The 72,089-nt window shown below is 37.1% G+C and overlaps 1 protein-coding gene and 1 long non-coding RNA gene across 5 annotated transcripts; one reads left to right on the forward strand and one right to left on the reverse strand.

The window, feature by feature from the left end:
* Window positions 1–24,665: 24,665 nt before the first annotated feature.
* LOC141505504 (uncharacterized) lies at window positions 24,666–56,281 on the reverse strand. Its single transcript, XR_012473621.1, has 2 exons — window positions 55,322–56,281; window positions 24,666–25,133 (listed from the first exon to the last, which is right to left on the reverse strand). It is a non-coding gene; the product is annotated as an uncharacterized LOC141505504 (long non-coding RNA).
* Window positions 56,282–65,154: 8,873 nt separating this feature from the next.
* Window positions 65,155–68,564, forward strand: CBLN1 (cerebellin 1 precursor). 4 transcript variants are annotated; one of them, XM_074211391.1, is made up of 5 exons: window positions 65,155–65,432; window positions 65,550–65,669; window positions 66,842–66,923; window positions 67,041–67,189; window positions 67,616–68,564. In XM_074211391.1, the coding sequence occupies exons 1-4, from the start codon at window positions 65,169–65,171 to the stop codon at window positions 67,166–67,168; spliced, it is 594 nt and encodes a 197-aa protein (XP_074067492.1). In that variant the 5' UTR covers window positions 65,155–65,168; the 3' UTR covers window positions 67,169–67,189; window positions 67,616–68,564. The 4 variants fall into 4 exon arrangements, with proteins under 4 accessions (XP_074067492.1, XP_074067494.1, XP_074067491.1 ...); XM_074211393.1 differs by lacking the exon at window positions 67,041–67,189; XM_074211390.1 differs by lacking the exon at window positions 67,616–68,564 and having other exon boundaries at window positions 67,041–67,485.
* The last annotated feature ends 3,525 nt before the right edge of the window (window positions 68,565–72,089 follow it).

The following is a 72,089-nucleotide window of genomic DNA, read 5'->3' on the forward strand; positions in this document are numbered from 1 at the left end:
ACAAAAGTTACTTGCTAACTAGGTGCTACACTGTTTTGTTTATGTGCTGAAAAATGGCAAGTGGCATTAACACCCTCTAAATTTGATGCCTTGGGGCAAAGCCCTAGTCAGCCTGCCCTAGTTACAGTTCAGTTGAAGAAAGAAACTCCCTTTAGAGTTGTTCCCTTCCTAGGTTTCTGAACTATCATCTTTGCTGGAGAAGGCAATTCCCAGGACATATGGTTACAGATTAAAAATGACAAAGTTGATTTCCTTCTCCAGATCTGAATTTGTGGTATTGTACAGACTAATAAAGTTCTTGGTTTCAACTAAAAGTAAAGTGCATTCTGTTTACGTACTGTATGCGGACAGGAGAATATACTCCCACCATCTCTGAGACACACTAGAGACGCTTAAATCTAATAAGTTAATCTAGACTTCTAGAAATAAGATTAAAATTTCAAATAAAGGCAGGCTCTGACAGCTAAGGCATAAATCTTTTATTTAAAATAGAAAATAAACCCATTCAAATGCAATCAGAGAAGATAGATGTAGATAAAAACAAGGAGTGATAGAATATACAATGCATGAATTTGTTAGGTTGGCATGATAGATCAAAAAGGGTGACCTTAAAAAAAAGATCTTTAGACATCAGCAAAAAGGGGGGCAATTTACATATGTTTAAATATTGCTTGTTAGTCTGAGATGGACTGAAAGGGAAGTAAGTACCAGAATTCAGGAAAGACAAGTCCAATTCAAAGGTCATGTTCATAAGCAAAACAAAGTATTCTTAACTGTCTGGAACTGGCTTTAAGTGCCAGACAAGATGACCATTTGGGGAGGAGCAAGGAAGGCCAAGGAAGAAAGGGCAATTTGGTGAGTTCAGTGGGGTAAGGACAAATGATAAGAAACCAGATTTAGCCCTTGGCTCTCTTCTGAGAGCCCCAGGGAAGATGAAACCTTCCCTGGAGCTGTTGGGAATTATCCCTAGAGGTGAAATTGTAGCTTGAACCCATGTGGATAGCTGATATTGGTGATAAATAAGTATCTCCCAATGTTTGACTTTGCCCATTCAGAGAATAGACTTCTAAATTAGACATGTGGAAACCTTGGGTAAAAGTAAGTTTGGGAGAAGAGACTCCCCCTTCCCTCTTCTTTCCCTTTCCCTTCTCCTTTCTCCCTTTATTTTCCTTTCCTTTTCTTCTCTTCTCCCTACCCCAAAAATTTTTCCTTTATTCTCTTTTCCTCCTCACTCCTAGGCTTTCCCATTTCTACTAATTGCATTCCTCTTTAGCATCTGCCTTTATGAGACCCCCACATACACGCCAAAGTGAACCAGCCTTCAAAGTGGGACATGTAAAATGGTAAGTCATTCCCTTGGGGTCTGAGGGCTTTTCTGTCTTCCTTGAAAATGTCCCTGCCCTTCTCAAGGGGAATGGCTGATGTTATCAGCTGATTCTTTGGTGGGGATATAATCTGAAAGCTAGTTAATATCAAAACTTTAAGTATTTGGACACAAGAAAGTAAGAAAGCAGGAAGGGTAGAATTTGGATCTATAGGCAATGTTCTAAGTTGAGAAGTGGTAAAGCACCAAATATAAATATCCCTGCCTCATAGTGTACTGAGAGCTGAGCCTGGATGCATGCCAGATGAGTGGGAAAGAATTCCAATTTAATGTATTCCTTGACTTCTACTCTTTGTTGGAAAGAGTGGGCCAGAAATCAGATTTGGAAGAAACCCAAGAGGGTTCTTGACTTTGTCATGTTTCCTCCTGGACTAATGTTACTGGGATGCATCAAATTAATAGATGAGAATTTGAGATTTAGATTAATTTAGTGAATTTTTTCTGCTGTCAGGATGACAGGTTACTAAGGGACCACACTTGGAGTCAGCCTTCAGCAGTCTGGAGCTCTAGCTTTGGCTTTGTCACTAGTCAGCTGTGTGATATATTTAGTATAGGGGCTTGTGATTTCCTAGATTTGGGGGGGGAATTCTTGGTGTGGAAGCTCCCATTACCAATTTGGATTATTAGTTCTTTTGTGACTTAGGGCCTTTAAGAGTTGCCTGGAGAACTAGGAGAGCCAGTAACTTGCCCATGGCCATGTTGCTAGTCTATGCATCAAAGGCAAAGCATGAAGCCAAGTCTTTCTGACTCCAGGGCAAGCTCCCTAACCTATGCATCATGTTATTCTTTATATGTAATATGAAGGTCAAATGTTTGTAATATTTACCTGAGATATTACTATGAAATGAGATAATGTCCATATTAAACTTATATAAGCTATTATTTAGCTTTGTGACAATGTTGAACAGTTAATCTTTCTAAAGAAATGTGTGCAATAATTATCATTACTTTTTATGGCCCATATATCCTTCAGCCCAGAAGGTGATCTGACAGACAAATAGAGTTCTTGGAGGATTCAGCTCACACCACCCTGGCCAAATGAACTATCTCTCACAGGGTTATGAAGCCAATGACTCCTATTGATCTTTCTATTTATTATTTACCTTCTCTTTCATTTGTTTTCCAACTTGTTTGCCTCTTGTACCTTTTTTCCCTCCCTCCTTCTCTCTGTGCTAGCCACAGAGTCACTTTGCAAAAAAACACAAAAAATCCAGAAAACTTCCAAGAGGTTAAAAAGGTAGCTTCAAGTGAGTGAAATGATCAAGAGCCTCAGCTCTCTCAACTGTCTAGGATCCTGTAACAACTATATAAAATGCACACTTTATTTACCTCTGACCTCATAGACACCTGACGAGTTCAGGTGACAGCATCCAGAAACTATAACATGGGCAAGTGCAGGCTGCTAGGCAAAGTTAGTGGATTAATATTTCCTTCTTATTTGTGAGATTAGTTTTTGTGAGTAAGACCCTAATCCAGAGTGTTGACACTTTAGTGTACCTGACTGAATCTTTTTTTTTTTTTTTAGGTTTTTGCAAGGCAATGGGGTTAAGTGGCTTGCCCAAGGCCACACAGCTAGGTAATTATTAAGTATCTGAGGCCGAATTTGAACTCAGGTATTCCTGACTCCAGGGCCGGTGCTCTGTGCACTGTGCCACCTAGCTGCCCCAATGACTGAATCTTAATGATTTTCTAGGGTCCAGTGAGAAGAGGCTAGACTCCAGTGAGGGTTTTTCCTGTGAATAGTGACCAACTTTCAGAAGGAAGGGATGAGAAGTTTTAAGTATTTAATGAATAAATCAACTAATATTTATTAAGTATCCTAATATGTGCCAGGCACTGTTCTGAGTAGGTTCAGGGGATCCAAATAAGAAAAGGAAATAATTCTTACCCTCAGGCAACTTATATTTTATTTCTAAATTTGGTTAATAGTGGGAAGAGTAATAGCACTGAGAATTTAAGGGAGGAGGGGGATGTTTACTTAAATAGAATTTTGAAAAAAAACATGGAATTTTAAGAGAAAAAGTTGACATGGACGATAATTGGGGCAGAGGTGCAGAGACAGGAGATGGAATGCATTTGAACAACACCAGCAAAGTAATTTGGCAAGACCTCAGGGGAGTAATGTACTGGATAAGGTTGAAAAGTTCAGTTGGGGGAGGTAGGGGCTAGTCAAATAGAGAAGCTTATATTTAATTTTATTGTTTAATAAGGAATATTGTTATTTCTTGATAGGGGAGTTGGCAGCATTAGCCTTGCATTTTAAGAAAATCCCTTTGTCAACTATATGGAGTAGGAGTTGACAAGACAAGGAAGAGATGGATCAGGAAGGCTAATTAGGAGGTTATTATAATGGTCTGCTTGATATGTGAGAAAGGCATAAAACAGAGTGGCAACCACTTGAGCAGAGAAAAGGATATGGTTAGAAGAGACATTATGAAGGTAGAAACAAGATTTGTCAACTGATTGCATACATGGGGTGAGAGAAAGTGAAGAGTCAAGGACAATGCCTAGATTGTCTATACAAGGGCAATGTACTCCTGAAGGAAATAGAAAAGTTCAGAAGGGAGATGGGTTAAAGGGGGAGATGAGCTAAGTTTAGACATGGAATAGAGGAGCAAATGAGCAGATATAAACAGGTTAAAATAAACAACTTCTGTATTGCTGCTGACAAGTTTTTGAAGCCTCCAAGTGGGCCTAGTTTTCAGCAAACCTAGGACATAATTATTCCCACATTCAGCAAACCTAGGACATTCCCACATTCCTTGTCTGTTGAGGAGCCTGTTGTCAGCATTAATGTTGTCCCCTACAGCTTATTGAATTACTAGGTTGGCTGATTGGTTATGTTAGTATGGAAGGGTATGGTGGTTTATGGCATTGGGTATGGTGGACAAATGGTGCTGAAGGGAGAAATTTTGGTGGGTTTTGGTGGACTCTGTTTTTAAGGTTTTCTGTTTGTTTCAAATAGCTGCTGAATGCCCTTCTAAGCTTTCAGTGAAGCATTCTTTTTATAATTCTTCACTCTTTTCCACCAGCAAAGGTCAACTAGAAGTGTGGCCTTGGAATCTGAGTTGCCCAGATAGTATCTCCAACTGATCATACTTGCAGTATACAGTCCAACAATGTCTTTTGATTGCTTCATTCTGCTCTGACATTTTCCTACCTTGTGTCTATGTTCTAATAGTAGATGTCTGTAAGAAAAATGCCATAGTATCCCTCAGAACATGGAAAAAACTTTTCTTCAGTAGAAGAGAAAGGGGAGCAGTGGAGCTGTTATAGGAGCACTCTTGACAAGAATGACTTGATACTGAAGTTTTAAGGAGCATGATTACTCCAAGAACATAAATATGCAATCAACCAAAGTATAAAGTCTGAAAACCAGATACCTTGGATGAAAGAACTAGTTAGCTTTATCAATTAATTATTTATACAGGTCAGGATGGCCAGATCTGTTTTTTATAGGTAATCCTGAAGTATGAATGTACATTCATTTATTTTTTAGTAGAAAAGATGATGGCCCTGATTATATGAGCAAAAAACTGATGAGTCAAGTTTAGTGGGCTTTATTGAATCCAAGTTGCTACTTCTGGTCATTGCAAAGTGGCCTGGTGCTAGATTAGAGATTGCTGTAAACCCAAGCAGGATGAAATTTTAAATGCTAGCATTAGCAATACCTCAAGATTTGAGAAGAAAATACATAGCAACTTTCTAATTTCCTGGAGTCTAAAGGGAACCCATTATAGTCTCATTAGAGTATCAGCCTATTAAGAGTCTGGTTCCCAACCATTTCTGCTCACAGCCATTCAATCTATCAGAACAGATTCAAATCTTCATATCCTTTACCCTCAAACCTCAAAGTTACCATCACAATTTCAGAAAACCTGGAAGGTAAGATTGTATTTTGAATGAGATGTGCTAAGTATTCTCTAATATATGTCTCACGCAACTTAGATATTTTACTATGTGATGTTGGAATCAAGAGTATGGAGTCTTTTTTTACCTCTCTGTTAAGTAATTTTATGATTAAATTGATCAAACTGCATGTATACATTACCTGAAATAAATGAAAGTAATTTCACCAAATCATAATGTATCTTGAATGGTGGTACTCAGTTCTGGCTTTTCTGCTGTCCTGTCTTTAGATTCTGTCATGTCTCACTCTTCAGCAAATAACTCTCACTTGGTTCATTCATCCCAAATAGCTGTTGTCCTATATCTCCTTCCTAGGTGGTGCAGTGGATAGAGCTTTGAATTTCTTGGGGACAGGATCCGGCCTCAGACACTTGACTCTCACTAGCTGTGTGACCTTGAGCAAGTTGCTTACCCTTGATTGCCCCGCATTCAGGGTCATCTCCAAGCATCCTGACTTATATCTGACCACTGGACCAGATGACTCTCTGGAGGAGAAAGTGAGGCTGATGACTTAGCACAGCACCCCCCACTCAAATCCAATTCATGTGCTTGTCATGGCATCACCTCCCTTATGTCATGGTCTTCTTTGAAAATGAAGGACAAACATTATAACTGCCTTGAGAAGGCAATCAGTATTTCCATTTACTTTTCTTTTTCAACTCTCTGCAGGCTTCCTTCTGACCTCATAAAAAGTCAGCCAAAACTGCTCTCTCCAAAATTCCTGATAATCTCTTAACTGCCTGATTGAATGACTTTTTCTCAATCTTCATCTTTCTTGACTTCTCTGCAGTAGTTCATATTGTCAAACATACTCTTCTTCATGATGCCTTTTACTCTTTTTTATTTTTTATTTTTTTAGCTTTTTCAAGACAATGGGGTTAAGTGGCTTGCCCAAGGCCACATGGCTAGGTAATTATTAAATGTCTGAGGTTGGATTTGAATCCAGGTACTCCTGACTCCAAGGCCGATGCTCTATCCACTGCGCCACCTAGCCGCCCCTATTTTTTTTTTTTTTTTATGCCTTTTACTCTTAAGGTTTTCATGATTCTCTCCTGGTTACAGGACTCAACAACTGTCCTAGTTCTCTACTCTCTCCTAGTTCTCTGATCTCTTTCGCTATACTACAATCACTTTTGTTGGATTTTTATTGGATCCAGTTTGTACCTATTTAACCATTAGTATGTCCCAAAACTCTCCTGGTACCTCTTCTCACTATGTACTTTTCACTTGGTGTGATCTCCCCAGCTTTCATGGATTTTCTTATCTCTCTAGAGATGATTCTCAGATCTTTTTATATAGTCCTAATCTTACTTCTTGAATTCTTGACTTGCCTTCTCAAACCTGCAACTGCCCCCTGGACATCTAGAACTGGATATCATATATATATATATATATATATATATATATACGTATACATATACATATATATATATATATATATATATATATATATATATATATATATATCTTAAACTCAACATATACAAAACTGGACTCATCTCCCTCCCCCTTCCCCAAATCCTCCCTCTTCCCAACTTTTTTATTGAATATCTAAGGACCCCTTGATAATTCTAGTCACCTAAGCTTGAAACCTTGGCATCATCCTTTACTCTTTTCACTCTTTTTCACTCCCCATGTTCAATTAGTTGCTGAATCCTGTGATTTCTACTTTTGTAACATCTCTCCTATATGCTCTGTCTCTCAATTGACATTGCAACCCTCTGGTGCAGACCCTCATAACCTAATGCCCTGGACTATTGCAATGGCCTTCTATTTAGTTTCCTTGCTCTCAAGTCTTTGTCTATTGCAGTTCAGCCTACAGTCACATTAATTTTCTTAAAGTCCAGGTCTGACCATGTTAATTCTTAATTTAAAATGCAGTGACTCTCTGTAGTTTCCAGGATTGATATAAAATTCTCTTCACACATAAATTCCTATCTTTCCAGGCTTCTTAAACCTTCTTTCTATACACTCTTCAATCCAATGACATTGCTTTTTTTTTGAATAATATATTCCAACTTCTTATGCCTGGAATTTTTCCTCATCTTCATCTACTGGTTTCCCTGACTTTCTTCAAATCCCAGATAAATTCATCACCTTCCACAAGATACCCCTTAATGATAATTCCTTCCCTCTATGATGATTTATTATTTCTTTTCTTTCTTTTCCTTTCTTTCTCCCCCTTTCTGTTTTCCTTTCTAGTTTGATCATAATTGTTTACATATTGTCTCCCTTATTAGTCTGTAAAATGCCTTGGGAGGATGGACTTCTGCCCTTTTATCTCCAGTGTTCAGTTGGTTGGTTGGTTCTTGTCCTTTCTTATCAAAGAAGACCAGAATTACATCACTATGTCTGAGACAAATTACTGTGTGTCTGACTGTGGCTGATCAGACCAATATGGTATTGGAATGTTCTACCACAGATTGAGCACAAATAGTCCATGTGAACAGCTGGGGTGGGCACTCTAAATTTACAGATGTCATGTTTCCTCTGAGCTGCTTCAATTCTTCTTCAGGGAGTGCAGCACCCTCACTGATGAGGGCATGTCATGCTGGGCAGTCCTGTGCCAGTGTCTCCCATGCTGTACAATCACTTCTAAAGTTCTTTCTTTTTTTAGGTTTTTTGCAAGGCAAATGGGGTTAAGTGGCTTGCCCAAGGCCACACAGTTAGGTAATTATTAAGTGTCTGAGACTGGATTTGAACCCAGGGTCAGTGCTTTATCCACTGTACCACCTAGCTGCCCTGATTCTAAAGTTCTTAAGAGAGATCTTTATGGTGTCCCAGTATTGCTTCTTTTGACCACTCTGTGAATGCTAGCCCTATGTGAGTTCTCCATAAAATAGTCTTTTTGCCAAGTGTCTGCCAGGCATTCTAACACCGTGATCAGCCCATCTTAGTTGCGCTCTCTGTAGTAATGTTAGAATGCTTGGCAGTGCTCAGTTCAGTGTGTGGAACATAGTAGGAGCTTAATAAATGCTTGTTGACTTGACAATGCCTTGGATACTTGTAATCAAAAAGTCAATAAAAATAACCAGTTAATTGCAATTCATACATATACATATATATATATATGTATGTATTTATATAATAAATGACTCTAGAGAGTGAGGTCACTGGAAATGGTCCCTTGGAGGACATCTCTTGCTCCTAATAACTTCTGCTTTAAATTCATGGATTGATCTTAGGATGATTTTTTTTTTTTACATTCAGCCTAGCCCCTGTGATTTGCATAAAATGTGAAAGGCCTAGTAGGGGCAGAGAGTTGTAAAAAAACTCTCCCCACCAGAGTTCCATCCAGATCTTAGCAATTTGCTCATGTGGAACCTTGAGAACATTTGACAGGAGTTAGGGGAATGAAAAATCAAAGTTAGAGTTGGAGATTCAGAAGAGGTAAAGAGGAGGGAGGCTTTAAAAAAGGAAGTTAATCCTCACCTTAGGACTCCTGCTGATTTTTACTGGTTGTTGGGCTAGGTGTGTTGGTTTCTTAGCTCTAGGTTATGCTCTAAAGGAGAGTTGGCCTGTTCTAAGAGAGAGAGAGAGACTTCCTAGCCACTGTACTCTAAGGCACAGCTTTGAAGGAGTGAGTCAAGCCCAGCTGGTGGGAGCAGGTAGCAGCCCCACATCCAGGAGAACAGGGGAACAGCTGTTAAGAGATTGGAGGCATGGAGTCAAGATGCAACCCAGGGTGAGGGTATCAACAGAAGGAGGCAGTCTTGCCATATCAGCAGTTAGAGTGGCTCCAGCCATAAGAAGGTCCCATATATGCATATACTGACTATAGCATTCTCTACATATGTGCTTTTTATTCATATTGCCTGGTCACATGTTTTCTAGCCATGAGCTCTCACAATGGCTTTCAGACCCTATATATTCCCTGTTTATGTCTTCTCTCCAGCTATGGAATAGTAACTTGCTATAGTATTTAGCTATCAAAGCAGTTACATTTTTTTTTTGAAGTAGATGCTATCATAGCATTGTATGGATAGGAAAACTGAGGCAGACAGAGGTTAAATGCCCAGGATTACTTAACTAGGAAGTGTCTGAGGTCAAATATGAACTCAGACCCCAACTCAAGATCCTGTGTTCCATTCACTGTGCTGCCAGCTGCCTCTGCTTAATTTTCTTAAATACCATGTCCTTTTTAGTGGGCTCATAATGCAATGGGGCTGTAGAGAGAGTGTCAGACCTGGAGTCAAGAAGACTCATTTTCCTGCATTCTAATTTGGCCTCAGATGCTTACTAGCTGTGTGACCCTGGGCAAGTCACTTAAACCCATTTGCCTCAGTTTCCTCATCTGGAGAAGGACATAGAGAAGCACTCCAGCATCTTTGCCAAGAAACCCCAAACAGAGGCACAAAGAGTTGAACATGACTAAAAACAAAACCACTGAACACAATCAACAATAACAAAAAACTCTGGTTTTGAAAGAATGCTCACCGTAGATTCTGGAGACTGGTATATGTGAGGGTGGCCAGCGCCACACTGCAATACAACAAGGCAACAATAAAGGCCAGGATGTTTGCTCTGAGGTCTGAGGGGCAGACAGCCACCAGCTGGAGAAGCCTCTTACCCTTGAGGCTATGGAGGAGGTGATGGTGACATGGCTTGGGAAGGATAGGTTTGGAGGTGCCCAAATCTGTGCAGGCAGACCCTGCTGATCCTTCCCCATCCTCAATCCTGCCCATGACACACATTTGGTTTCCTTTTCACTGGGCTCCTGCTTCCTCGGTTTGACAAGGAGAAGAAGAGGATGTCATTCCTGACCTTTTCAGCTCCTACTTCTCTGCATTGTTCATTCCAGCTGCAGCACAGGAATAAACTTGCAGCAGGCTTCCCAATCTTTTGTAGGTCCATGAGCTACCACTGTGGTTGTTTGTTGTTCAAGCTCATTTGACTTTGGGGGGCTCAAGACATTGCAGTGGTTTGCCATTTCTTTTTCCAGCTCATTTTACAGATGAGGAAACTGAGGCAAAACAGGGTTAAGTCACTTGTCCAGAGTCACACAGTAGTGTCTGAGGCCAGATTGAAACTCAGCAAGAGGAGTCTTCTTGACCCCAGACCTGGCACACTATCTACTGTACCACCTAGCTGCCCTCCCATGAGCAATTACAAAGATTTTTAAAAATTCCTTCTCCTCAGGCTATTTCTGTAATTTCTTTTTTTCTTGCTGCCTGAGCTGTTGATGAGTAGTTCCTCTCTTTTTCTCTCTAGTTTAGCTCCTGAGAGCTATAAGAGAAGGAAAAGTTAGATGATGTTGAGTCCTTAATGGAAAGTTTGGGTTTAAAACATTTGGTAATTTGGCATGCAGATATATGTTTAGTAATAGAATGGTTGTGGAAGGGGGGGGCAGGAAGGGCACAGGAGTCTTTCAAATGAGACTTCTGATGGGAAAAGTGGCACTTGGAGTTTTCATTCTCAAGTGTGGGTTCTGGATTGAACAAGTGCAAAGGTCATACCTCACACAACAGATGTGTTGATGGAAAACATAAAAGTCTGCCTGAAATACAGCATGTCAGAATAAGAACATTCTATCCTTCTGACACCTGAAAATTGCAAATTTGAAAGGTTCCTTCTCACCCATCAGCTTCTTGGTCCCATCCCCTTCCTCCTTTCTTCACCCCCTCCCCACAATGCACAACTGGAAATCAGGAATCAAAACTTTCTTTCCCATACCCAAGTCTCCAAATATAGAGAGTCAGTGAAGAGTTGGAGGCACAGCAATTACCTAAGGTACCTAAGTCTTAGATTCTTAAATCTTAGGCTAGAAGGGATAAGAGTCATCTAGTCCAGTACCCTTCTTTTTTAGATGAGGAAACAGGCCTAAGGAGGTTAAATGACTTGCTTTATTACCTAAACACAAGCAATAAATATCAGGAGTGGGATTTGAATTCAAGTTCTCAGATTCTAGAACCAATATTCTAGAATCATCAAGCTAGTATTAGACAGTGTCCCTGCCCTGAAGTCTCTTAAACTCTAAAAATGATGTGATGACCTTACTTCAATGTTATTAAGCATTTGTTAGGTGATAAATGTCACAGAAGAAGTTCTAGCCACTTGGCAACCAAGGTCTAGCATTAAAAACAAAACCGAAAAAATAATGCCCTGTAGGAGCTCACATTCTACCAGGGAGATTATGATATAATCACAGATAATATAACATAAAATGTTGAGTGATGGGGGTAAAGAAGAGATGAAGATAAAGTGTTTTGAATAACTTGAAGGAGAGATCCCTTTCAGCTGGAGAAATCAAGGGAGTCTATATGTGGGCACCTGGTATGAATCTTCAATAAAGAAGATTCCACAAAGTCCAGATGTTGGAGAGGTGTATCCCAGAGATAGTGCATAGGTTTATACAAATTCAAGGAGGTGAGAAATGCCATTTTGAATATGAAGCATAAACTTGATGGATGAAAAAAGAATATACAAAGGTGGAGTCAATAATGTAAAAGACTAAAAATAATTTTAAAAATAATGTAAAAGACTGCCTGGAAAAGATAGATTGGAGCCAAATTGTGAAGGGTCTCAAAAATCAGCCTGGTTTGAGTCTCAGATTTCTTTTCTAATGTATTATATTGCTCTGTCAGATCCTATCTGGAAGATGCAGAAAACAGGAAAGGAGTGTAACACAGCCACTTCCCTAATGATTATACTGCTTTTTCCCATATTTGCTTACAGGTCAGATTTGTTTTTATTTTCATTCTCTTTTCCATCTAGGAGTGGCATGGCATGGGCATAGGCATTCTGCCAGACACAATTGATGCCGTTTTGCATATAAATGATTAAAATTTTCTTTAAAAAGCTGTAGTTTGGAAACTATTCTCAAGTCAGTTACTGGACAGAGACACAAGGTGACCAGATACAAAGATGTTGACATGCAGTGCCAATCCTTATTGACATGAATGTTTTGAATAGAACTTGCCTGGAACATCAATCTTACTACTGACTTGAAATAGACGATATTATAGAATTCTCATTGTCCTATCAAAATGATGTATAACTATGATCATCAACATGGATTGTTAATCAATATTTGATCAAATTATGATTTGGATTTCAATATTTTTGTAAGAAGAACCTACAACTGTTACAGAAAGGGAAGCATTATTTGGTGGGTCTGGCTTTCTGTCAGGATACAAGGGCAGCAGGCATGTATCTCCATCCCTCGGACCCATATTCTATAATTGCTCCAGGCTTTCAGAGTAGTGACTCTATGGAGTGATATACCTATAATGGTTTGGCTGCATTTGAAACCAGGGTCTTTCTAGCCACTGGGCTTTCTAAACTCTCTCCTTTTTTGTGTTCAGGGAGTGAGAAGGAAAATCAAGAATGTTTTTGTTACTGTACACATTAAGAACAACATTGTGCAATGCTCAACTATGACAGACTCCATTCCTCTCAGCAGTTCAGTGATCAAGGACAATTCTAAAAGACATGTCATCCAGATAAATTATAATGATTGTACACTGAAGTCTGAATGCAGACCAAAGTAGACTATTTTCAATTTTTTTCTTTTTTTCATGGTTTTCCCCCCTTTAGTTTTGATTCTTTATAGTAAAGACAACTATTGAAATAAGTTAAACACGATTATTCACATATAACCTACACAAGAATATTTGCTGTCATAGGGAGAGGAGAAGGAAAAGAAGGTTAACTAGAAAGAGATAGAACTTTTCAAAAGCCTACAAAAATGGATGTTTGAAAACTTTGATATATGAAAAAATAAAATAAAAAATTTTAAAAAGAATGCTTTTATTGAGAATTGATAAATATGATCATTTGTTTTCTGACACTCTGCTATGATAACTTAAAGTTCAAATGTGGTCTCACACACTGTGATCCTGGGCAAGTCATCTAATTTTTTGTCTCAGTTTCCCCATCTGTAAAATGGGGATATTAACTTCCCAGGGCTATAAGGATAAAATGAAATATTTATAAACTTTGCAAACCTTCAATTGCTATATAAAATGTTAACTGTTGATACTGATAATAATCATAATGAAATTAGGGCTGTAACTCATGATTTTTTCATACAGGGAGGCCTCATCTAAGAGAGACTTGGTGGATGTGTAGGATAGAGAAGTATACTAGAAAACAGAGTCAACTAGACAAGATCTAAGCATCCTAGTCAAAGTGGTTTATATGAAACCACTTAAAATTTAAAAACAATTGGGTTTCTTATTTGGGAGGGAATGGGAAAATGGCATGCTGTAGTGGCAAGAACATTGAAGTCAGAACCTGGATTTGAATCCCAGTTCTGTTACTTATAATCTTTTGTCTGACTGTAAAAAGTCACCTCATCTGTCTGGATCTCTGTTTTTCCATCTATAGAATTGAAGGGTTGGATTAGATAATTTCTAAGATCTCTTTCAACTATAAATCATATGAGTTTGAATCCAGTCTTTGTACTTACCTGAAAGAACTAATGAACTAACAAGAATAGAGAACATATAACAAAAATCTGGAGGAAAAATTGAATCAATAATTTTTAAAGCTTTTTCATTTATTTCCCTTCATTATGTGTTCTTGATGGCTACCAGGAAGGTAAGCAGAGCTTGAGAACATTGGATGGATGGAGGAGTCCTGGAGGTTGTTTAAATACTTGAAATTTTATGAAAAAAGAGTAGACAGTTTGGTAAAGGAAGCATAAAAATACTGAAGAAAATAACACCTTAAATAAAAGAATAGGTAAAATGTAAAACAGGCACAAAAATCCAATGAATAGAATAATGCCTTGAAAAGTAGAATTGTGGGGCGGCTAGGTGGCACAGTGGATAGAGCACCAGCCCTGGAGTCAGGAATACCCGAGTTCAAATCTGGCCTCAGACACTTAATAATTACCTAGCTATGTGGCCTTGGGCAAACCACTTTAAACCCATTGCCTTGCAAAAATCTAAAAAAAAAAGAAAAGAAAAGTAGAATTGTAAAAACAAGATACATAAAATTCACTGAAGAGAACTCCTTAAAAAAGTAGAATTGACCAGACAGAAAATTTTTTTCATGCAGAAATAATTCTTTAAAAGTTAGAATTGGGGGGCAATTAGATGACACAGTAGATAGAGCACTGGCCCTGGAATCAGGAGGACCTGAGTTCAAATCCAGACTCAGACACACAATCACCTAGCTGTATGACCTTGGGCAAGTCACAAGTTAGAATTAGACAAGAATAAGCTAAAAGAATGAAAAATAGAGGAAAATGTGAAATATCTCACTGGAAAAACAACTGGAAGATAGATCCAGAAGAGATAATTTAAGAATGATTGGATTACCTGAAAGTCATAATTAAAGAATCTAGACATCTTTCAAAAAATTATCAAAGAAAACTGATATTCTAGTATCAGAGGGTAAAATAGAAAGTGAAAGAAATCACTCATCAATTCCCAGGAATATTATAGCCAAATTCCAGATCTCCAAGATCAAGGAGAAAATATTGCAAGCACTCAAAAAGAAAGAATTTAAACAGTCAGGATAACACAAAATTTAGAAGCTTCTATATTAAAGAATAACACAGCTTGGAATATGATATTCTGGAAGGTAAAGGAGCTAGTGTTAAAACCAAGAATCACCTACCCAGAAAAATTGAATACATTCCTTCAAGGGGGGAAAAATGAATATTCAGTGGAAAAGAGGACTTTTTCAAGCATTCCTGAAGAAAATACCAGAGCTGGATAGAAAATTTGACTTTCTGAAAAGGTAAATAGGAAAGAAAAATCAAAGGGAATTTGATAAAAATTAAATTGTCTATATTCCTACATGAAAAATAATATTTATAACTCCTAAAAACTTCATTATTTAGGCAGTAAAAAAAGTATATGTAAGTGTAGGGTGGGAGTTGAAAGTAATTGTATGATTATCTAAAACAATAAAATTTAGGGATGAAAAAGAAGAATGCACTGGGAGAAGTGGAAAGGGAAAGGTAGAATGAGATAAATTATCTGATCCAAAAGAGACCTGAAAGAGATTTATGGTGGGAGGGAAATTGGAATTGCCTCAAAGAGGGAATAAAATTCATACTAAGTTGGGTGTAGAAGTCTATCTTCCCATATAGGAAAGAAGGAAGGGAAGGGGATGAGAAAAGGTGAAGGGGGGGGGGAAGCTGAAAGAAGGGAGGGATGTTTGAGGGAGGTAAGTCAGAACAAAATACTTTTAAGACAGGGTAAAAAAAGAGAAAAGAGTAGGATAAATGCAGGGAAAATATGGAGGAGGAAAATACATAATATACATTACAAATATAAAGATATAAATTATAAAATATTATATAGTAAATTTCTTGAATAAAGGCTTTATTTCTCAAACACAAAGAATACTGAGTCTAATTTATAGAAAGAAATCATTCCTCAGTTGATAACTAGTCAAAGGAAATGAACAGGGAATTTTCAGACAAAGTAATCAAAACTGTCTAGAGTCACATGAAAAAATGCTCTAAATCACTACTGATGAAATTAAAACAATGCTGAAGTAATACTTCACACCTGCCAACTGGCTAATATGGAAGAAAAGGAAAATGAAAATATTGGAGAAGATGTGGGAAAATGAAAACGCTAATGTACTATTGATGAAGTTGTTTATACATTCAACCATTCTAGAAAGCAATTTGGAATTTTTACCCAAATGGCTATAAAACCATGCATATCCTTTGACCAAAAACTATCAATACTAGGTCTGTAATCCCAGAGAGATTAAAAAAAGGAAAAGGACCTCTGTATACAAAAACATTTATAGCAGCTATTTTAGTCATAGCAAAAAAATTGGAAATTGAAGGGATGCCCATCAACTGGAGAATGGCTGAACAAATTGTATAAGATCGTGCCATAAGAAATGATGAGCAGAGGTAGCAGAGTGGATAGAGCATGGGCCCTGGAATCAGGAGGACCTGAGTTCAAATCCAGACTCAGAAACTTAATAATTACCTAACTGTGTGATCTTAGACAAGTCACTTAATCCCATTGCCTTGCAAAAAACCCCAAGATATGATGAGCAGCTTTTTGTAGTGGCAAAGGATTGGAAATTTAGGTATGCCCATCAATTGAGAATGGCTGAACAAGTATATGAATGTTACGATGTACTGTTGTTTTGTAAGAAATAAAGAGTGGCCATACTTTGCAAAAACATGGAAAGATTTGCAAGAAACTAATGCTGAAATCACAAGAACACTGTACACATTAATGTAACATTAGGAGAGGATCAACTATGATGGACACAGGTCCTTTCAGTAGTTCAGTGATCAAAGACAATCCTCCACATTCAGAAAACAAAAACAAAAACACTGTGAAGTCTGAATGCAGAGAAAAGTATATTGTGTTAACTTTTTATTTCTCCTGGATTTTCCTCCTTAGTTCTAATTCCTCTTTTACAGCATGACTAATATGGAAATATGGTTTTTTTTTTAGATTTTTCAAGGCAAATGGGGTTAAGTGGCTTGCCCAAGGCCACATGGCTAGGGAATTATTAAGTATCTGAGGTCGGATTTGAACCCAGGTACTCCTGACTCCAAGGCCAATGCTCTATCCATTGTGCCACCTTAGCTGCCCCTAATATGGAAATATGTTAAACATGATTGTACATGTACAACTTTTACCAGATTGTTCACTGCCATTGGGAGGGGGAGGGAAGAAAGGGTAGTAATAAAATGTAGATTTCATAACTTGCAAATATATGAATGGAAAGTGCATGGAAAAAATAAAATAAAATTAAGGTGAAAAAAAAAGAAATGATGATCAGGCAGATTTCAGAAAACCCTGGAAAGAATTACATGAACTGAAGCAAAGTGAAATGAACAAGAGCAGGAGAATATTATACACAGTAGCAACAACACTGAATATGATCTACTATGAATAACAGCTATTCTGAGCAATACAATGATGCAAGAAAATTCTGTAGGACTAAGAGGAAAAAGTGCTGTTTCTCTCCAGAAAATGAACTGGAAGAGCCTGAATAGAGAGCAAAAATACTTATTTGCTTTCTTTCTTTCTTTTTAGTCTGTTTTCTTTTACAGAATCATTTACATGGAAAGGTGTTTTGCATGACTGCACATATATAACCTATGTCAAATTGCTTCACTTCTCGATGGGGAGAGGGAAGGGGAGAAGGAGAGAATTTGGAACTCAAAATTTGAAAAAATGTTAAAATTATTTTTATTGGAAAAATAAAATATTAAGAAAATAAATACTAGACATTTCTAAAATGTCAGTGCTAAAGAAGAGACTATAAAAAGAAGAGACTTAAGTAGATACGAGAAAGGAAAGTTATTTGCCCAAAGTAATACATGTAGTGACTGGTAGAGCTGGGACCAAAATTCAGGTCTTCTGACTCCTTAGTTGAGTGTTAAGTCCTCCAAAAATTTGACTCTAGATGAAAAAAATTTTTTTAAAAAAATTTTTATAGCTCTCCAAGTGACAACTGTGTCCCTATATTTACCTTAAAACTTTTTCCTAGGGGTGGCTAGGTGCCACAGTGGATAGAGCACTGGCCCTGGAGTCAGGAGTATCTGAGTTCAAATTCAGCCTCAGACACTTAATAATTACCTAGCTGTGTGGCCTTGGGTAAGCCACTTAGCCCCACTTGCCTTGCAAAAAAACCTAAAAACAAAAAAAAATCTTCTTCCTAACATGAAAATGAATGATCATAACCTTGATTCCAACCTTGACTCCGATACTACTCCAACCTGTATGATCTTAGATCAGTCACCTGTCCTTTCTGGGAAAACTCTTAATTTTCCTCATCTTAAAATCAGAAGTTTGGATCAGATGATCTTTCAAACTCTTAGGTCTTTTAGACTATGAGGTGTAGTGAATATGTTCCTTTGCTTTCAGGATAGAAGACATTTAAAAGAGAGGACAGAACATTAGAACAATGATAATATGAGATAGGGCTGAAGGGAAGTGGTTGGGAGATAATGAATACTTCATTTTACTGAAGAGTATAAAAAGGTCTTGTAGTCAAGGTTATATTTCACATCATTCTTGGAAAATTACATTCCTCACCATATGATTACTATTCATGTTAGTCATTGATTCCTATATTTTATCTTAAAATAATTGTCCTTGTCCTGAAGAGAACAAAGAACATCTGTTGCTAGTCTTTGTACTTGATTTTTATATTTATGCTTATGGTCAATGTTTTAAAAGTCACTACTTCCCTCCACCACTCTTGTTCTTCCTTAGGCTATTCACTCTCTCAAAACTACTATATCATCTAGATATGTAATATCACCCAAATGCCAGGCTTTCTTTTTAACTATGAATATTTTGAACTATGAACATCAATGTGAGTGAATGGCAAAATCCAAGGTGGCACACTATAAAAAGCCTGATCCTCATAATCTGTAGTCCATAGAAGTACTTAGAGTCTATCTCATTTCTCTTAACAATGAGAGACTTTTGAATATGCAGTGAAAAATGTTCACTCTAAGCACTTGGTTAGAATGACTTATATAGATATGTTATAAAATTGTGTAAAGCATATCATGTACTATCATGTTTATCTCTTATAATAACCAGATAGTTTGTGCTGGTCCAGACAACCCAACTAGCTTTCTGTAAGTTATTAAAGTATCTAGAAATCACCTTGAGATGATTATTATTATTAACATATTACCACATTGGCACAAACACCCTTGGATATTAATTGGATATGGACCCTCTGTTTAAAACTGATAAAATCTGCTATAAATATTGGGTACACTGAGTCATGAAAGAATGGATTGATGCCTAAAAACAAATGGATTGGTGCTTTGGTGGAGATAGAATCTAAGTCCAAGCAAATTGGAACCAGGAAAGCCTGAATAGTTAATGATTTCAGACTTGAGAAAAAATTATATTGTGAATTATCTGGTCACCTGGAGCCCAGAGATCAAGTGGGGTTCAGTCCCCAACCATCTACCATATATATCTACCCAAATACAATTTCTTATCCTAAGCCTTCTCATTCAATATTGTTATTTCATGGGAAAGGGAAACATTATATTTTGGTTATTCCCTATTACTCAGATCAAGGAATTTAGATAATTTAATATTGTGTAGTATGGGAACGAGTAGACACTTCCACCCTATTTAATAACTTGAGTGGAGTGCATATATTGACTGAAATAAATAAGGAGTTTGACCATTTTGCATTTTTAAATTTGGGGTGGATTTTTTTTCACATAATCCCTTGGTTGCATGTGTTCAAGAAGGCAATAAAAGAACCTTAGGTAATCTTCACTTAGTTATCAGACCATTTTTCTGCATTTAAGTTGTGGCTACATTTGGTAGATCCCATTTGACAAGGTGAACACAATTTTCCTGGGAAAGGCCTGAGGACATGTCTGTATTACTGGGGCAATGTTAAAACCAATATTTATAAAGTGTTTTCATTTGCAAAAGTTATTCTCACAACAGTTTAGTGAGGTAGATAATATTAATACTTATGTACTCATTTTACAGAGGAGAAAACTGCTTAGATGTTGTGACTTACTTTTGATCACAGTATTAAATTGGGAAACTTGAACCTATTGTGAATCTTTGTTTTTTGATTCCCAATCTGATACTAAACTACACCATACCAACTCTTTCATGAAAAGATAATGAATTATAATTATAGAGTTATTTGAGAGTATATCAGTCACAGTGTTTTAAAGTACTCTAATAAATGTGTGCCTGCATTGTGTATGTGTGTGTGTGTGTGTGTGTGTGTGTGTGTGTGTGTGTGTTGTGTGTTTTCTATTTCTAGGGATAGAGAACCTGATTTCATTAGTCTAGGGAATTTCTGGATTAGGAAACTCCTTATTTGTATCAATACAGCAATTTACAGACTTAAAAGATTTGCTTAGAGCCCTATGATGTGTGACTTGTCCAGCATCACATATCCAGTATATTTCAGAGCTGGGAATTTAGAACTTCCTGGCTTTAAGGTCAGATCTTAATTGCTATACCACCTTACTTTTCCTATTTTAGACAAACACACACACAGAGTCATTTGAGAGTTGTTGCTCAATGCAATCAGAAAAAATAAGACTAGGATAATTTACTGAGTATGTGTCACCCTCAGTGACAGTATGAACAAATAATTCAGCATTTATTAAATCATTTGAATTTTCTTTTTCCTCTCCCCTATAATTAAACAAATGAACAAAAACATAATAGAGTTTGCTTTCCAGCCTCATGGTTTTCCTACTTCTTCCTCTCTTTCCATACCAAGCATTTAATTTCCAGTTTTCAGAGGAATATGATACAGATAAATCCTTTGTCCAATTACACTTCAGGACATGTCTGGCCTTTTGAGATCATTTCAAGGAATATATTATTTCTTCTCTCCATTTACCCATCCCTCCTCACTATATATTGTTAATGTTGTGGATTTCTGTATTTTACTCTTTTGCTGCCATTTAGGAAACATACTGGGGTTTTGTTAGACCCCTTCATACTGACTACAGTTATTCAACATTCAGCATTCATTCAGAAGCCTGGGTTTTGAATCCTGGCTCTGTCATTTAATGTACTACTTGTGTGGTTTTGGACATATCACTTAACCTTGCTTTCCGCATCCATGAAGGAAGAGAATAGTTCAATTAGCTGACCTCCAAGGTCCCTTCTAGTTTCAGTTCTAAGATCCTAAATTCATTGACAAACAATCACCCCTTCCTCCTCTTCCTACAACCCAGCCCCTAATAAACACACAAAAAAGTTGCTTGGCATTATTTTTAAAAAAAACCTGCAATGAAATGATTTTTTTTTAACATTTTAACAAATTATGTTGATATATATATATATATGTATACACACACACACACACACACACACACACACACACACACACACACACACATATATATGACTATCTAACAATCAGTAGCATGTAATACAGCTTTCTCCATCCTTCAGGCAGTACTTGTTGAGTGTAATACAGAATACACACACACACACACACACACACACACACACACACACACATATATATAACACAGTTCATAAGGAAGTATATCTTAGCCTTCAGGCCTAATGGGGCAAAAGAATTATGTGTGACATTTAAACATTTTTTTAGCATAGTTTCATACCCAGGAATGTATTTGTTAAAATCATGAAGATAATCATAGTAGAATATAGGATTCTACTGTGGTTATATTTTGATGCTTCATCAAGAAACATAGATAGAAAGGACTTTAGAGGTGGCCTAGTTCTACCCTTTTAATGGGGGATGCTTGCAATGGAAGTGCAGCTGTTATTGGGTCTAATACAGTTGATGATCTGCATGAAAGTGTTGATTTGCTCCATTTCTGCCCTAAGTCGGTTTGCTGCCTCCCACCCTCACCTCATTAGCTAACCTGGTGAGCCCCTGTTCCTGAGGGGATCATCATAGCCCTGTGATAGTTCAGAACTCCTGAGCTCAATTTTACATCAGCCTCAGTCTGTTGAGTAGCATCATTTTTTTGAACAGAACAAAACAAGGTTCTGTACATGAACCCACCTCTTTTTTCTGCTCAGCATTGTTTAATGCCAATGTGTAGTTGAGACAAAAAATTATATTTTTATATAATCTCATTAAAAAAGAGTACATCACTATAGTTCAAGCTTTTCCATTTTTACAGATAAGGAAAATGAAGACCATAGAGGAGCAGAGATCATACAACATTTGAACTCAGGTCATCAGCACTCTTCAGAGATGACCCTGGGTTCTTGAAGATGTACTCTCAATAGAACACATCTGGTAGGGTCTCCCAAGTAGGAAAGGCTTTGAGTGTGATGGATGTTTGCATGTTTATTTTTGCAGAGCCCACCTGGCTAAGTTCAGAGAGGCCCATCATCTTGTTGCTTGGGAAGGTAACAACTTTTTTTTAAATTTGAAACCATTTTTGAACATCCTTTACCACAGAAAGATAATGTTCTTGATTTTTTGATGGTGCATTAATGTAAAAGAATCATAGATCTCTTAATTATTAAAGTAAAGCCTTTTGACACTAAACCAAAATCTGCAGACCATTTTGGCCATCTTAGATAAAAGAAGTTAATATAGGGAGCTGAACAGAGGATTCCCCTTAATGAATCTTCTATCATAATAACATACATATGAAATAAAATTAAACTACATCTCAATCTGCCTTTCTCAGCAATTATAGGGGAAAAGACAATGTTGTTTGTTGGAAAGGACTCTAGACTGAAAGTAGGAGATCTGAGATCTAATCTTAGCTCTGCTACTCGTTTGCCATGTGATTTTGAGCAAGTCATTTTCTCCAGTTTGAGACCTTTTTGTAAAATGGTTTGGCTAGAATATACTACAATATACTTCCCTCTTCTTCCTTTTTATTCTTGCATATTTCTTTTATCTTCCATTTTCTCTCTTGAAACCTTCAGGACAAAGAGTTTGTCTTGTCCACCCCCAGGACCTCTGTTTTTCTCATTTAATTCCCTCAATGTATTTGTAGACATTTAAGATTTTGAGGGGATGATTATTTCTTCTCTTCCTTTAGAATGTTCACACTACATCATCATGCAATTCCAATTGCTCAAATTTACCTTTCTAGGTCTCTTTGGACTCTTGTATTTATAGTTCAGAGTTCCTACTCATCTCTGGTCTTTTTGCCAGAAGTGCTTGAAGTCCTCTATTCCATTAAAGTTTCATTTAAATAAGTCTATTTTTTTGCTTTTTGTATTATTATATTTTAAGATATGCTGATTTATAGTAAAAGCTACCAAGTCCCCTGGTACTCAAACTTCTAGATGATTTCAGTATTTTTTATTCTTTTGCATGGGAGTTCTGGATCTTTACTATGATATTTTTGGAATTTTTTTCTTTCCTAAGGATACCTCTTCTTTCAGGAGGTGGTATATTCTATCTTTACCCTCTTGTTCTAATAGATCTTCACAATTTTCATTTATGATTTCTTGAAATATGATAACTAATTTTTTTAAAAAAGCAGTTCACAAGAAGTCTAATGATTCATAAATGATCTCTTGACTTGTTTTCGGCTCAGTTATTTTTGATGTCAGATATCTTACATTTTCTGTGTTTTTAATCTTTTGATTTCATGCTAATATTTTTTCATGTCTTGCAGAATCATTTATTACTGTTTGAGCTATACTCATTTTCCTCAAGAGATTTTCATTTTTATCTAGATAGTTATATAGTTCTAGTAGAAAATCCATTTTTCTTTTGATTTTACAGTTTTACTTCTTTTGGTGAATCTATAGATTTGTGCTTATTTTTATACAAGCTAGTGTTTTCTTTGATTTGTTCATCTCTCCAGTTGCATTTCTGGAGTTAGAGCTTTGGGTCAACATCAGGTCTATTCCTTGCTGCACTTTTGGGTGGAACAGTCAGCGCTGCTAGGTCTTATCTTGGCTTCTCTTTGTTTTTGAATTGATTTATACCTCTTGGATCTTTTGAGATTTAGCACTAGACCTACAGTATGGCACTATTTGGCATCTTGGGACAGAGTTATTACTGAGCCAGGGTTCTGTAAGGGGGGACTGTCTCACAGATTTTTTGATGTTAGTTTTAGGTGCATTTAGAAAATGAATTATTTTATTAAAAAATGGTTATCTAGGAATACTAAGTGTTTACCTACTTTTAGGGTTTGATGTAAGTAAAAACAGTAAATGATAAATCTCATATTTGAATTGGGGCCTAAAATTCCAATAATGACAGGAAATTATTTCTAATATAGAGAATATACCATCCCTGGGAACAAATGCTACTGAGTAAAATCCCACTGAATTCCTTAAATAATTGCAGTAACTAAAAAGCTTTTCTTTTAAGGAATAAAAAGACTTGGGGCAATACAAAAATATCATTGAATTCTGCTTTTTTGTTGGACACTGAAGATTGCCATGGTGTTTCTGGGCTTTCATTGAAAGAGTGCATTATTGTCTCATCTAATCTTTTTGCCTTAATCACTTTAAATGTACTGACAAGCACAATTGACCAATTAATAGTGCTTATGTTCTTGTTATATCATTTGTAATCCATGATTCTCTTTCTATTGTAAGGGCCTCTCAATTTTTCATGACTCAAAATGGAGAACATGCATAATGAATACAAATAGCAAATTGATTAAATGTAATGCACATTGTATTGCTGGCTAGGTTTATGTCTGTTATTAATGACAGAAATCTAGCAAATTCTCATGAAAACACCAATGACATACAACTTTAAATGCAAGATGCTAGAACATTATGGGTCTTAAATTTTCCTAATTGCTACATAACAGTAGCCATTAATTTCCCAAATGACCTCCTTTGTAAATAAGAACTTTGGCAGGACTTCTTTGTACAACTTTTAAAAATTTTTGGTGGTACAACAACCACTAAGAAACACATTTTTCTTTGCTATGTTATATTTCATTAAAGATACACTTGGGGGGGGGACTGTCTTATGAACAAAACAAAAAAAGGACATCATGTGTGGGAAAAGAAAATTTATTTTTGGCTGAGATTATATAAATTAATTTGTAAATATATTTCTAAGAGGTTCAAAATTGAGATTCCACATAGTACTAACAAACACTTAGATATAAATTTAAAAGAGGTTTTTGCTTTTGTATACATATCTCACATAGCTTCAAAGGGACATTTAGCATTCTGGTGTCTAAGAAGTTATATAACAAAACCTCTAAAAAACTAAATGATAATTCAGCTGAGTCAAGTTGATAGTGTATACTATGGCATGGAGAGGGCTTGATCTTTCTTGTCAGGTTGCATTCCTGGTCACTGAGGTGTGAGCATCAACAGATCATCCATTTTGCGTGGAGATGTCATGTTTTATTTTTCACAAATATTTATTTTCAATCAGCTGGAATGTTTCCTGGTTTTGAAATATGTCTTCTTTGACATAATGGTATATATGGTGATTGATTCATTTATTCTGGGATCTGAAAAAGAGTAAAACAGTCCATTGACAAATCTGCAAAGAAAAGTGCTAGAGTGGAGAGATTATTTTGGTGAGGTTCCTCATGTCATATTTATCTTAACACCCACACCAAGTCAGCTGCTTGAAGTTTACTACTAATAAATTCTCCCTCTTCTGCCATGAGCTGGCAAGAATTCAGAATGCTGCTAGTGGAAAGAGTGGGCAGCTATCTGCTTTGTTTGTGTACCTAGCAGTGCTATTGACCTAAGCACTGACAGTTAAGTATCAGTAATGATGATAAGCTGTGAGTGGGCAAAATTCCAAAAATTGGGAATGAAAAGGGACTGGCAACACCCTGCTGATAGCATCAACAACTGTTATTTTGGCAGAACCTAAATCAAGTCCGGCATATTCCCTGGTCTGTCTTTGGGAGTGTGCAAACACACAACAGTCCTGGGACTCATTCAGGCATGTTTAATCTGCTGTGTAAGGGTGACTTTCAAAGTGCCCATGATAAAATATGTCAGATTTATGAACACTGGGCAAAAATGGCTGCATTATGCAGTTCTAAGTAGAGAATAAAATCAACAGACTCTTTCTGTTGAGTTTTTCACTCTATGGAGATGGAAGACAGATTTCTTGTTAAAATTTAGGAAATACACATACCCTCCTCCCCCACTGTCATATGTCTATGTGAGAGAATGAAGAATTCACAACTAGTTCTTAAAAAAGAGCCAAACTATAGAAAAAGAAGTATACTAGCAGCTTTAGAGTAAAATGCAGGTGGTCCTCTTGACTCAGTGAAGAACCACAAAAAAGATCAGAGATGTGATTTTCTATGTTGGAAGTGGGGTATATAGAAAAGTAAACAATAGAAAATCATTTTTGAATGCCTTTAAGCACATTTTAAAAAGCAAATATAGGAACTGATTTGGAGCTTTTATATGTGAAAATTACTACTGGAGAGACCTCTTTTTCAAGGCATCTTATTACTGGCACATAAGACTAAACTTTATGGAAGCCATGTTTTTCAAGTAAATGAATTCCTGACTTGTCGGTTTCATTTGAAGGCTAAATTCCTAAATAAACTCTTTGATTTCATTGTGCCATTATTATTCAAAATTAATAAATATTTTTTGTAAGATGAAATAAAATTTGAATCCATTAAATCTCAATGATATCATGGCTTTACTTTTTATACCTGGGATGAACACTATATCTTCAAATAAACATGCTAAAACAAAAAGGGTATGTGTGTGTGTGTGTGTGTGTGTGTGTGTGTGTGTGTGTGTGTGTGGTGTAGATTTGTGGGAACTACCTAAAGTGCCAGGGTACATTGGTTCTTCACTAAGATGCCCAATACCCCTCTTAAACAAACTTTCTCTGTTAAATAGATGGAATCTTACTCTCTTGTCTACAGTAATTCAAAGCTCTCTCATCTATTTGCTGACATGTTAAAAATGTCTAACCAATGAATTCCTTTGTGAGCCAGAATTCTAAACATGAAAATGAAAGTACCACTAATTAGCATTTATTAAATTCTCAAAGAATATATGATACTATAAGTAAAATAGTTGTTTAGAAAACACTTGAAATAAAATGACTGAATGATCAAATTTATATTTGTAGTTATAGAATCCTAAGGCCCCCATAATAATAATATTCTATCCAAAAGGATTTTAATCAGAAAAAGGCAGGACTTATTTCTCCAAATTTCTTTTGCTCGGAAAGAGAGCAAAAAACATACGATACCAGATCTTAGATATGGTTTGAGATTTGCATCTCCATGATTATTCATGTTACTATCTAAGTATGTCTATGAAATAGGCACATATGCATACATAAATCCTATTTGCTAAATTTAAAAAGCAGAACAATTTTTATACATCTAACACAGAATATTTATAGAAGATAATCCTTTAAGAGTATGCAACTCTTCACCACTACATGCAGCTATTAGACTTTTTTATTTTCTTAAATATTTAGAAAATCAGCTCAGAACAGAAGAACTACAACATTTGGTCACTTTTAGAAAAAGTCTTGAAAAAATGGAATGCATTGTCCTAAGTTACCTAACTGGCTCTTAGTGCTCAATAATAATAAGAACTAAAGAATTGTCATGCTTAAGTTATACCAGAGTATATTAGTTTAAAAGATTTACCTGAATCTGAACTGCATTATTTAATCTATACTTCTGTCACTCCTCAGAACAAGTTGCTCTTGGTGTAGTGAATGAAAAAATAGTGAATCTGCCTGACACCATATTGTCTCCAAATCTCCTTCTGCCTCCTAGGGAATCCAGGCAGCTATCACAGCTTGAAGGTAGGAGGCAGACTTACCTACAATGACCATTTTATATTGACTGTTGGTTTACATTATAGGTATCTAGTCTATGAAATTTGAATCTTGGATTTGTTACTGTCTAGAGTAAACAACTCATAAATCTTGTCTCAAATATCCAGCTCTTATATTCCAATTATGAGTAAGGATCATAGAGTGAATAGATATTATAAGAGGACTCTGAAAGAACTCTGCTCTACAAAGTGACAATATACAATAATTGAGATTGTTATAGTTTTAAAATAGACTGAAATTAAGACACTTTAGAAGATAAGCAGTGTGTTGACAAAAGCAGGTTCTATTAAATTAGGAATTGCTATGAATAATAGCAAAATTATTTTTAAAAAACTTAAAATTGAAAATATAAATTACTGCTTCTAAATCAAAATAAAAGGGAGGGGGAACTGTGTAAAGAACACACACACACACACACACACACACACCATACATACATACATATGAAGAATTAGAGAAAATAGGATGCTTGAGAAAAATAAGAGATAATACATATATTTTTGTATGTACACATAGAGAGGAAAGGCAGAAAAGGAAATAGATGGAGAGGACCACAGAGAACCTAGTTTCTTAGAAAGATATCAGAATGGGCCCATGGTCCCAGAGATGGCAGCAGAAGAATGTGAGATCTCAGAATGAAGGAATTCAAATCTGCAGCAGCAGAGTTTCTGGCTAAGTGGAGAGACTCCAAGATTAACATTGTGGACATTGAGGAATTGTTCCTAGATTCTTAGTCCTTGGACCAAGGAGAGGAATCCTGGGATCAAACATGACTTGGAGCCAAGGAACAGCAGTGAGTTCTCCAGAGAACCCAGAATCTGGGCATATTCAGTTTATCTTTCACTCTTTAAGCTCTCTTTTTGGAGAGAGAAAAAGTTAATCAGGGATTAGAGAGCAGAAACCACAGGCTTGATAGTGGACTGTAGGTCATGGGGATTCATACTAACTGTATTATCCATGACCTTGAAAGCATACCTACTTACTGGTTTGATTTCTTATCCAATTTAAAGTAATTGGTACAAGGAACATTCCATAATACTTGGAATGAAAGTGTAGCTTGCATGTAGGAAAGCTATGTAAAGTTTTCTCTGGCCCTTGCCTTAGTTTCTTGGCTTCATCATGCAATCATGGAATCATACAATCTTAGAGTTAGATATGACCTAAAACTAATCCCCTCTAAAATGCCACATGGCCTTGGAGAAGGAAAATGTTTATGGAAAGAGTACTGGCTCTGACATCAGTAGATCTAGATCAAATATCTAGATCTTTGATCACACAATGCCTATGTATTATTAGGGTAGTGAACAGAATCAAGAGAACATTGTGCACAGCAATAACAATATGGCTTTAAAAACAACTTTGAATGAATAAGTTATTTTGTCTATTATAAATACCCAAATTAATTATAGAAGACATACAAAGACAGACACTATCTGCATCCAGAGAAGAAATTGATAAATTTCTGTATGGAATAATTGCACATTATATATTTATTTGTGTCTGGGGTTGTTTCTAAGGTGGGGGAAGGGGGAAGAGGAAGAAAAGAAAGAATAAAGAAATTTACATGATAATTGTTTTGTATATTTGAAAAGAATAGCAAGCTGTACATAGTGGATTTGTAATTTCATGTCCAAAAATCTTTTTATTATACTATATTATGGATATTGTTTAATTCCATACATTAAAAATAAAATTAAAAGATTGGGAAGTGATCATGAGTTTCAGTTTCCTCATCTGTAAAATGAAGGAGCAGAACTAGATGGCTTCTTAAGTCCCTTCTAGTTCTTCTAAATCTTGATCTTATGATCCTATGATCCTCAAGTCTAATGACAAGGATACTACTCTCTGTGGAGGATGCCCCTTCCTCTATCAAAAACCTGGATTACTAGCAAATTTATATATTTCCTCTTATATAGGTACCCCTTTTTTTTCTAGTTCTGTCCTCCAGAGTCACACAGAAAAAGTTGTCCATTTGTGTTACACATTAAATCTTTAGATATCTGAAAAGGGTTTTTCAAGTCTGCACCCTGGATAGACGGATGGTGGACAGACCCACATTTAAAACACTGTATCCAGTTCTATGACTCACACTTTGGTGGCAAGCTGACAAATTGGAGAATGCCTAGAAAAGGATGACCAGAATAGTGAAGGTGCTCAAGATCATGCCATTCAATGACTGGCTGAAGGACCTGGGAATGTTTAGCAGAAGAAAAGAATTTGGGGAAACATGATAATTATCACCAAATATTTGGAAACAGGTCAGAAAAAAGAGGGAGAAACTGCTAACTCTACATAATGTGGCTCCAGTCAACTATTTCTAGCCCATCCTGCTATCATGCCCCTTTGCATACTCAACACTCCAGACAAATTGGACTACTTAATGTTTACTAAACTCAGCAATCCACCTCTCACCTTTGTACCTTTGCATAGGTCGTCTCCCATTCTTAAAAATCAAATCCCTTGTTTTTGTTTTTTAGAGTCATTCACTTCCTTCAAGATTCATTCATGTACTGTCTCTGAAAGAAAATCCTTCCTGATCTCCTTAGTTTTTAGTGCTTTCTCCTTCCTATCATGAACATATATCTCCTTAACAAATAATATAATAAGTGCTTTGCAAACTGTAGAGTATTATAAAAGTGCCAGCAATTGCTGTTATTTTCCTTGTAATAGTATAATGTTTGTCCTTCATTGTTGAAGAAGACCACATCAGGGAAGTGATGCCATGAAAAGCACATGAATTGGCTTTGAGTGAGGGGGTGCTGTGCTACGCTTCACTTTCTCCTCCAGAGTCATCTGGATATGAATAAGGACAACTGGAGATGGCCCTAGATACAAGGCAATCAGAGTTAAGTGATTTGTCCAAGTTTACACAGCTAGTTAAGTGGCAAGGTCTGAGGCTGGATTCAAACTCCTGTCCTCCTGACTCCAAGGTCAGTGTTCTATTCCTTGCACCTCTTCTTCAAATGTGGCATTAATGGGGATGCTTCTGCATTGTATAAGAGAGATCTTCAATGCCAGAGCAAAAGTTTCCACCACATCAAAAATGTCACAGGGCAAAAACTAGACAACTGTAACACACAGCCTGAAGTGAATGTGGTTTTGACATGAGAAAGATAACATAATTTGATAAAAAGTAATCAAATATATCTAGAGAGCCTAAAATTAAATGTGATACAAACTCTAGCTAGAAAATGATACTTCAGATCATTTTCTCTCTCAATAATTGCATGATTTCCAAATATTACATCTAAAACAACAGATGAAGTTCCCTTTTGTCCATAATGATAAAGTAAGGAAATAAATGAATAAAGTGTAGGGTAATGGAACAATTATTTTAACAGCTAGGAAACAAGCATGTGACAAAAAGAATTATCTAAATCTAATTTCTCTGATTCTGAATCCGAGGGGCCTAAGTCAAAATATAGTTTTTATATGGCTTAAGAATAAAAGATTCTTCGATGTAACAATATTATATATAATTTTTTTAGAGAGGAAGTTCATTGACATTTATTGAAGGGATGAAGTTTTGTTTTGTTCAGTTTGTATTATATATAGATTTTAATAAGGAAAATTATGCACTAGTTATTAAAAATACTTCAACTCGATCATATAAGTTGCTGAAATAAAAGAATAGGCAGTTTAGAAAATAATATTTTCTCATTATTTCCCATTTTTAACACCAAGATAAGATTAAAAATCAACAATGGAAAGGGAAGGTGGCCAAAGATAAAATCCCCCAAGTGCAAGTGAAGACATAATCCCTCAGAATGTTGTGTGACAACAGTTTAAGACAAATGAAAGTAGAAAGATACTAATGTTCCATTGACAACTCTAGAAAAGTGTGGGTTTCTTTGTTGACAAGATAGCATTGAATAGCTCCACCCATTCACCTAACAGTGCTATGGCAACAAAGTGAACCATTCAATGTTGGTAGTCCACATTCTTTGAAATGCTTTTCTAGTAGTTGAGATAAGTGGCAGACTCTTTGCCCCCTCTTGTGACCAAAACCACAAAATTAGGGCTGGAATAAAGTCTCTGAAAAGGTTCCTATTAACCCTGTAAATACAATCTAACTTGATACCTGTGACTCTACAAAGAACTCAAAGGCTACCAAGGTTTGGTTTTGAAGGCTGTCGAACAGTGAGTATAAATGCAATCTACAGGACTCTTCTACCATTTCACTATTAAGTTATCCCTATCTGTAACTTCAGATAAAATAGTAACTTCTAATGTGCTCTCCTGGTAATAATATTGCAAAACAATACAAAAGGCAATAAATGGTACAATTTCTTATTAAAGTCCAAATCTGGCAGACTGCAGTATCTTTCTCATGCTGAAGGTATTACAACTTTGTAAAAATGCCATTAGGAAGACAGAGCCTCTTTCCTAAATGCCCTGAAATTCATGTCCTTTTTAATTGCCTAGAATTCATGTCAGTTGTGTGAAAAAGCTATAAACATACACAATCATAAAAACACATTTAGACACCCTGAACAAAATCAATGCCATATTATTTTAGTTTATTATTCCTAGTAGAGTACACATTGGTCTTCTTGCTTTGATATTTATTTATACCAAAGAACTGAAAGAACATAAATGCCACACTTGGGATAACACTAATGCTAGAATTGAGTACAATACATACAGCTTCTGCCTTAATTTAAAAAACTAAGGCAGCGTTTAGGAATCATCTTCACATAATATGGGACAAAGCTGAAGGTCATTGTATTATTCATAAAAATGTGGATAAGGATTAAAAAATTATGGTTCATGAGACATGAAGAACTGTTAGTTTGCATAAATGGTTTTTTTCTATCTTATGGGGAAATAAATATCTGAGGAAAGAACGTGCACAATTCCCTTGGCTTTGTTATTCTTCTCTCTTTGGAACCTCTAATAGCTTTATTCAAGAGGTTCTCTGCTATTCAAAACTTTGCTGCTCTTATGAAAAATTAATGATTGCTTTTTGCTCAACAGAAAGCCTCCTTATTCTGCACCTGATTAACAAAGAAGCCTTGGTGCAGAAGTGAGATACTCGGCAGGAGAGGCTTCTCTCACACCAACACACTGAAGGCAATGAGAAAATAGCCCGTTAGTTCAAGGACACCAGGTAGGCAGACCATGTGCAGCCCCACACACATTGTCTAACAAGAAATGCATCTCGAACAAAGGGAAATGTCAACAAAAATATCCAGACACTAACAGCAGGATACCTCCACACCGTGCCCACTGGCTGTTCGATGCCTGCAGCAAAGAAGAAGTGCAATGTTATGTTTGCTAGCTTTTGTTCTGGAAACAGCCCGGGGGTTAACAGGTGACTTCAGTGCTCCCTTATGCAATTTACTAAAGCAAAATAGAGAGGACATTTTTTTGTAAAGCTCTGAACGCTTAGAAATCACTTTTGAAAGCATAAAAACTTGGTATTGAATCATTATTAAAGAAATTGAGTTTAAATGGTGAAGAGCCAGAAGGAATTATTTCAAAAATGATTTCCAAAGGAAAAGAAAGTGGACTTAGATGGGAATAAAATTTTAAAGTCTTGGGGCTTCTATGAACACATCTACACCTATGTATACACATATATATATATATATACACATGATAACCATTGGTACATACAACAACATTTAATTTCTGATAGTGGTCAAAAATTAAGTTCCCCTTTTATCCCAGAGAAGATATGATGTGAATGATATTGGTTGTGAAAGTAGTATGGTAAGATAGCACTTTATCCCTGGAGGGGGTTTTCTTCCCAACACTTTCTGGAATTAGGCTGGGGTGACAAGAAGGTAAGAAGGTTGAACATGGGAATCTGACAAAGTTGGTTGGACCTAGCACAGTGTTATAGAGTAAACATAATTCTAGAGAGATGAAAAGCCTGAAATGTTATTTCGGCAATATTTTTACATATCTTTCACGATTTTTACTGCCATATGCAAATGCATAAAGCAATATAGTTATAGAAATGATTACTGCTGAATTTCATCTGAATAAGGTAGTAAAAAGGGAACTATCTCCTGTTCTTTTTCCTTAATTAAGAAAATTAAATATTAAATAGGTGAAAATGATATTTATATGGCTTAATGCTATTTTGAAAATGATTTGAAAATATATTCAGATATAGAAGAATCATATAGAGAAGATTTTGAGAATGACCACAAAAATAAAATCTCAAAGCTCTTCAATTAACAACAAAAATCAATATTTATTTTAAAATCTATTCCAAAGATTTCACCACTGTCAACTTTTATTATCAGATATCCAAAAATCATTGCCATAATATAAAAAGCTTCATTACAACATAAAAATGGAGTTTGGTTGTCAAGGAAAATGGTATAAATATTTTTAAGATGACTTTTTTCCCTCCTGGGGATATAGTAATTAGTGAACAAAATTATGTACACATGTATGTGTGTGTGTGTATACAAATATATATCTCCAAATCTAATCTATTTGTCTGTTTAGTTCATTTCCTGGCTGTCTAGTCAGTTCAATAAAGATAAGAGGGAAGGAATTATTCAGCTAGGAAGATACTTGTGATTTTCAATGGAACTACTTATAAGCATCAATGTTCAATATCTTCATTATGTATCTTTTTTTCTATTCAATTACATCATTGAATAAGGGCAAATTAAATTCAAAATAATTTGATTCTATATGATGTTTTATTTTTTTAGAAAAAATGATCTGTCATAATAAATTTTAATATCATAAAAATCTTAAATAAGAATAATAAAATTAAGACTCATAACATTGGTTGCATTATTTGGTATCTTTGAATCACATAAATAACAACCATTTTATAGAAATCTGTAGACTTTAAACATCTTAATTTTACTTACTTTCAGCTCTTGAATCATTTGGTCTTCCTTTTCATTGCACTTCTCATACCACCCACAAGATGATAGAGAAATCAGAACACCTCCCACATTTCTCTTAGTATCAGTTTGTCAAAAGGACATGACCAGGAGGAAGCACTGTCCTATCATTTAAAAAGTATCACTGTTTAACTGATCATACAAGATATAGCTGCCAATTTAGCAATTTTTTAAGATCATAGATTTAGTTTGGAAAGAAACCTGAGAGATCTTGTGTACCACATATTGTCATATTTTAGGTTTTAAATGGATTAGTAGCTATTACCTTAAACTCATTCTTGACCTCCCCCTTCCCCAGTTGGAGTTCAGAGAATTATATTAAATAAAATTACAATTACATAAAAAAAACTTCTGAGCTCTAAAAGTATCCACTTTGACTTAATCTATTTTTAGTACTTTGGATCAAGAAATCAATTTTGAGATTTATATTAGTTTACAACTGACATTATTTATTGCTGACATTTATTAATTAATTTCTTCATCATGTTTACAAGACTGCAAACTCCTTGAGGGACCATATTTTATTCATCCCCCATTACCAGGATACAAGTCTTAAATACAACAGTTGTTTGGAAATATTTGTAGAAAGGGGAGCAGCTAAATGGAGTAGTTTATAGAGCATTAGCCCTGGAGTCAGGAGTTCAAATCTGACCACAGACACTAGTAATTACCTAGCTGTGTGACCTTGGGCAAGTCATGTAACCTCATTTCCTTGCCAAAAATAAATTTGCAGAAAGGATAAAATAATTTGTAATAAATGAATTTGCCATAGGACCATAAGTCTGAAACTGTAAGAAATCTTAAGAGTTCATCTAGTCCAACCCTTTCATTTTACGATAAGGAAACTGAGGCCTGGAAAGGTTAAATGATTGGCCCATGTTCACACATTACTCAGTACAGGGTAAGATTTGAACTTAGACCCTAAGATGCAAATTAAACTCTCTTTGGTACTGTGGTACCAGTGACTGGATCTATAGATGACAAGCAATAACAAATGGCTAAACTTCTATTATTTTGCTCCGCAGAATAAGGGCTAATAGTAGAAAGAGGGCTTCACTTAGAATAAAAGGATTGGTTTTAAATCCTGGCTTTCTTACTTAATAAGTGTGTCACTTTGCACAATTTATTTCTCCTCCCTATGTCTTTATTTTCTATTTTATAAAATGAAGGGATTGGACTGATCCATCTCTAAGTCCTATGAGACTTAGGGAAAATATGGGGGAAAGTTTAGGGGGAAAACATTGGAAAAAAATGGAAAAAGTCAAAAGAACCGATCTAGAATTTTACAAATGTGAAAGTGAGTTGGAATGACTCATTTGTGATTAAGGAAAAAGTCTAATGAGGAAAAAAATCCCCTTTAGAAAATAGGGATCAGTTTTGAAACTAAACTAAAAATAAATGTTGTGGTACTTTGAGACAGTGCTGGCTAAATTAATTTGTACTAGTTTATTCTCTACCAATCCATAGGCTTGCCATCATAAATGTTATTTTTGTTTTCTTTGATAACAAAGGATAAGACTCAACCAACCAACATAATGAATCCATTTCACAGTCTTCAATTTCATGAAAATACAAAGTATCTAGAATATTAAAGTTAGTCTATGATTTACCTTTTTCACCCTCCTCTCTTTACAGATAATGAACTAACTCCCACAGGGGAAAAAAAAGAAAACTATTCTTGAGGAAAAGCTCTTAAATGTTTGCCATTTTTGTGGCCAGTTACTTAAAGAATTTTAGGGGGCATAGTACAGTGGAAAGAAAATGATTCTTTATTTTTTGGCAAGGCAGTGGGGGGGGGGGGGTTAAGTGGCTTGCCCAAGGCCACACAGCTAGGTAATTATTAAATGTCTGAGGCTGGATTTGAACTCAGATATTCCTGACTCCAGCATTGGGGCTCTATCTACTGCAGCACCCAGCCACCCCAGAAAACTGATTCTTGTTTGCCTTGTGACCTTGGGCAAGTGACTTAGAGACAAGGCCTAAAGTTTCTCATCTATAAAATAAACGGGCTGGGATCAGAAGACCTCAAAAAGTTTACTTCCAGTTCTAAATTCAGAACCCAATACTTATGTTTTATGTAAATAAAATTTTTATTGCTATTTCTATCTCAGAATATTTTACTTTTTAAAGCTATATATTAAAGTGATTTTCTAGGGCAGACAGGTTTGAAGTCTGAAAACTTTTCTTCCCTAGTTCAAATCTGACCTCAGATACAAGCTGTATGACCTTGGGCAAGTCACTTAACCCTGGTTGTATGTTTCCTCATTACACATCAAATGAGGTCAAGAAGAAAATGACAAAACTTCAGTATCTTTGCCAAGAAAACTCCAAATTATGTCACTAAGAGTAGGACATGACTGAAAAATGACTGAAACTTACTTTCTAGGGTTTTAGTCATTATGTCAAGCATCTTTTTTTTTACATAAATTTGTTGCTGTTATTTAGTTAATGCTTGATGTAAATATATAAGCAAGCATTTCCAGAACTTTCACTCTAAATCTTTTTGCTTTCTCTTTACTTTCACCTTTTTCCCCTCATTCCTATTAATGTTGGTTTTTCTAAAGCTGGACAACATGATAAAGATAAGGCAGATTTCTGAGTCTGACTCATTACATATATCTATTTTTTGAAAGATGGCAAGCATAGGTTTTGACAGGGAATAATGACTAAGGCTGACCTCACCCTAACTACTGATAATATTTTAACATAATAGATATGAACACAAATAGCTTTCCCCCCACCTACTCCCTAACCAAGCACTTTTATGAAATGTAGCTCAAAGGAAAATAAAAGGCAGCAGTAAGTTTTGTCAAAAAATATCAGTACAATTAGATTGCAACAAATACAAATGCGGTTGAAGATGGCACTGAGTATAGATAAGAAGCAAGGGAATTTCCAAGGAAGTAGGTCAGAGTTATTTTTTAGTTCCAAAGGTTCAGAAAAATGCGACTTCAGTACAGTATATAGGAAGACTAGCCAATGAGCTTCCAGTCCTTAGAACATACAAAGATTTGTCCTTCCTTGTGGTTCATACAGAAGGTGAGCAATATTTTCCTCCTCCAGTCAGTTCAACATGTGGAACTTTGAGGAGTCAGTTCCCAGTCATGGATGACTATGCAATGATGAAAAGTTTTAAAATTGGCTAAAAATGTTTTCTGGTTTAGTCCAAAGTACTAAAAGATTCAGTACAAGTTGAGTCTGAGTGCATATAAAAAATTTGAAGGATGCTTTTTCACTTATCAGCCTTTGAGTAAAGAAGTTTGCTAAGAGCTAAGGATAGGGGAGGAATAATGGGTCCTGTCTCCTACCTATGAATGTTTGACACCTTTGCTTCTTGTCTCTTTGTGTATTTGGAGCATTTGGAGACAAAATGGATGAAAAGCTTTAAAATTTTGGAAAAGCAATCAGAGATCTAGCAACTAAAGTCTGTGTCAGAGTACCAAGCTAAAGGCAGGAGCTGAGTCTGGTGAAGATAAAGCCCAGCAAAGAAGTGAGACACGGTTCAGCAATAGTGAGTGATAGCATATGTAGAAGTGAACTTTATGGGGATTCTGAACAGGAAAAAAAATAACAAATGAACAAACAAAAATGCTACCTAGTGCCAGGAGGCCCCCCAAGGTCCTATGTGATCCTTACAGGTACTTCAGTGCTTCTGTCATTCTTGTGTGTATATATGGGATGTGGGGAGAATTCCTCTCCTTTTGGGGGGATATTTCTGTAAAAACTGCAGACTAAGTATGCCCTTATAAAAGTTGTGTTTAACTGATATCAACCGGTGTTGGTGGGAAAAAACTGGATAGGGACTTGAGTGATAAAATTAGAAGACTCCCAGCCCCTCAGAGCAACCCCTGGAATCTGGAGGGGAGCAGCAGTCAGCCACCCTCTGTGGGTCTAAAATGTGGGAGAATGGGCTGAGGGTGGGGGAAAGGCATGAGTCATTACCGTATTTATTAATGTATAAGATGCTCCAATGTATAAGAGGCACCTTAATTTTGGGACCCAAAATTTGGAAAAAAATATATACATGAAGTGATTGAACTCAAGTTTTATTCATCATGAAATTCAAGGGCCCTCTGTCTGCTTTCAGGCATCTTTTGGGTAAGTCTGGTGCTTAGTCCATTCTGTTTCATGAACCTGAAGCATCAATTGTGTCTTCCTTTGAAATCAGCCACTTTTTTTTCATCAGCAATTCTTGCCTCCTGCTGAACCATCTTTGTGGACACAGGAATTCCAACAGTCCTTTGCTCTTCAATCCATTTCTTCAATTCCCTCTCTATATCAGGTCATCTGGCTGGCTTGCCTCTCAATGGTCTTCTTCTGCTGTGGTATTTTCAGTAGGGTTTCTACTTCCCATAGCCAGTCTCATATTGTTTTCTGAGTTGGAGGAGGACCAAACTGATGTTCAGCAGCACAATCTCCATTCACTTTTGCAAACTGGATCACTTTGAACTTGAGTTCAGCATTGTACAAAAATCTGAGCCATCTCTAGGAAGGATGTGGCAAAACAGAACTTAATATATTGGTAACAAATGTGAAACAATGAGCACAAAGACAAGTATGAAAAGTGGGAAATTCAAGTAAAAAAACCTGCAACCACCGTATAAGATGCTCCCAGTTTTTAGACCCCAAAATTTTGGAAGAGGGCATATCTTATATGTGAGGAAATATAGTAAGTACAATTTGTTGGTGAAATGAAGTGAAAAATAAAGAACTTGTCCTCAAGGTATTTACATTCCACTGAAGGGAGACAAAAATAATAAAATATAAAATACACAAGAAAATGTGATATAATTATTTTGGGAGTAAGGAGAGTATTAACAATTGAAGTAGGGATCAGTGAAGGCCTCCTGTAGGAGATGGCACTTGAGCAACTAGATTAGACCAGCTGCACCCAGGGGAAGATCCATGCTGGAGGTGACACAGTTGAGAGGGAGCTGAGGGACCTTCAGGGCTCTGAAGGACAGAATTATAAGAAAAGCAGAGTAGACTTTAAGGGGAGCAAAGGTTTCTAAAATATAGTTGAAAGGAGGGAATAACACCTCAGACAAGAGGGTAAGTGTTTGAAGGCTAAGAGAGAGGAGGGGGATTGTCAAATAGAGGAACAACAAGTAAGTCAGTTTGCTCAAACATGCAGTATGAGGGGAAGCAATGTAAAATCAATTTAGAAAGATGGGCTAGACAGAAACAGTAATTTTAGGTAATGGAAAGCAATAATAGTTTAAAATAACAATATGAAGGAATGCCAAGAAACCTTGCTCTGATGCTTCATTATGGCCCTGGATTCTTGAAATCTAGCCAGTGGAGCACAAACCCTCAAAGTTTCTGCCATGGAGAGAAGGTTTAGAATATAGTCTGGGTAATAGATTGAGTCTGCTTCCTGAAGAACAGTTTGGCTAGGTATAGAGCTGTTAATCATCAGAAACTTAGTGATGAATAATTTAGCCATAGCAACTAATTAAACAAAGAGAAATACAAAATGTCCTTAAGTCTTGCAGGGCTCCCTTTCCACTTACACAGTGATTTTATGCTGGTTGAATATAGGGAAATAGAGGTCTGCTAAGATTGGTGATATGCCTATAAACTCCAACGGAGTTACTGGTGCTCTAAATCTAGGAGCTTTGACCAACAACTGGAAGAACTGAATTTATCAATCCTGATATCCTTGCATTAATGAAACTAGAAGACAGAAGCAAGTTAGACTAAAAGGAAGGACAGCTTACATGTTCTTACCAGAAAACTAAATTAGAGAACTCATAAAATTGGTTTTATTGTGTGTCCAAAGGCAACAACAAAAATTTCATGAAATATCTGTTCAAACTGTATTGTAGTAATTTTTAAGTATCTGCAAAAAAAAGACCAACACAAAAACAAAGCTAAGGATGATTATGAGATAGAGAAATCACATAGAGAAATTGATAAGATCCTGCAAATAGAAACAACTTGATAAGATCCTATGCATCATAATATTTTCTCTGATAAAAAAATTGATAGATACTGGGCAGGATAAGTCCAATACAAAAAATGAAAAGTATAATTTAACAGTAAGGAAAAGACTCATTACTGAGTCAACTTATGTATATAAATTATTAGAGCAAAGATCAAAAATCAATAGGGGGTTATGATAAAAATGAGAAAAAAAGCACAGCATGAAATGCACAAAACTAATTATTGATAACAAAAATGGATATGGGTAAAAGAAAGGCCAAAGACATAAATAACAATTAGCTTCATTTTAAACAATATAAATCAATTGCTATAAAATGGTACCCAAAGAGCCTAAAAACCACCCTTGTAAAACACTTGTCTTACTTGTCCTCATCAATACCAGTTCTGACTTTAAGTTTCACTTGAAAGTTTTAGATCATGAGCTCTTTACGAACAGAAACTGTTTTTCTTTTCTTATATTCCTGGGACTTAGCAAGAACCTGGCCCATATAAGGTATTGAATAAATGCTTCCTGACTTGTCTCTATAAAGAAAAGAAAGTTATAAGCTGTATCATTTTATAAAGGAGAGAAACAGTAAAGGATAAAATAAGTAAATTTGGTGAGAAACTCAATTGAGCAAAGTCATTTGAGGGCAATTTGAGGATGAAAGTGAAAGAAAAACAGAAGGAAGGTAGAAAAATCCACAAAAGTTCTTCTACGAAATGTTTACCATCAAGAAAAGGGAGCCCAAACTAACAATCCTGAAATGTGTTTCCAGAAAAAAGGCAGAATTGACAAAGATATAAAATGCAACTGGATTAGATCAAGTATACACAGAAGATCCACATTGGAGGTAACAAAATTGTGAGGGAGTGGAAGGCTCTATCTCAAGGTATCTGAAGGATAGCATGTAACAAGGAATTGTTAAATACTGAAGCTTATAAATACTTAAAATAGGCAATTGAAATAATATTAACAATACAAACCTATATGCCTACTTTCTCATTTACCCAAATATTGTATAGGAACAATTTACATATGCACAAAGAGCATAAAAGTATTGGTAAGAAATAGGCAGGCTTTAAGTGATATTCCAAAGTAGGCCATCTCTTACCATCAAACAATTAATTGAAAGATAAAGAGAATAAAAGATCAATGCCCCTGTATTTACTAACAACAATAGCAAAAACTTTTGCTTTGATAGAAGAAAATATTAAAAGGCTTTCTCAAAAGAAAAGTTTCCCATGCATGTCAAAATCATGCAAGATTCCTCAAAATATATAATAACACATGATTTTATTTGATGATCCTTTGATTATTGTCAAATGAGGCATAAAAAAAGATGTATACTTGACAATTGTGCTTGCCATTGTAGTGGAGATCCAGCATGCAAGGTTAGATGAAAGTATCTTTTAGATACTCTTTATGATTTTGTGCAAGCTGCTTCAATCACTAAAACACTGGAGAATCTCTTGGCAAGACACATAATCTGAAACCTGGAATTAGACTGAATTAGGCAAGTAGGCTGAATCCCCTGTGGGAAAGAGCTACAAATGACTCCAAACCTTTCTGAAACAAAGGTTCATCTTTTTTTTTTTAAATACAAATATTCTACTGAGGTTGTAATATGGCTGAATCATGTGACATTATAATTTTTGAAGAAGTTATAAGTAGGGTGGCTAGGTAGCGCACCGGCTCTAAAGTCAGGAGTACCTGAGTTCAAATCTGGCCTCAGACACTTATTACCTAGCTGTGTGGCCTTGGGCAAGCCACTTAACCCCATTGCCTTGCAAAAAAAAAAACAAACTAAAAAAAAAGAAATAATTATAAGTAAATATCCCTTAGGGACAATGACTGAGTAAAGTATATTAAAGAAATGGATGATCTTAAAAAAAAAGAGATGGGCTGGTCATTTGGCAAGAATGAGAGTTACCTGCTAGATAGCCATGAATATGGTGTCTTTTTTCTATCAAGAGAAGTCCCACTCCACCATAAACTGGATGTCTCTCTATTCCTCTAGGGTTACCTTAGTGAAGGCCAGACAAGAGTCTTAGATGATGAGCAGGGAGTGAGTTATCATCTGCTTAACTAGATGTGCACATACACATCTAGTGTCTGAGATAACAGATCCATTTTTGAGCATTGAAGATGTAGGACTAGTGAAAATAACTTTATTTGAGGTTACCTGAACACTTTTCATTCTAGCATTCACTACAGAAAGTTGGTTATAGAAGATGAGAAAATAAATGATCATGCTAGTAGGAGGTGCTGAAGTATTATTTCTGATATAGAAAAGGGCTGCTTCAAAGCTTTGTAATGTGCCTCTTTTTAGCTCCCCCTGCCCCAAGTTTCAAGTTTCATTTATTTTCTGTCAGAATAAATCAATGCCAAGAGTTAGAATGATGTAATCGCAAGAACACTAGATTTGAAACTCAGACCTCTACTTGACTCCCAGCTCTATTACTTACAATAAAGTTTTTATTTTAAAAAATTTCACTTATTTTTAAGACCTGAAACAAATTATTTTTCTTGGAATTTCACAGATAAACATATTTTTACCTATTGACAGTAAAACAATATCTAAGTAAAATAAGAAAAGAGAAGAATGATATCAAATCTTTTAAGTCTTTACAGCTACTTTTACTGATATTACTATTTAAGCAGACAGGTAACACGCTTTGAAGTAAATATCGCTTGATATATCAAGTCTGCAGGTCAGTATTTATTCATTCATTAAGAGATTTCTGAATGTCTACTCTATATGTGTATATATTACACACATGCACACACACATATGTGTATATATTATATATAGGGTTATGCTCCTTGTTAAAGGGAACACAAAAAGACAGACACTATGGTCTTTGTCTTTTAGGAACAGTTTATGAAGAGTGTCAGAATGAGAAATAAGAATTAAATACTATAGGAGTTCAGTATGGGAAATGGACTACTTTAGGGGGTACCTCACAAAATAAGGGGGAATAAGATCTGGACCTACTAACCCTTAAACTCACACACATAGAATCACAGGTTCATCACAGATGAAATATCAGGTCATCTAGACTAATCCCCTTTATTTTACATATAAGGAAACTGAAGGCCGGAGAAGTTAAATGACTTGCCAGAAGTCAAAGAGATAGTATCACAGAGTGAAATCCAGGTCTTCTGACTTCAAATATAGAGTTGGGAGACAGTGGATCTTATTTAAGGAAAAGCAAGGAAACCAGTGTCACTGGGGAGAGGAAGGAGTAAAGTGTCAAGTGGTTTGAAAAAAAAGTGCTTAGTTAAAAATGTTACCTTTCAACTTATGTTTGATGGTTTTCTTAATTTTGTACTTTTCCTATTATTTTATTTTATTTTTTCCCCATTTTTATGTCAAGACAATTTTAGTGATTTTTTATTTAGTATTTTGTTTTCCCTCAAATACATGTAAAAACAATTATTAACATTCATTTTTAAAATTTTGAGGTTCAAATTCTTTCTCCCTCTCTACCCCTTTGCCCTCAACCCTCCATCAAGAAGGCAAGCAATTCAATCCAGATTATACATATGTAGTCCTGCAAAACATTTCCATAATAGCCATATTGTGGAGGAAAACAGAAAAAACCCTCAAGAAAAAATAAGTAGAAAAAGAATTCTTCAATCTATTTACAGATAGTATCAGTTCTTTCTCTTGGATGGTTAGTATATATTTCATCTTCAGTGTTGTCTTGGATCACTAAATTGCTGAGAATAAATTATTTACAGCTGATCATCTTACAATATTGCTAATCATTCATTTATACAAGATTCTGAGTTCCAAATTTTTCTCTCTCTCTCTCATCTCCAGTCTTCCTAAAATGATAGACAATTTGATATAGGTCTATATGTACTATCATATAGAACACAAAACATTAGAACAACTTTTTTGCAAGAATATTTTGCTTTATTTATTCTCTTCTATCTTTTCTGAAAATTTATTCTGATTTGTGGTCTATATCCTTACTTGTTCGTGTGTGTGTGTGTGTGGGGGGGCTTACTGAATTTATAGATCTTGTTCCATTCATTTTTTTTTCTGTTGTGCTTCACTCATAGAATTAAGAGTTCATGAAAAAAGCAATATAGAAAGAAGTAGTGCCTATGGTAGAAATTATCCTGCATCATAAGCCATTCACTACTTCCCATTTGTCAGGTCATTTCATCCATGGGTCTATGGTCCCTTCTTCAAAACTTTCTGAGTGCTAGTTCCCCCTAGGAGGTCACAAATCTCTTTTTCCTGGGGCAGAATATTGTCCATGGAGGTATTTGCAAAGAAGATTGCCCACCACACCAATTCCTATAAGAATAAATGCTTCATGTCAATTGCATCACCAGCAAGTGCTTTTCCCCCCAAGGGAAGACTTTCTCATTAGATCACAGACTTCTACCTACTCTCCTATTATCCTATAAAGTCTTGTTTTTGGCTGATTTTAGGACTCATCATTCTTTCATTGTTCACTTGATAAGGATATATCACTAATTCATCTCTGAACTCTTCTTCTTCCCATTTATGTACCTTCTCACTCCACAAAATATGCTGATTCACCTATGGGGGATAGGAGTTCTTGAAATTAGTCCAGTTTAATCATACTTCAGTTTAAATTTTACTTATATCTTTATCCCCCTTTGTTCTTTATCTCCCAATCATCCTCTTATTTTATACTTGCTATCACTTTTTTTAAAGAAAAATTTCTAAAATAGGGTAATTTATTTTATTACTGTTTTTTATACTTATACTGTTCTTTTATACTTAATTTTCTTATTTTTGTTTGGTGGATATTTTCAAGACTAATATGAATGTTTCAAATGTCATTTTTTCATTGAACATTCATCTATTAAAAATTGATCATTATGTTCAGGTTTTCAAGGTTTGACATTTAGGTTACAGGAGGTATAGAATGGTCTTGTATTATTTGATTTTCCTTACCTTCATTTATATTTGAAGTCTGAGAGGGATATCATGCAAGTGCTTAAATATTAGAGTTTTATTAATTCATAAAGATTTTACCTTGCTCATTCTCTCTCTGATTGGAGATTTTGTTTTGGTTTTTTGAGTTATAGGGGAGTGAAGAAAGCATTTAGTATGTCATCTTGTATAATACAAATCATTCTTATGTATTACAGAAGTTCAAAAGAAGAGGAAATATCATCCAATTGTTGGAATCAAAGAAGGTTTCATGAAGACAGCTGACATCTGATATGGGCCTTAAGGATTTCTATGATTCTGATAAGCAGAGAATAACCCAAACAAAAGCTATTAGGTCAAACCCAGGTTGATTTCATGGACTGATAAATAATTTTCTTTGGCTGGGCATAGGGATAGTGCATATTTGGAGGAATAATAGGAAATAAGGGCATATAGTTTTAAGTTCTTAATCATTTTTTTAACTCTGTACTTGGATAGTTCCTGTCTGCCATCTATAGAAGGGCAGAACTATTTGCAAATAGGGTCTTTCTACATTATAATATAATCATATCAACATCATACTTAAAAAGAAAATGAAAAGAACTTAGATTTGGAGTCAGGAAAACTTGGATTAAAAACCTGCTCCTGTTCTTACTATGTGACCATGCTCACCAGTCATTTAACTTCTCTCTGTATCATTGTTTTGTCATCTGTAAAATGGAAGTAATAATACCTCCCTGAGAGGATTATGAAGAACTAATAAGATTAGTATAAACAGCAATGTAAATGTCAGCTATTATTATGAAATAATCTTTTATATTAGAGGAATTGTTTCCTATTTTTTTCAAAGAGGTAAAGAAAAATTACAGTGGATATTTGCTCACTTTTGATGATTTAGAATGTAGACTGTATATGATATAGTAATCTGAACATATAAGAGGAAAATATTATCCCATTAAACTCAAAGTGAGAAAGGATATTTTTGAGATTATTGATCTTATGTGTGAAACTATTAAAAATGTAAAGAGATGCTCTCATAGGAGATATTGAACAAAATGGCCATTAGAGAAAGTCTTCGGTGATATATTGATTAAGCACCAGACCAGTGAATGTGCTAAATGAAGATATTGATTAGGTTCTTGGCTACAATGCTTACAAAAAGAGACTAAAGAAGAGAAAGTCAAGACAAATCTTTCTGACTTAAGATTATGGTATCTCTAGTTATTCATCCCTAATGGTAAATACACTGCCTTGGAGTCTACTTTGTCTGTAAAGGTGTTTTCCAGATACAGTGTTTTCTTTTAAACCTGCCACCTATATTAATACCAGTAGACTGAGTATTGATGATCTCTTAACATATGTAATATATAAAAATACAACTATTGTGTGCTTGGCCAATACCTGATCATAGCCAAGAAAAATAAGAAACTTGCCTCAAACATGGTCAATACATTTACTTATTGTATACAGGGATTTGACTACTTATCCAGAGTATTATTTAATCAGGATATTCAGAACCATTGATAGTGCAGATAGTTTTTTAAAGTCTACATATTCTTCAAGACACTTCCATATTGATATTTAATGAATTCCATAACTGTGGAAAGACTAAGTATAAACTTTAAGTTCCCACCCATTCAAATATTCCCATCTTAGTACTTAAAATATTATTAGCATTTACCAAGTTACTACACTCAGGGCAGTGAGTGGAATCTTAGGGGTAGATTCCACATCCATTACCAGCACTAATTTAAATCCTGATCAGTGACTTTCTGAGTCAATATTTAGATAATCTCCTTCATTCCTCTCTTGAGAACCACTCCTATCTGTGATTCTCTATATCAACTAAAAATCCCTAAAACTTCCAATAGCAAATACTGATTCCACAAATTGTTGTACAGCAACAGCATTAAACCTATTCTTGATAGCTTTTCTCCTTTATTGTAAACAATGAAGTTCTTTTGGTTTTTTATTAAGACATGTATATGCCTGGATCTGATGACATCTTCAATATATGTATGATTAAAAAAAAAGTGCTGTCATTGTGTACTTGGTCAAATGAAACACTTGGGTATACCTGTATTTTAATAGTGAATGGCTTAAATCTATCAAATTCTCAGACAGCACATAAAACTAAGTCAGAGAAATATGTACTATTCTACACACACTACTCGTTACTGTAAGAATAAAACTGATGAATGTTAGCTTTGGAAATGATTTCTGGAAACAATGTACAGAAAAAAGCTTTTTTATTCCACATCATGGGGGAATAGGAGATGCCCATTAGTGAAAAATTCTTCTTAACTAAATTCATTCACATTACCCAAAGTGATCTCCCTTTACTTCAGTGCATGCAGTTGGGAATCCTGGGGGTGGGGGTGGGGTGGGGAAACAAACCAGTCATCAGATACATGGAATGGTTCTATTGGAAGCAGCCAAAGACACAGCTGGCAACAATTAAGGGAAGAATTTTACAAGTTTGGGTGGGTGAAAACTCAATTGCACAAGTAATTTTCCTAATGTACCACTGTAATTTTATCACCCTTCTACTTAAAAACATATAGTGGTGCCCGCTGTTTACCAACTAAAGTATAAACTTCTAGCATCCAAGGCTCTATGATGTTACCTGTCATCTGCCTCCTTCCCCTAATGAATTTATGCTACAGCTCTCCATTTCCTATTCTTATATTACCCTTTCCAATCTCCTTATCTTTGCTCATGACATCTCTCATGCCCAGAATGAACTCTACTTATCTCCATCTACTGAAGTTTTTCACTTCTTTCAAGGTACAACTCAGTATTATAGAAAACTTTAAGGAAATGGTGATACCTAACACAGATACATTCCTAGCCAATCTCCCTTGGATCTTATTAGTCTCCTGTAACTCATAATTTATAAAATCATAGAATTATAGGCTGTCTAAATCCAAGTCACATATCACAGAATTAGAAGGAACCTAAGAGTCTGAGGAGTTCAAATCATAGTTGAACAAAAATCTCCTTTTACCACATAACTAGGTAATCATCAAACTTTTCCTAAAATATTTCTGGTAAATGAGAACTCATTTCTTCTTTCAATAAGCAAAAATGCATCTCCTCTTCCTCTCACCCTAATCTGAAAATGACAGAAAAACATTTTATTGCAAAAATAAATTGTTTTGCAATAAATTTCTACATTAATCATCCCCCCCACCCCACTCCCACCCAATCTCATTTTGCACTCTGATTCTTTTACTTCTCTATTCAGAGGTGGGTATGTTTCATCATTATCCCTTTTCATGGTTAGTCATTATATTGATGAGAGTTCCTAACTCTCTAATAACTAATAACTAAAGTTATTTGCCTTTACTACATTGTTGTCATATTTATGGTTCTGTTCATTTCACTCTGTATCAGTTCACTTAACTCCTTCCCAGGTTCCTCTGGAATTATTCCCTTCATTTTTCTAGCAAAAATCTATTTTATCATGTTTATATCCCATAACCTTCTCAGTCATTCCTCAATTTATTGACATCCCCTCAGATTTCCATTTTCTGTTACCTCAAAAGGAGGTACTTTATTATTCTTAAATAAAGTTTGTTTTGTATAATATGAATCACTTAAAATCTATACTTTTCTTTCCCCCTTTCTTCCCATTTTTCTGTTGAGTGAAATATATTCCTGTAAAAATGTATGTGCATGTGGTTCTTCCTTCCTCTGACTAGTATTAGTGAAAATTCACTGTTTCCTATGCCCTTCTGTTTTAAGGGACGTGCACAGTGTTGAAATAATTTTCCCCACCTTTTTCCTCCAACCCTCACCCTATGTTTCTCTTCCCCTCTATTGTATGATCAAGACACAACAAAACACTTCTAGGCCTTGTCTAATAGACTCCATCAATGGCTCCAGATAATAGGGTTTAGAAAGGACATTTTAAATGTAAACTGTTTATCACTGTCATTCATGTTTACTTTGTTTCTTTTAAGTCCTGTGCTTGAACTTCCAAGTTTCTATGCATTTCTGGTCTGTTGCTTAGGAAAGTCTATAACTTCTCTATGTCATTAAAAATCCCTTTTCCTCTAAGATCATATTCAGTTTTTCTGGGTAAATTGTTCTTCGGTTACAAGCCTATATGCTTTGCCTTCTTCACTGTTTTATACTGTGATTGCTAAATTTTCTAAATTTTGGTAGCTGAATTCTTCAAATAGTTTAAGATTTCTTGAACTAGGATGTCTAAGCTCTTTATTTGTTCATACCACTCAAATAGTCCAATAATTCATAAGTAATTTCTCCTTGGTTTTCCAGGTTGTTTTTACCATGAGCTTACATTTTTTTTTTCAGCCTTTTAACTGAAGCTATTGGCTTCTTTTTGGTACATTCTAATTTTCAGAGAGTTTCTATCCTTGGGCATTGTTTTATTTATTTTATTTTCAAAGCTGTTAATTTCTATTTCTTGCTTCTATAGCTCTCATTTCTTTTCCATTTTTTCTTCTAATGCTCTCATAATTTATACAAAAATTAGAAACACTTCTAAGAATTCTAGTTAAAACTCTAGGTCTATGTTGTGGTTTTTTTTTCTTTGAAGGGCTCTCACCTTGCAGATATTTTGAAATCATTGTCTGAGTTTGTTTCTTAAGCATCCTTGTCACCATAATGGCTTTTATGGTGGCATTTTTTTGGTTTGCTCATTCTTTCTAGCTACTTCCAGACTTGTGCCTTGATATTAGAGCTGGGCTCTTACACATTCCTGGAGGGAAGACCTGGGGATGGTCCCATTTTCTTGAGTGTATTGAATGTTATTATTCTGGGATTTTAGTAATACCTTAGTTGTTTCAGGGCAAAGTTGTTTGCTGTGTCACACCTCTTCCCTACTTCTGGCTTTCTCCCTCCCTCTTCCAGTCTGAGCTCTACAAGTTCCTGACCTGGGTTTGGGTCTGAGCAGCAGCAGAATCCTGACCTAGTTAGTCACTGGGAAACTCTACAGGCTCAATTTTCATCAGGGATTCTTATCCTAGTGATTCCTTTGAAATTTAAATTAAATTTTATTTTTCCAATTACATTCAATGGTAGTTTTTCAACATTCATCCATTTGCAAATTTATGAGTTCCACATTTTTCTATTACCTTCCCATAGCACTAAACAATCTTTACCTTATGTTTTTCTTGATTATCATAGATCAAATTTGCTGTTCACTTTTGGCCATTTCTTCAACACCTAAAAGTGGGGCCATCTAGGTGGCAAAGTGTATGGAACACTGGCCCTGGAGTCAGAAGTATCTGAGTTCAAGTCCTGCCTTAGACACTTAAAACTTACTTAGCTGTGTGACCTTGGGCAAGTCACTTAACTCCATTGTCTTTTTGTTGGTTCTGCTGCTCCAAAATTTGATTTTGAGTTATTTTAAAGTTGTTTGGAGGGGAATATTCAGAGTTTAGTGGGGTGGCTATCTCTAATCCACCAACCCTTCTTTTAAAGTTTAGAATCAATATTGTAGCTGTTGAATTCTAAGCTCTGGAGAATAATTGTGAAGGTCAGGGGAAAGTCCTCCTTTCTAAGAATAAATCTCTTTTGAATCAAGAGTCCTACATGGTTAATAACAAAAACTATCTTTCTGAATCCAGTCACCTGACTTGTGTTAAACCCCACTATGGTTCAGGCAGCAGCCAAATGGAGAATCAAGACTTCATGTTTCCATATGCTAAATAGACATAACATTCTTTATTGTTTGCTGATAACTGAGGGGGTCAGTAATCAAGATACAATGTGGAAGAAAATAACAAACAAGATAAACTATGTCCTCAGCTGACAGCATACAAATGTTGAAAGTACAATGTACAAAGTAAATTAGAGATTCTAATAAAAGAAAAACAAATTTCATCTGTTTTCATTAAGATTTAATGGGATAAGATTCATGTCTGAGACAATGAAAGGATATGCCTTATTCAAATATAACAAAATGGTCACTGGAATAATATTGTTTATTAAGAAAGTGATTTGAAAGAATGCAGAAACTACCATAATGGATGATAAGGAGAGCATGAAGATAAAGATCAACAGAGGAAGAAAGAGAAACAAAGTGTTGTGGGTGGGATTCTATACTATCAAACATATGGACAGAAGGAAGAAATAGATAAAGTGTCACAAGTAGCAAGAGAGGAATTCAATTATCTAGATAGAGATTTTTCCTTGATAAAATTATCAGCTTGCTTAAATGGTCATTTTTCCCTCTATAAAGACTTAAGGATCACAATTTTACTCCTGGCACCTAAGCTTCAATTTCCTCATCTATAAAATTATAATACTACTACTTGTATTACTTATCATAGGATATTGTGGGGAAAGTACTTTATAAACTTTGAACACTTTATAAATATGCAACATTATAAAACTGAATTCTGTGCATTTTTCAATAATTTTTTGCCCCATCATCTGTGTTTCTAAGTTTAAATCTGTGAGCATATATACATACACATTTTTGTATGTGCATACATGTTTTCTATATCATACATACATATGTTTTATGTATATCTCTGTGTATATTATATTCCCCATTCAGTGGAGAAAGGACAAAAAAGACATTAAGGAGAGAATAGGACAGTGGAAAAGGAAAAATAGAAATAAATAAAATGTGACAAAATAATATATGAAGTTTATATTCTGACAATTAAAAGTGCTTCATATGCATGCTCTTTTTGCAGCTGTTCCATTTTATAGGTAAGAAAATGGGTACAGAAAAGTTATTTGTCAAAGCTTACACAAATAACAAGTAGGGTTTGCCTACTTCTAAGGTGCAAATTCTTACTCAGAAAACTTAATGCTTGTTTCTTCTGCCTTTTTTTGCTTCTCTCCCTAAGCATAGATCAGCGAACAATGATCTGGAAAGATAGATGTTATTAATTGATGAAGAGATTTTTGAACTGGATGCTGGCTGCCCAATGATAGGTGGTTTCCACCATGGCATTGGTTCTTTAAAGAAAAAAAAATATATGCCATTGCAAGGAGAATACCATAGAATGCCTGGTTGGCTAAGAGAACTGAACCCTACTCTTAACCTTGTTTGGAAGGGAATATTCAGAGTTTAACTAGGTGACTATCTCTAATCCTCCTCTAATCATAGAGATCTAAGGATAATGTGAAAATCAAATATTTTTGAAATATTTTTCCATATACCCACAAAATTGCCTTTTGTGATGGATTATTACAGTTTTGTGTTTTTCCTTTTTTATTAATGCATGCTGTTGAGTCAATTGTGTTTTGAGCATTTTAGGCACTATTCCTAAAATCCATAGTGTATATTGAACATCTTTTCCAGAAGGGACCTTTCCCTTTTGAGAAGCGAAAAGCATGAGCAGGAACCATAACTAAGCTTTACTTCAGAGATTTTACTGAGTTGTATTCTGAAGGTGAAGCATTGAGTTAGAGAATGAAAAGTTCTTCTTTGAAGTCATGCCCTTCAGGATGAACTTTGGCTCAGTGAGTTCAGATTTGAGTATATTACGAGTGTCTTGCTGGAACCAGTGAGGAAGTAGTACATTTTGGGTATGAGAGGGACAGCCTGTACAAAGGCAGTGATGAGAGATGGAATGTAGCATTCAAGAAAGAGCAGGTAGGCAAAACGACTTGGGATAATGTAGTACACGAAAGGAAACAGTATATAAGTAAACCTAAAAGGCAGGTTAGTGCCAGACTGGGAAGAGTTTAAAAGACAAACCAGGGCAATAAGGAGTCACCATCATCCAATAGCAACAGGGATGCAAGACAGTCATCATCCTCATTTAGGTTTATCATCATTCCCCTAGTATTACAGAAGCTTCCCAACTGGTTTCCACAAAGTTGTCCAAATAATCTTCCTAAGGCTTTCAATGACTCACAATGCCACCCCCCTCCGCCTGTTCAGAAATCTTTGGTGGTTCCCTGTTGCTTGATTTAGCCTGATTTAAGGTTCTCAAGAATCTGGTTACAATCTATCATTTAGTCTAATTAAAAAAACCAAAACAAAACCCTGCCCTTACCTGGAAGCCAAACTGAATTGCTTGTTGTACACTTACCCAGAAATACTGCTTCTAAGTTTAGCTCAAGAGCTACTTGTCTCTTTTGATACTTTCTTTGATTTCCCCAAATATAAGTGTTCTCTCCTTAAAAATTCCTTAAATACTTTATATGGACTTTCCTTTGCCCTGTTTACTGCTTACCTTTATGTATGGCTATATATATATATATTTTATATGCACTTGTGTGTGTATATATAATATACATATTTACATATCCCCTATACTTCTCCCCCAATCCCCCTTAGAATTGAAGCTTCCTTAACATTAGACTAGTTTTGATTTTGTCTTTGAGGTTTCTGAAGCCATATACAAAATAGAAGCTTAACAAAATGTTTGACTTGAATTGAAATATTTTTTCACCTTGGGCAACAATTTAAATTGGCTTCGATTTCTTTACATGCTAATTTAAATGAGGTAACTGGACTAGATCAACTGTCATATTCTGATTCTAACTTAAATGATTTTCTGTGCAACTTCCAAGTTCTTGGAAGACAGGAAGAAGTCCTAATACACTTAACTGCTGCTTTTACATTACTTTCTGACAACACTGCTCTTCTAAAGGTACCTAAGTAAACCGGGGATATAAAGCATTTTAAAAGGGTATTTACTTGGTAATTGCCTAAAATGGTCAAGAAATTAAATTTTAGTAGAAATACTTCAGTGGCAATAATAAAAAGGAAATTAGGAGCCCTTGAATATTTCATAACTTCTTGATGTGAAACTAAGGTGGAAATTTAATATAACAAGTTCTATGTCTAGGATATAAATGTGAATAACACACTTAAACCTACACATTTATTTTATTTTAAGGAAATGTGTTCTAACCAGAAACTTCATTATATAAAAAGAAACTACCCTATTACTTTGTCATAGGATCATTGCTTTTGACTAATACAAACATAGCTATTTGTCATCTCTAGGGGAATATCTTGGCACTTGCCACATTTAACCATTAAAATATATCTTCCCTGAACTATCTAGTACCATTCCTGAACTTGTCAACTTAAGAGAAAACAAAATATCTTCATGGTTTCATTGTAAAATGTATAATATAAAGAAAAATGAGTTCAAAATAGGCAAGTAGATTTCTTCACATATATGACAGTCCTTGTAAAAAGTTCTTCACTGCTTGATAACTGGATTTATAATAATATATTTTTTCATAGTTGTTTCTTCTGTATGGTAATGGAAAAAAAACAAGGTTTTGTGTCTATTTCTTAAAACTGCAATAGTTAAATAAATCATAAAGAGATGCTGAACCTCTCCACTTAAATTCTAATAAAATTATGTGAATATAGGCAAAACTTATGTTATACCAAGTGAAGTCTCAGCTCTGTATATTTCTAGTAAAAAAATATCCTATTTTAAAGGAATGCTGTCATCATAATAAAAAGAAAAAATTTATATATGGAGATTTAGAGTAAATAATTGAAACAATGTCTTTAATTATGTTTATATAAATAGATCAATGTAAAAAGAAATGTGTGTATATATCTATATATATGCTTATGTCTTCAAAAGTTCACAGGCTTTTTAGAAGCATGTCAAATAGAAAAATGAAACCACAACATTAAATTTATAACAAATAATTAGCTTGACTTTGTGATACATGATTACAGTCCCTTTTACAGTCAAATGTGTATCTACACTAAATCCCACATCAATAAGGTATTAGTATTAGTATGGTGATGGTGCAGTGAGTCCACCCAGGTCAGAAACAGTCAAAGTTCCTGCCATGAGATAAGACGCTTGAATAACCTATGTACTTCCAGACAAAGTAAAATAGGGTGAATCGTTCTTGAACAAATAAACAGAAATAATGAATTGCTTGATCAAATCCCATAATGAGAATATAAAATATTTAATTATGTATGTAACAATTTACAAGTGCCAAATTAAAAACAACCAAAAATTAATCATTGATCACTTTAGTGTTCTTGAATACGCTTTCTGGTAACCCAGCTTCACAATCTAGAAGTCTCTCTCTTACATTCTATCGGTTTTTAAGTCTTGTTCATTCTGCCTCCACAAGTCATATCCATCTCCTTTCTCTCCATTAACAACCACCAACCTTAAGTTCAAGCCCTGAACACCTCTTACCTGAATAACTGCAATTGTCTTTAAGTGGTTTGTCCTGGAGTGTTGCTCTCCTCTCTGATCCAACTTCCACATAGAAGAAAAATAACTTGGCAGAGGTCTGACTATATCTCTCCTCTCCTTAAAAATCTTCAGTGGCTTCAGATTACCTTTAGTATAGGATAATATTAAAACCCCATAAAATCTTGTTCCAGTCTACATTTATAGACTCATAGCATTTCTTCTCATGCAGTCTGACTTGCTCTTTTTCTCTCTAAAACATTACATCTCCCTCACTGTGCCTTTACACAGGCTGTTCCCTCAAGTCTGGAATACATTCCCTCTTCACCTCTTCTATTTAGCATTGCTAGTTTTCATCAATGCTTAGCTCATCTGACTCTTCTTAAATGACATCTAGTTTAATCTCATCTAAGCTATTAGTGCTCTCATCTTTTTGAAATTATATTCTATTTATTTGTATATGAGTTGCATACAAACACCATGACATAAGCCAGTAGACTGACTTTGGGGTCAGAAGACTAAATTTCTGTCCTACCTCACATGTATGTACCAGCTAGTTGATCCTGGGCAGTTCACTTAATTTTTTGGTGGCACAAATAAACCTCTGTGAATACAAACTATAGATAAGTTACTGATCTGTATTGGTGGAAAGATTTTGTATACTGAAGGTTTCCTACATGAATGAAATCACAGCTTAAAAAAATATGCTGTTTCTTTGGCTAAGTCCCTTAATCACTTCCTTAGTAGAATATAAATTTCTTGAGGAAAACAGCTATTTTGTTTTTGTCTTTATATTATCAGTGTCTCAGAGAGTATATAATAGGCACTTAATACTTATAGACTAATGTAGGAATTTAAATACCTGTTGAATGAGGTCTATATTTTTGTCATTAACCTTAGTACTTCAATGGAAAACATATTGACTCTTTAAATTGTGTTAACTCTACAGCTATCAGTTCTTAATCTGCTAGTGATATTGGTTGTAAAATAAGATAGAGAACAAGTAATAATCACTCTGGTCAACAGATATCTAATTACTTATATTTCATTTTAGTAAGAAACTAAAGATTCAAAGTATAATCATATTGTCTGATAATAAACCAAATTACCAATTGCTATAGTGATTGAAAACAATGTATTACAAACTTGAGAAATTATGCCAAAATTTTCCTGTTTGAGCTATGAAAATCAAAAGTGCCTCACCTGGATATATGTATCTAAGAACAAGAAATATTCAGAATCTTAGGGCTGTCCAATAGAAAAATTTCATAATTAGAAAGTTCTCTATTACTTTAATATAGTTAAAAAATGCAAATCTGAGCTTCGCTACATTTAAAATCTAAATGAAATAGACAGTTTCAACTGAACTTATAGAAGACTTAAAAAAAAAGAAGCAATGAATTTTTAAAATCTTTGTAAATAGTTCTAATCTTTGCCAACTATTAGGGGGTGGCAGCATAGATTAGAATAAAATTTACAATATAGATTTCAAATTAGGAAACCTGTATTTTAGCTCTGGCTCTACCACTAATTAGATGGAAATCAATTCCCCTTTTCCTCAATGTAAATTGTGGATTTTGGACTAGATCTTGTCTAAGGTCCCTTCTGGATCTAAGTCCTATGGGCTTTATGAATCTATTTCTTGCAAATCAAATATATGTAAACTGCTCCCAAGAAAGTATTAAGATCTTAAGCCATTAGTATGTAAATACTGTGATAAGATCCCATGTAAAACATAGGACAAAGAATATGTAACATAAAAATTCTGCAATCCCAACTGTTCATTAATTGCTCAAAACTATTATGCTCTGTTTTTCCAACAATCAGCTAAAAAATAAAAGCAAATCAGTCAATCAGATGTTTCAACTATTTGACAATAAAAATGAGATTCTTTTTAAAACCTGAATTCAGAGTAAAAATGACATTCGGATACCAATAATAGAACTAATGTTCACAGATTTAATTTTCTTTCATGAAAGCAAATATTGACTTCCTAACTAGAATGAGAGTTCCTTGAAGGAATGAACTAAGGCATGCATGTTCTTTTCAACACAGAACTGAGCACATAGGGTACATAATATGACATTTTTTAGATAGTAATAATAAAATCCATATAATTTTTGAGCACATGTGAAAATAAATCCTTCAAACTTAACCAAATCAGAAAAAGGTTCTGCTGCTGCTTCTCCCTCTGTTTCTCCAGAACCAAGAAGGAAAGTCACCTTGCTTTCTTTTCCAACACTGCCATCAACAAAAAGTCTGCTTTCATTAGAAGAGAAAAAAGCACTGTGTGCTGCCTGAGATCAGAGGTCTTCAGCACATAGCTCTGTGGGCACAATGATATTACAGAGGCTTCACAGTTGCTCTGCCCTCTCTGTCCATGAGAAGGATGACCACCAAGCAGATACAGGATGTGATTTCAGACTATGGAGAATCATCAATCTCCATACTTTGGTGGACTTTACTTACTTTCTAACTCAAAGGCCCCAACTCCCAGCGGCTCCACCCCCCAGATCCTCTGTATTTCTCTCTCCATCAAGTAGCTGTGTTATCACAAGATCAAGGAGCATGTAGGCTCATCTACTGGCACTTTCTCTAAGAGCTATAACTAGGAATCCTAAGAATCTAAACAAATTAAATTAAGGTGTTTTTATGTGTTTGGGAGAGGGGTTAGTACAGCAGAAATTGTCTTCTTCCCTTGTCTTCCTAGATTGGTAAACTAAGTTTGTATACCTCATAATCATCCTTAATTTTCCCCTTTCTTTGGTTCACTGTTTGGTCCCTGCCCCCAATCTAATCAGTCATCTTTTATAGCTCTGTAACATCTCTATTCGTTACATATGGCTGAATTCTATTTCAGGCCCTCATCACCATTCTCCTGTTTAATGTAATAGTCTCCTAGTTTATCAAATAGCTTTTGTCTTTTCCTGTACATTCTTCACAAAGCTGCCTAAATTTAACCATGTTACTTCCCTGGTCGAAAACCTTTGGTGACTCTCTCTGGGATAAAATACACATTCCTTAGCCTGATTCTCTTTAATGTCTTGAAGCTACCCTTCTACACAAAATTCTTTATGAATCCTCTTTATTCTATGTTCAAACTGAACTGGACTACCATTAGTTGGCATTACATGGCCCACTTCAAAGAATTATTTATTGCTCATTATTACAATGAATTCCTTTTTCAACTATGAATTTTTCTTCTTCTTAAAGGATCAAGAGAGGTGCCATATCCTTTGGAAAGCCCCACCTAATTCCTTCTGTTTTTAGTGTTCTCTTTCATTAAATTACTTTGCATTTACCTGGCTATGTACATACAGCATTCCCTTATTAGATTCTTTGAGATCAATGACTTTTTTGCCTTTACCTTTTGCCATTTGGCACACAGTAGGTATCTTATAAACAAAATCTTTGTTTTGTTGAAAATAAAGTTAGGTCTCCAACACTGAATATAAATAGGGTATCATCAAAGTTTTAGTGCAGTTTAAAGCTATTATTTAGCTATATTAGTAAAAGATATTTAACACTAAAACTTTGGGGATACCAAATGTTACTAAATTCTAGGATACTTAGAATATTATTTCCTTAGTATGAGAACTCCCCTCAACTACTACTAATCAAAACTCTTATGCCTTCTCATCCTTGTTAAACAGTTCAAAAATTATCTAACTTATGGGAACCTTTTTTTAGTTATTTTAATATATATTAAATATATTTATATTTATATATGTATATATATTGCCTATTTCCTTTTCTAGTTCTGCAAGTTCTTAAAGATATCTTTCCATTACTAGTACATCATAATCTAACAAGGGTGATAAAGCAGAGAATATAGCCTGAGGACTCTTCTGGTAAGCAACATATTCTGACTCCTTACTAAAAGGTATGTAGAGTAGAAATGATCTGACCTAGGGGTGGTTAAGTGGTGCATTGGATAGAGCACCAGCTCTGGAGTCAGGAGTACCTGAGTTTAAATCCCACCTCAGACACTTAATAATTACCTAGCTGTGTGGCCTTGGGCAAGCCACTTAACTCCATTTGCCTGGCAAAAAAAAAAAAAAAAAAACCCTTTAAAAAATGATCTGCCTTCTCAACTGGTGGGCCAGAATTCATTTGGAACTAATCCAAGTCAGCTGTGTTCTTCTAGCAAGGGTTAAAGGGGGTAGAAAAGTTTTTCTTCTTCAGTTACAGCAGCCAAGGTAGCTTGTGGTGAGAACACTGCAATGATGTTCAAAGTGTGCTTGACTAGGTAAGCCTAAGATGGGGTTTCATGTCCCTTACTATCTCTTCTACTTTGCCCTTCTTACCTTGACTATATAGGTCACTGAACTGTGATTTTGAGAGTTAGGCATTTTTAATCTTATTGTCTCCCTACAAAGTTTAAGGAAATGAGGTTAATATCCTCTAGTCTGAACCTGGTCTGAATTCAGAGCTGATACTATTTACTACAGGACCCCCTCCTTGAGTCAAGGTGATAATCTAAGGGTCCTATCTGGGATTTAAGGGGTTAATTTCCATCAAACCCATTGCTAGGATGGGGTACGTTATCAGAAAAGGGTCTCTGAACTTACATAAAGCTCACACTAATCTTTAATCCCTAAAATGAGTGAATGAAAAAGCATTCAGTGCTTTTTATGTGCAAAGCATTGTGCTGCAGACACAAAGAGAAAAGATACTTGTTCTAAAGGAGCTCACATTCTTATACAGAGAGATATCTATGTTTTTTTGGGGGGAGGTCTTAGCTGTAAGTCATATGTACAGACCCAGTAGTCTTTAGGACACAATGGCAAAGCAGAAGATAATGCATCTGCTTTGTTATCATTTCCACTGAAGGCTATGACAGTTCTATTAGAAGAAGGACCAATAGTATAGAGGATACTGCAATTCCTATAGCTCTTAGGATGTCCATCCTGGACTGTCTCCAATGGACTCTGAGAGGATATAGTAGTCAAAGTACTGGTTTGACTAGCATGGCACTCCCTGTCTTTTTCTTAGGACTTCTTGCTGCTTCAGCTAGGTTCACTTGCCTGTCTTATTAGTGTCAGTTGGTCGGCAGGTAGCTGTGGGAAAGGTGGGGTTCCCTTTGCAATGGATTTGCTCCCCTGAATGAGATAGGCTGGAATTAGGGCTGGTGGTCTTGAGGTCCTCCCACCAGTAATGGTTTTAGGTTGGCAGATGGATCAAGATTTCTTCTCTCTCTAAAGCTCAATTCTTTTGGATGAATGCTAGTAATATTTTCATTGTTTAGACTTACTTTAGTATTTGATTTGGTACAATTACCAGTCATTTTCTCAAGATAATAACATATCCTTGCATTAGCAGAATTATAGGCTAAAATTTAACTTCCACTGAGCTTTCCCCCCCATTGTTACATGCAAGATGAAGGTTCAGTAAGTAATCAAGTAGCTTTCAAATACTCTAATGTTACAAGTTAATCTAACAAGAAACAATGACATTTGACATAGTTTTTTAAAAAACTGTGATTTTTTTACTCCATAAATTGTTTAAACTTTAGAATTAATTTTGATTTATGAGGACGCAGCTTCTCACTACCAATTCTGTTGCATTCATAGAATTTCCTGTTAATCATTATACTAATTAGAAAGAAAAGAATAACAATTCATTAAAAAGATCATTTATTACTAATGAGAAAAGTTTCTTGGGGTATCTTTTTCCCAAATGTTAGTCACCCCACAAATCATAACCATTGTCACCATTTATTTATGAAGTGTCAAGTCTACTTTTGAGCTTGACCTTTTAAAGCTGTACTCTTAATACAAATAATTTTTCTTTTCTATTAAAAAACGAAGAAAATGTTAGTTGGAATATTCAAATAGGAGACTACTGAAAGGGGTATTCAATCCCTATTTTTAATATTCAGCTAGACTAACCTAAATTACATGGTGAAAAGGGAATCTTTGATAATGAAAAATTTTGCATATGGAGAAAACTATCAACAATATATTTTCTCTTTTGTTTGAATGTCATCTACTTGAGCAATGACCAGATCAAAATAGAACCAATATTTTAATTTGTAAGGTCTATATTCTTCTGTGAACACAGCTAAGAAAAAGAATGCCTGATTGAATATTTTTTTAAAAACAGGCCTTTTTCTTTAACAAAATATTAAAATGTTCAATTTTAGCATCATTAAAATATTTGGTTATAGAAATAGCAAACTATGGTTGTGGAACACTATATTTCTGATTTTTTGATATGCTGGTAAGTTTTGATGAACTGTTTTTTTTCCCTTCTGTTGTTTTTTGTTCTACAAATGGTTTTCTGGAAGAATTCAGGGGGATTCAATGGACAATTTAATTGTTATAAAAAAGACAGCAATAGATGTTTATTTTAAGGAAAAAATTGATTACTATGAGCTTTTAAACATTTTAATAAGAAACCAGAATTTACCTTTAATATGGCCTAATTTTTAAAAACTTCTTTTTGTTTTACAAAATAATTTATTTGACAATGGCAATGTTTATCTAAAATAAATTTGATAAAGATAGACTTTAAAGTATAATACATTTAATTAGAATTTTAATGTTCAAAGTAAAATATTATTACTCCTACTTTTTGAGGAAGCTGAAACCCAGGGAAGCTAAGTGACTTGCCTAGCCACATAGCCAGTGAATGACTGGATTAGGACAGATCTATTGATTCCAAATCCCCAAATTAATTTGGCTCTACATGACACTGCCTATAATACAGGTGAATGAACAATGGTTTCCAAAAAGTCAATACAGGGGACCAAGGTGCCCCCCCAAGAAGAAATTATAATACAATATTATCTTTTGCGTGGCTTTTCTCCCATATGATTTTTATTCACAGGATGAGTCTAAATACTATGGTTTAAATAAACTTAGCTCCATGAAATCCTAAATTTAATATTATAGGATAGATTTGTCTCCTTTCAATTTTCTGTTAAAAAATGAACTGAATACCAGGAAATTGTACTTGTAAGGGCTTTTGAACTGAGAGCAAAGGAATGGAATCCTGTTTGGTGTATTGAGAACCTCAAAGATCCCACTGAAGTTTAATAAAAAGATGGGGTTGTTTCATATACTATATCAAAATATCCCTTCTGGATTCAATTCTCTAACTTCCAAAAGCAGCTGAATTTCTGTAGCAATATTATATATTATATTAATGTAAAATTATATATTAATATAAAATTATTTATTATAATAAAAGCAATATGAAATGAAAAGCATCTTAATCAATCAGCAGCTTCATATCCATATCAAAATAGTTGTTAAAATGTGAAAACTAACAGACTACCTTCTGGGGGGTGGGGGGAAGGAAGCAAGAATAGGGGGAAAAATTGTAAAACTCAATAAATAAAAACCTTCTTAAAAATAGTTGTTAAAATAATATCTAAAAGTCACTGTGGTGAATCACTGCTATAAATTAAAAGATTCCATCTTCTGATAGCATCCTTTTTCCTAAAAAACTTTTTTTTTTTTAATTTTTCAAGGCAATGGGGTTAAGTGGCTTGCCCAAAGCCACAGGCTAGGTAATTAATAAGTGTCTGAGGTTGGATTTGAACCCAGTTACTCCTGACTCCAAGGCTGGCGCTCTATTCCCTGCGCCACCTAGCCACCCCACCTGATAAACTTCTGGGAACTTAAGTGTTCTAAGGATACACATATTATCCTTCACTGGGCCTGTGCTCAAAGCTGTGCCACAGAAGCCTGTCATAGCTGACACTGTGATGATAGAGTGAGAACCTAGGTTTGCCCCCACCATAGGATGAAGGATGAAGCACTGGAAGAGGTGTAGGACTATAGAATAGGTCAGTTTTAGAGAAATTGTTTTTTCTGTATTCATGCTTACAAATAAATATATGTGAGTGTGAATGGGGGGTTGAGGGGAGAAGGAAAAGGAGAAAAGGGCACATCAACTACTAAGAATTTAGGAATTTTCTTAAACATCTGTGCCTTCTTGCCTTAATGGCAACCCAAGGCAATTTTATGTACCATGGCAGGAAAGTGATAGAAAATATGATCTTTTCTATAGTTCCAGGCCTTGGCTGCCAAAACCACATAACTCTGAAAATACAGTTCAAAGTTCAGGCTCCCCAAATTTGTGTATTCTGGAATTAAACAAGGGTGTATAATAGTTGATAAAAATATATTCTTTGATCAGCTTGAGGAAATTTTAGTTTCTAACTGGCATATGCAATCAGATCATTTCTTTTTCCTAATTATGTGTCTATCATTGGGAACTGGAAGATACAAGGGACTGAAAAAAATCATCTTTTGTGCCCAATTTCCAGGCGAACAAAGGATAAGGGTTTGAAAAAGAAAAAAGTAACACTACTCCAGCCACGGGGTTGGGGAGTCTTCAAAGCATCAAGAACGGGGTGGGGCTTGAGGGTTAGGGTTCCTGGGGCCTCAGGAACTAACACCTTATAACTTCTGGGGAAACGAATCTCCCCCAAATACTGCGCTGTCTGAAATGGTCCTGCTGGAGATGGCGCCCTTCCTGGCCCCGCGGCAAGGGGGCGCCACCCGGCCACGCGGCAGCGCGGCGCTCTTCTCCGGACGCCTCTCCGCGGGGACCCGAGCTGCTCCCGTCGGCCGGGGCACAGCTTGGGGCGCTTCCGCTGCAGAATGACATCGAGGCGGAGCTCGCGGCCTCCCCCCGGTCTCTAAGGACTGGCGGAGCTCGGTAACCTTGGCCGTCCTTCAACTTGGCCGTGGCCGAAGCCCGCCAGCGCGGATCGCCCGACTAGGAGGCGTTTCCCGCCAGACTCCGCCTTCCAGCCCCTCGCCCGGAGCACGTGCCCTCCGGGGGGGGGAAGGCCAAAGCGGGGCTCCGCCCCGTGGAGCCTGCTGCGCAGGCGCCGGCACGCCCCGCCCCGCACGCCGCGGCGCGCGCCTTGGCCACGGCCCCTCCCACCTGCACTCCACACCAATCCCGCGCGCCCGCACCAAGTCCTTCACCCCCCCCCCCGCGTGCTCTCACTTTGCTGAACCAAACTAACCCGAGGCCGTCCCGCTCCCGCCTCCCAGCTGGGTGAGGCCTGCGCCGCCCCCCTACCTGTGAGCCGGGCCAGAGCGGTGGGCGGGGGCTGCGCGGGAAGAGGAAGGGAGGGATGGGGCGGCGGCGCCCATCCGCGCAGCCCACACCGGCGGCTGGCGACGCTTGCGGCCGTTGGCGCCGGCTGGCGAGGAGCCGCGTGCCCTCGGCTGCCCCCAAGCCCTCCCTCTTTGCTCGTCCTTCACTGCCTCGGTCGGTTCCGGGACCCGAGCTCTAGCGAGGATGCCGCGCGCCACCCGCCTGGGCGCCCCTAATAACCGCGGCTCCCGCGGTCAGGTGGCCGCGCGCGGACCGCTCGGTCATTGGTTGGGACGGAAGCGAGGCGCCGAGAGATTGGCTGAGGGGCGGGGCCTGGCCCCGAGACTGGGCGGGGCGAGGCGCCGAGGGCCGGGATCCGGGGGGCGGGGCGGAGGCGGGGGCGGGCCCGGGGCGGGGCTAGAGCGCGGCGGTCCGCGCCTTTGTGCTCAGCGCGCGCTCAGCTCCGCCCGGGCTCCGGCTGCAGCGCCGGCTGCATCGAGGGTTCAGAGCGGCGGCGGCGGCGGCGGCGGGAGCTGGAGCCCGAGCCCGGCGAGAGCTTCTCCGGCGCCGGCCACGGCTATGCGTCCGAGGGCTGCCGCCCGGCCCCGACCGCTGGCAGGGCGCTCCTGAGGGCCCCGAGGGCGGGAGAAGCGAGCGGCAGCCTGCGAAGCGGAGCCCCGAGAGGCGAGCAGAGTGAAGCGGAGCGGAGCCGGGGGTCCCAGCGCGGGAGGGGGGCGGGGGGCGCCGACACAGCCCCGGGGCGGGGGGTGGGGAGGGCTCCGGAGAGATGATGGGCGCCCTGGAGCTGCTGCTGCTCGGCGCGGCGTGGTTGGCCGGCCCGGCTCGCGGGCAGAACGAGACGGAGCCCATCGTGCTGGAGGGCAAGTGCCTGGTGGTCTGCGATTCCAACCCCACGTCCGACCCCACGGGCACGGCGCTGGGCATCTCCGTGCGCTCTGGCAGCGCCAAGGTGGCTTTCTCCGCCATTCGGAGCACCAACCACGAGCCGTCAGAAATGAGCAACCGGACCATGATCATTTACTTTGACCAGGTGAGTGGCTGCTGCCCCCCCCCCCCGGCAACTCCAGCCCCCGGGCTAGGGGGGTGTGGGTAGAGGGGAGCCCCCGCGGGGCCGACTCTCTTGCTTCCCATCCCTACCCTTTTGCAGGTACTAGTGAACATCGGGAATAACTTCGACCCGGAGCGAAGCACTTTCATCTCCCCACGGAAAGGGATTTACAGTTTTAACTTCCACGTGGTGAAAGTCTACAACAGACAGACCATCCAGGTCAGCCTTGGTACCCCTGACCCCAGGCGACCCTTGGGAAGAGGATGCCTAGAGCTGGGAGGGGATGAGGGGAGGGCTGGTTAGATGGAGGGGCTGGTGTGTGTGTGTGTGTGTGTGTGTGTGAGATGCCTGGGAAGCCGGGCGTGCTGGGGGGCTTCTTGAATTCAAAATTAAGGTAGCTTTCACTTTCCTTGCCCCTGACTGCCGCCTATGCCCCGTTTCAGGGACAGATTCCCCCATCCAGGCTGCATCCTTAGGCTCAACAGTTACCACCTAGATAGCGCCCTACGCTTTGGCTGCCGGGTCCGGGCGGAGGTTGAAAGCAGAACGCGCGTTCAGCACCACGGACAGGGGACAGGGTCTAGCGCTTCCGTCAAGAATCTTAAGCTGGGGTGTTGCGGGGCTGGGTGGTTCCCGTCGTCGCCCGCCCGGTTCTCTCTAGGTCTCCCAAGCTAATGAGAATCTTTGGTCCTCACGGGGAAAATGCAGGAGGTTGAAACCTCAGTCCTGGGCAAAGGGGGCATATTTACTTACCAAAGGAATACAAGAACCTAGTACATGGTTAGCACCTGTGAGTGTCTAATTCGAAGATTGAGTTATTGGGTTTAGAGACAAGGAGAGAGCTGCTCTCCGGCTCAAGGACACCGGGAATCCAAGGGATCTAGGACCACAGGTTTGCTATATTGGAGACTGTAGTGTTAGGAAGCTGACCCGCCCTCTTGAAAGAAGCAGTCGGCACTAGAGGATTGATCAGAGCTTTTTTCAGTGAGATAGATACTAGGGACACCAAATCTGAACTGCTTTATTCCTGAGCCTCTAACCCTGGAATTCCTGGACCAGGTTCCGTGACTGCCCTTTCAGATTTGTCTGATGGCAAATAGAATCTTTTTGATGATAAGACACTTAATAAAAGATTAAAAAATTCACTATCTCTTTTGGCACACCTGGCTTCATACACCAGGCAGAAGCTCATCATCCTGAGTTTCTAGAAGCAAATTGTCTGGACATTCCCCCACCTTTGCCCCCACCCCCTTTCTCCTCCCTTAAGAACTTCCTGTGTAAAACCGCACTTCGACCACCCCTCCTTTCCTCTCTCCTCACCTTTGTGGATATTTCTCCTTGTTCCGGCAGGTTGAGTCGAGCTTCTCTTTTTTTTTCCCCCTTGCCTACAGGTAAGCCTGATGTTAAACGGGTGGCCGGTGATCTCAGCTTTCGCAGGCGACCAGGATGTGACCCGAGAGGCAGCTAGCAACGGTGTGCTAATACAAATGGAGAAGGGGGACCGGGCATACCTCAAATTGGAGCGAGGAAACTTGATGGGGGGCTGGAAATACTCGACATTCTCTGGATTTCTCGTATTCCCTCTCTAAGGAACTAACTCATCGCTGGAGCTAAGCAGAGGGAGTGAGAGGGAGAACAGAAAGAAAGGGGAGGGAGAAAGAAAGAGGGAGAAAGATGTAGAGAAAAAAAGAAATCGACAAGTGTGGAGAATTTTCTGAGAAGTCCCAAGTTGTAGCCAGGTATAAAGAACTCTGGACAGCAAACTTTTAAAGTTCACGTATAAAAGAGAATCTAAGCCCCACTTAGATCTGTGTACATCTGTTTTGAAGAATACCATTCCTCTCCCCATTTTGGTAGTCATAGTCAAGAAAGAAGCTGCCTTGTAATTGATTTTTTAAATCTCCAATTGCAACATGCTCTTCCCTACTCCATTATCCCGACCCCAGATTTAGCCAAAAGAAAGGTTGTATTTCAACAGTGTAAGCGAAAATATCCTTTTCAACTTCCTGCCCCCTCCCCCACCCCATTCAGTGTTCCTCTAATGTTGTTCTTAGCAATTTTTTAGTTTTTGGTTGTTGTTGGAGTTTTTGTTTTGAGAAGCACCGCTCATCTTAAACTCCACCGAAGAAATAACTACTGGAAGGTTTTTTTGTTTTTATTTTTAGATACACAGATGCCACGGTGAAGGAGAAAAGACTGCCTTGCTGTTTAATGACTGACAGTTAAAAAAAACAAAGGGGGGGAGAATAATTTATACCTGAAGAACTATTCCCAGTGAAAACTGGGAGAATAGAGCATCTTTGTATTTCTATGTAATATTCTAAGTGATTGTGAACTATTAAGGCTGCTCAATGTTTTGGTCCTTGGTTTGCTCTTGTCGAATGTGTCCCAACTAAATGCCAGGAAGTATTATTGACCTTTTACTCTCTTACTCTGTAATATATGTGTGAATATCGAGAATTTAATTTGGCTCTAATACAATAAAGTTTAAGTGGGACTTTTATTTTTCTGAAACAGAAAGAAACAGGGTTTTTCAGTGCAGCCCTCGAATCCTCCTAGGCTGGAGGCGGGGTCAGAAGGGGAAAGCAGTTCAGATGCTTAGCTATCTTTAGCGCGCTTAAGAGAAGACTGGGCCAGGAAACGCTAACCCGTCCAAGCGGGCCTGTTCAAACCGCCTAACATTTAAGATGCCCCGAGTCTCTGCGCCTGCCTCGCTTTCTGCTTCCTCGCTGCTTTTTCTCAAGACTTAAAAATTGGCCGACCCTTCTGGTGACAAGAAACGCCCAGATCTGTGGCTGAAGTGCAGCTTAAACGGGAGGCGCAGCACCAAAAAGGGAAGATTAGTCCAAATAAGAAACCACCCCGGGGCCTGTGCTGTCGCTGCCTACCACCTAATGGATTTTCGGGACTGGCTCCGGTGACATTTTATACCACCCTCTCTGGAATCATCAACCTGTCTACTACTCTCTCGGTCCGCTGTTCTGATTTGGTTTCCAGTCTTTAAGAGATGTAAAAATGCTTTAATTTTGCAGTACTCAGAGATGACTACTTTTATTAAAAAGACCCATCCGCGATTCTGACTGTATCTGAATATAATGTCAAAGCAAAAGTCTAATAAACAACTTCATTTGAAGACTAAATGGAAGGCTGGCAGAGTCGGAGGCCTGTGTATGCGAGAGACTCGGGAGGCTTTGGGCCCAGGCTGTGGGCGGGACTGGGAGGAGGGTACCGGGTCCCACGTAAACTCCAGGAATTTCGGAGATGTACAGTAAAACTGCTCTGGCTTCACTCATGATTTCCAGCCCCTCCAGCGTTGAGCGTCTTCTGGTTATCTTCAGACCCGGGTTTCAGGAAGCCATTTAATTAGTTCCTAGGGGGAAAAATTAATAGCAGCATAATAAGCAACCCTCCTTTATTTAATTCACGCGACTTGTCTGGATAATAGTTTCACAAGGCAAGTTGGAACTAGGCTGAAGCCCAAACCCTGGCCTGAGTACTCCCGCACCTAACCGCTTTCTTTTCTATGTTGCTTGCTTTTCTGAAAAGCCTCAAGTTCCTGAAGCCAAGCAGCCTTCTTCCTAATACTCCTTATTCAGTCCCAAACTATGTTTTCAGTGATTGGGTTAGTGACCACCTCCTAAGTGTTGGGTATTTGACCTGTGAGTTTCTTTTTTCTCATAAATAGCATCATTTGCTATTGAAGATAACCACAGACATGTCAGAGAGCAATCCAAGAGGAAAAGAAAGAAAAAGAAAACTGTCTCCCCCTTTTTTTGCCCCACCCCACCCCCATTCCTGAGGGAACAAGGTTCAGAAGTCCACAGTGGCCACGAACCTACGGAGGACACTTAATAGGTTGAGTATCATCAGCCGTCTCCACGTGAGGTTTTTCTTTCTGGCGGCAGAGGCCGAAAATCTAGCGAGAGTAGAGGCCGATTTGCCAGTTTTGTTTTACTCAAGTGGCAGATTGTACGGCAGAGACGACCCCAGAGCTAGGTGTAGAGCCCCTTTTTGGAGTCTGACGAGCTGGGGAGTCTGGACCCAGCAGCAAAAGCCATGAGGTCCTTTGAGTTCCCAATTCTTTTTGGTCTTTCAGAAATCTGAGGGTGCTTTGCCTATTGTGCCAGGTTTTTTGTTTATTTATTTTTTCTTTTTCTGCCTTAATGTCGCTGCATTTGCAATCTCTTGCTACTGCCTGGAAGAAAACCACGTTCCCTATCGTCTTCCCCTTGGGGTTTCGGACCCCGAAAATCCTGTCTCCCCTCATTCCTTTAATGAACCTGTTCCCACCGGCGCCCAGATCCCGTGTCCTTCTCAGTTCTTGGCCTCCCTGAAGGCTCAACTCTGGCCGACTGACCGCGAGTCTTTGGGGCCTGCAAGACTGCGGACAGAGCGCTCCCAACAGCATCGGCTGAAGGCTCGGTGTCTGGGATGCGTGTGGCACCTCCGCTGTGAGTCCAGGAGATCAGGCGCTGAAGCTGGCGTGGCTTCAGCTCAGCACTAGTAGCATTTCCTTAAACTCGCAGGCTTTGTACTTGTGTCCAAGCATTTGGCAAGTACCGGAATGGTGCTCACTGCAAACTCCTCTCCCTCCGGGATTCCCCACAGTTACATTTTCCTGTTCTGCCCGGGCGGTTTAGGCACGAGATCACTTCTATTATCTTTTTCTGCTTTTTTTTCTGGCAAGCCTAGAGGTCTTGGAACATGTGCGTATTGTCCGCTCTCCGTGCTGCTCGTCCCCCTGCCTCTATCTGGTGTATCTAGAAAGGACGAAAAATGAGACCGGGATCTTGGGGTAAGACAGGTGTGTTGGGGAACAGCAAAGATATCTTCTGCCCATATTCCCATCTATCTGCTTAGCCCCTCGGCCCCTCCAGCTTTGGTGGAAAGGGGAGGACTGTCTCGGGAGGTTTGTAGTCCGGGAAGGAAGGAAAGATAGAAATAAACATTTATTAAGTGCCTACTGTTGCCATGCTAAAGACTTTACAAATAGTATCTCATTTGATCCAGGGAGAAGGGTTGTTGTTTAAATTCATCTGCTTATCTGGAGGGTCAAGGCTTCTACCACTCCTAGCTTTTGCAAGTCTTGCTCGATCAGATGCCGAGGCAAAGGAAAGCTTTGCTTTTCAGGAAGATCAAGAAAGTCCATTTCTAGGTTGTCCCTTAGGGTCAGACTGAGGTTGAGTTTTTGACCCAAGTTATCAGGGTCACTTTCCAGAGTGTAGCCCATATCCCTCAATTCCAGTATCTGCTCAATCTAGGCTTCCCTCAAAGTAATCACTGGATTGGAGTGTTGTCCCTTAATCTTGGAACCATAATCTAATAGTAAATACCAGGGCAATTGATTATTAATACTATTATTACTAATGTTAGAGAATTCAAACATTTCTACTTCCCTTGATACTAATTTTTATTTCGGGGTGGGAGTGAAATGGGAAGAAAAAAAGAGAGAGGATGTATTATGAATATTAGTACCTGAATGTCTTATTGGTCTCAGTCTTCAGTCTGCTACTTTGGTCTTGGTGGAAAAAATACAAGGCTGGGAATCAGGTCACCTGGATTGTAGTTCCAGCTCTGCTATGAACTAGCTGTGTGACCTTGGGCACCTCCCCCCTCCCAGTCCTCATTTGTAAAAGAGAGTTGTATTAGTTAGTCTCCTAAATCCCTTCTTGCTCTGGCGTTTCTTTTTGTGCTTTAAAACACAGAATTCTAATTCACATAATTCTTTGTTTTAAAGCAGTGGTGTCAAACTCTAATAGAACCTAGGGTCCCACTAATATGAACAAAAAGATCCCATGTGCCCCAAATCAACTTAGTTTTAAAATGCAATGTTATCTAGATTTTACTGCATTTTAAAATTTATTTTGTTAAATATTTTCCAATTATATTTTAATCTGATTCAGGTTAGCAGAAGTGTTACTGTTGTGATTGACATCTCTGGTTTAAAGAATTCTTTCTAGCTTTCAAAGACTCTATTGTAAGGGCACTTCTAGCTCTACCATTCTGTGTACTAACATCCTATAGTCTAAGATCCCTTAGAGGCTGGTAGTTCTTTGAATTCTATCAAGTAAATATAACATGGAACCCCCAATTTTAATAGATCCACCTGGGAATTTCAGATATTGGGAAAATAAGTTTGTTAATATTTGCTTCAGATAAGAATAAATGCACATGTGGATATTTTCTTGACTGGATGTAATTATGAATTGTGTATGATAAAGAAGTTTATTTCTCCTTCCACATATATACCTTTGTATAAACAAGAACTTTCAGCACTTATCCATTCAGTAAACATTCATTAAGCTCAAACTATGTACAACCTTAGATACTTGCATCAATTTTCATGTTATTCTAATTTAAGAGTCCTAAGATACATATGTATGTGTAGGTACACACATGCATGTATGTGTATAAATTAACTCTGGGATTCTATTGCCATAGAGAATTGAATACAAATGTCCCAAGTGGTCCAAAAGATGCTTTCCAAGAGCCTGAGCTAATGAGAAGGTAGGGAGTAAGGTGTGTTTTCAGGATAAATGACTTACTAACTCAGAAGTATTGGCACCATCTGGTCAACTCCCTCTTCATGCATCAAAAATGATACTTTGATAGAATGACATGATTTACCTATCATCATCA

Source organism: Macrotis lagotis, chromosome 1 (assembly GCF_037893015.1).
Source record: "Macrotis lagotis isolate mMagLag1 chromosome 1, bilby.v1.9.chrom.fasta, whole genome shotgun sequence".
NCBI classification, from domain to species: Eukaryota; Metazoa; Chordata; class Mammalia; order Peramelemorphia; family Peramelidae; genus Macrotis; species Macrotis lagotis.

Bases quoted from the DNA above. Each gene is read 5' to 3' on its own strand.
- CBLN1 (XM_074211391.1), top strand. From the start codon at position 65,169: ATGATGGGCGCCCTGGAGCTGCTGCTGCTCGGCGCGGCGTGGTTGGCC. The intron at 65,433-65,549 runs GTGAGTGGCTGC...ACCCTTTTGCAG, and splicing joins TGATCATTTACTTTGACCAG to GTACTAGTGAACATCGGGAA. The intron at 66,924-67,040 runs GTGTGCTAATAC...TCCCTCTCTAAG, and splicing joins CCGAGAGGCAGCTAGCAACG to GAACTAACTCATCGCTGGAG.